Source organism: Castanea sativa, chromosome 7 (genome assembly GCF_040712315.1).
Source record: "Castanea sativa cultivar Marrone di Chiusa Pesio chromosome 7, ASM4071231v1".
NCBI lineage: Eukaryota > Viridiplantae > Streptophyta > Magnoliopsida > Fagales > Fagaceae > Castanea > Castanea sativa.
In genome coordinates, this window is record NC_134019.1 from 36,139,350 (window position 1) to 36,205,028 (window position 65,679).

A 65,679-nucleotide genomic window follows, 5' to 3' on the forward strand; every position below is an offset into this window, starting at 1 on the left:
CTAGCAGCAAATAAACATTAGCATAGATCTCTATTAGCTCCCTGGCTCTCCTCTTACATGTCTTCAAAAGGGGTTGATGGTAAAGTTTCCCGTTAGCTCCCTACCTCTTCCTTCAAAATTCTTCTCAACCTTTCACCATTAGGACCATAAACCCCACCAAACACCCGCTTAAAACCATCTACAATGTTACACCATTGATACTTGAAAGTACTTCAACCTTTTCCACCACCATTTTATCCCAAAAAATAAGAATCCCTCCTTCTGTATTAACAGCATCTAAACTCTAAAGCTACCCAATCAACCAAAGGGCTTGCCCAAATACTTCTTACATTACTCCCATTAGTCTCATCTATTTTAGTTTCCAGCAAAGACACTACATCACACCTCCACCAGGTTCTTCACCACCATAGTTTATTGGGGTTGTTTAAATCCCTCAAATTCCAAGACAATGAGTGGAGCATCATTGGGAATATCTTTCCCCATGGTCAAAGTGTTATTTGTCAATCTCCATTTTCATTAGTGAAACTGGCAAAAGGGTGGAGGGCAAGGTAAGTTACTAGCCCCCAACCCTGTGTTACTTTTGCCCTTTGGCTACTATCAGGTCTTCAAGCATCATAATTGATGGATGAGTTCAGATTCCTCAATTCCCTCGTTCCTTTTGTACATGTGTTACCCAGTAGCCACTCCTCTCACGCCTTTCTCAGCTTGGGATTTTTAAAAATTTTCCTCAGTCTCAAACAAAGCCAAGGTTGCTCTTCAAAACCCACAATGGAGAAGCCTACATATTTACTATAACCCTTTATTCACCTTAACACCCATTCAGAGAGTTTTTGTCCCAAAATTTCATCTAAAGTTTTGCGTTGATGATCTTTGAGTCTTGCTTGAGTTGATTGACGTTTTGAATGTATCATAGCAACACCCCCTCATGATTTAGCATTAAAAAGTCACAAATGTCATTTTGAAAATTTTCTTTAATTTTTTTTTATTTACATGGTTAGGTTTTGCACTTTTTCCCCCTTGGAACTTTAAATTAGAATTTGGTCCCATACTTCAGAAGTTTCTAAAATCTCATTCTATCTCCAAAGTAGTCAAAGACTCAAAGCATAAACCAAAATCAATCATTGATTCTACTCTTTCTTGTAAATCCAAGAGATCCCAACAAATTTGACTACAGCCCAATGTTCTGGAGACAAAAATCAAAAGCCTTGGGTAAATAAGAGCAGGAGAATAACTTAAAAACAACAATTTTAATGGCTTGGAATCTTCAATTATTGAGCTAACCTTAAATTGTCATTTTGGAGGTCTTTATATTAGTGGTATCACACTCTTAGATGTAGCAATATGCATTTGACTGTAGATTCCAAATAGTTTCTTTTCAAGTGTAAACTCTTTACTCATTGTAATTCCTTCTTTTTCGGTAGAAGTTATTATTATTATATATATAGAGAACCGGAGAAAAAGGTTGTGTTCCAATTGTGATTTTTGAACACAATGCAATGCCTTGAATCTGCTGTGTAATAGTAACAAACCAGTTGATGTAAATTTCTTTTAGGATGATTTTCATGGAATGGCCACAAAATTAGTCATATATGTTTGATAAAGAGAGATTTGATGTTGATTTGTCGTACTTATTTAATTTTGCTAAATATTAGTTTCCCTATAATGTGTGCTATTTGTACTGATCACGTTCATCTTTGACAGGCAGATTTTGATCTATGTACTGATTGCTTTAATAATAGAAAATTTGGTACTGGCATGTCCTCATCGGATTTTATTCTCATGGAGCCTGCTGAAGTTCCAGGGGTAAGTGGTGGGAAATGGACTGATCAAGAAACCCTCCTTCTCCTAGAAGCACTAGAACTTTATAAAGAGAACTGGAATGAGATTGCAGAGCATGTTGCCACAAAGACAAAAGCTCAATGTATATTGCATTTTCTTCAAATGCCAATTGAGGATACATTTCTTGATTGTGATGATGATATTGATGCCAGTTCCAAAGAAAACGTAGACCCAGCTTCCACCAATAATGATTCATCTATCTCTAAAGATGCCCCTGAAACAAAGGAAAGTAAGACTGATGCTAGTGAGGGTCAGCCCCTAACTTCCCCAATGGAAACTTCAAATACAGAAGATAAAAGTGAAGTGAAGGTTGGTGAGGAAACTTCAAGACCAGAAGATGCAAGTGAAGTAAAAGTTGGTCAGGAAACTTCAAAACCAGAAGATGCCAGTGATGTGAAAGTTGATCAGGATGATGGTGAAAAGTGGGCACTGAAGGCTCTTAAGGAAGCATTTGAAGCTGTTGGTTATCCTCAAGCACCTGATAACCCACTTTCGTTTGCTGAAGTGGGAAATCCTGCCATGGCATTGGTAAGTTGAATGGTTATCATATCTGCAGAAAATTAAGGTCATCTCTTAGGGTGCCTTTGGAGGGAATTTCAATGATATGCTAGTAATCTTTCTGGTCCATAACCCATGTATACTGCCTCATTGTACTTATCAAAAAAAAAAAAATGTATAATGCCTCATTGTACTACAAATATTTCAATATTAACACTTCAAGTACATTTTAGATAAATGAATTAATTTGAATATGATGTCCAAAACCATACATAGATGCATATTTATGGATTAGATATGTGATTTTGTATATCCTCGATACCTTGCTTTGTGAATCGCATTGTAAGATGTAAAACATACCAGTCACAATTTTGCCTTCCATTACTCTTGTTGTATTACACTTCTTAGAGGTTGCTATCTTTTACAGGCAGTGTTCCTGTCACGGATTGTAGGACCTGATGTTGCGATTGCTTCGGCCCACAGTTCATTAAAATCCATATCTGGAAGTTCTCCTGGCATTCAGCTGGCTGCTAGGCACTGTTTTCTTTTGGAAGATCCACCCGATGACAAGAAAGAACCAGTTGGTTCTGGGAGGTGTGTTACTTTATCTGGAGCTTATTTCCTTTGGAAGTTTATGAGTAACTTATGATTTCATTGAGATTTTTGCTATCATGCTGAAATTGTTGACAGGGATTCTCAGGAAGATGGAAACCTGGAAGGCAGAAATGAGAAAGAGGATAAGTCTTCCTCAGTGTTGGATGATAGCGTTTTATCTAATAACCAAAATGATAAGAAAATTGAAGATTCTATACCAGACGAAACTCTGAATAGTGAATCCACAGGAAAAGTGGTTGCTGCAAAGAAACAAGATACTATAGCTTCTTGTGAGGATGCTGGACAACATAGTTTGGATGAAACAAGCAATTCAGACGTGCAAAAGGACCACCAACAAAGTACTATGAAAGATTCAGGTGATTTAACATCCAAGGTGGATCTTCCACCGAGTTCTGTGAAGGAATCAGAAGTGACAGTGGAAGAGACTCCTCAACCTGCAGAGGCTGCAAAAGATGTACATTTGATTACTGATTCTCAGCCAGCAGAAAAGAAAGAACTTCAGCAATCAGTTTCATCAGATTCAGTGAGAGAGGCACCACAACCTACGGAGGCACCAAAAGATGTAGATATGTCTGATTCTCTGCCCTCAGAAAAGCACAAGCCCGAGCAACCAGTTGGAACCAATTCAGTCGAAAAGCCTCCCCAACCTACTGAGGCTTCAACAGATGTAGACATGGCATCTGATTCTCTGGTCCCTGAAAAGGATGAGCCTCAGCAACCAGTTACAACAGATTCAGTTGAAGAGCCCTCTCAACCTAAAGAGGCACCAAATGATGTACTTATGGCGTCTGATTCTTTGCCCTCAGAAAAGAATGAACCTTCACTACCAGTAACATCAAATCCAGTGGTCGACAATGGAGCAAGTAAATTTCTGTGTGTGTGTGTGTGTGATAGCATACATAAAAGGGTAGACTTATTGGCAATATTAATCGAGATCTTGACAATATGGACTAGAAAAGAACACTCACTAATTTGAAGTAGAATGAAAAGGTAGGGGAGAATATGTATTCAACACTATGGTAATGGGCAGATCAAGATTCTTGAAGCCTATCAAAAAATTATAAGAATTTACAATTATATCCAAATATCTGCTACTAAGTTTGGATAAGATCCTATTAAATTAGTAGATGAAAAGCATGCTTTAGTAAACATTGAAGAATTTTATCACCCTGGCAAGCCTTGGCCGCAGAAAGATGAACAAGTATCCTTGGCAGTTTGTATTGTATTTGTGATTATATTTCCTAATTTGTTATCTATTTACAGGTGAGGAACAGATTGAAGATGGTAAAAAAGTCCAACTTGAGACTACAGAGACAAAAAAAGACGATAACAAATTTGATAGAGTAAAGCGTGCTGCAGTTACAGCAATCTCTGCAGCGGCAGTAAAGGCAAAACTTCTGGCAAACCAGGAAGAAGACCAAATCCGACAACTTGCTGCATTTTTGATAGAAAAGCAGGTAAATCTTATAACCAAACAGGCTCTCATTTTGCTGTTAATTGTGGATTTTGGGAGTTTTGACTTTATGTTTTGTGGTTTCCATTTGTTGCAGTTGCATAAGTTGGAAACCAAGTTAGGTTTCTTTAATGAGATGGAAAATGTGGTACTGAGGGTGAAGGAGCAGTTGGACAGGTCAAGGCAGAGGCTTTACCATGAGCGGGCACAGATAATTGCAGCCCGACTTGGTTTACCAGCTTCCTCATCTAGAGGTGCAATGCCTCCATCATTACCTACCAATAGAATTGCTACAAACTTTGCAAATGCAGTTGCAAGGCCCCCAATGAGCATGACTGCCCAAAGGCCGCCAATGTCAAGACCCGTGGGGACAGTGGCTCCTACCCCTCCAAATCCATTTACATCCAATTCAATGGCTGGAAGTTCAATACGGCCGTCCAGCTAGGATAAGATTTCTTCAGTTGGGACAAAGTAAAATGCATGTGATAGTGTTTCATCCATTCTGGTTCCCTGATAAACTACTACAACTTTTACAAGTGAGTATCCATTTTTGTTGTTATTATTATTTTTTAATTATTGTTAAATGTGGTCAGCTAAATACAACTTAAATCCAACTTGCAAACAGTAATTGGTTTGCAAGAGTTGAGAACTTGGATTCGGAGAGTTCAATGAGCTGATTTGCTCTGTTGATGATATATATATATATATATATAGAGAGAGAGAGAGAGAGAGAGAGAGAGAGAGAGAGGGCCATAAGCACTGGGACAATTCTAGGTGCAAACATAGTAACTCAGGATATGACCTGACCTCAAAAACAATTCAATTTAAGATCATGTCCTTTTGATTTCCTTTGACCTTGGAGCTGATTTTTCAGCGACTGGAACCCCGTAGATGCTAGTTTCTAGACCTCTAGCATGAGCACCATGCAAATTTCGAAAAGTTTAATTAGAACTAAATATCCTATTAATATCATATTTTCACCTGTCCATACAATTGATAAGATACTTTGAAGGTAATGGCGGGATTGGATGAACAGAGTGTGCAGAGTTTTATTTGGGTCCATTTTAGTTCCTTTGATAGTGAAGTGCATCCTATTATATTTTTTACTTATTTCATTGAAGCTAACATCATTTTATTAAAATTTTTGAAGCAACATCATATGGATTTGTGCATAGTCATTAGTGTATGGTGTCTAGAAAAAATTTTCAAATGCTTTATTTAGATTGATAGAGAGCAAGTTAAGATGGTAGTTTCTATTTCAAAACTTAACATGTCAACAAATATTACGAAGATTTTTGGTTTTTTTTTTTTTTTTTTTTTTGAAAGAAGATTTTTGGTATTCATTCCAATGTTTTTGTCATCAAGTGCACTAGTGTACATATTTATCTAATGACTGATTTATTCATTTATTAAAGAAGGCTCTGGCTAATATATTGTACAATACACTCATGTCTAAGCCGGTCATTTTTGTTGCCAGTTGGCAATAGTTTACTGATTTCCCATCTCATTATGTTTTGTACTATTAAGTTGCTAGTATTACAGAAAGTTTGATTCTGAAACTGAAAGTTTGAATGCTACCATGCTTTGTTGTAGGTGTACCCAAGGTTTTACGGATTAGCATAACTCCAACAATATGAGTGATACACCTGCTTGTTTGACGAGCATCAATTTGTCTTGCAAAATCAGCAGATGCCTTGTCCTTTACAATAGTAAGGAAGATTTGTCCATTAGCAATTTAGCATCTTCCTTTGCTAAGCCGTATTCCAGCTTATCTTGTTTTTTAAGTAAACATTTTTTTCAGAAGGTTAAAACTTCAGTAACTAACAGCTAGGATTTTGGAATTTTGGCTGATGTTAGTTATTAGTAAGGCTAGGTCTTTTTCAGTAGTATTTAAGAAATTCAACTTGTATAGTTAAATGATTGTTCCGTGCCAAATAGATTACTCTCATACTTTTTTAATTTATATATACTGGTGTTAATCCTGTTTGAAGAAAGTTCAATTTTCTGCTGTGTATTTTTTTCCCCGCTCAATTTGGTATCATTGCTGACCTGAATATCGATCAGAATTGCACCTATTTGGTAGTGTCGTCCCTAAAATTTGGGATTAGTTTTTGCCTTTATATATATATATATATAAAAGATTTGACCCAAACGGTGAAATTAAAATTGCAGCATCAACTGTTAAATGAGCAAACCAGCCTGAATTTCATACCAGTTATTGTTAAGAAAACTTTTTCATAAAATTAGTAACTAGCATTGTAAAAATTCGTGTAACTAGCAAACGTTGTGACCCAAATTTGAGGCTTTGGCATGATCATATCGCTAAACACTGGCCACCTAGCTGGTACACTAGGAGCTCGCTCTGCGATTATTAATGTGGAACTAGCCTACCACGCCAGTGGAACTGGAAATGCAACATTACCTGGACGCATCAGCAGTCGGTCCAAGTCACCATTCCACTGGAAAGTATCCGCGGGGAAGGATCACAAATTTATAATATTAAGTGGAAATGTAGCTGGGTGCCCTGACGATCTCACATAGAGATACCTGGTCAGGCAACAATAGGAGCCTTCATTTATATGCTCAATGGCAACGGGCTAAATTTCCCACAAAGTACAATTCAGCTGCCATATTTCTGACCCACAATCTTTCACAACACTTCTCATCGGAGCCCCATGGAAAAAAGAAGAGCACATTTTGATAATTTCCATTTTCAGGTGTAATGCACACTCCGTTACACCATTACAATGTTTGAACATATTGTTACAAGAATTCAATATCTTTAATAGTTGAATGGAATAGCCATGGAATCATCTTTAGAACTTTGACCGTCAACAATAACCTTCATAAATAATGTAACTTGATCATTCAAGCAGTACTTACACAGGTAACAAACCACCAAATCCAACCACAACAAATGGACCAATTTGTTTCACACACTAATATACAGTGCAGCATACTTAACAATAAAATGGTTTAATGGGATCGAATTGTTTCTAGAGGACTTCTAAAGATAAATTTATTTTACTGAGAAAAAATCCAGGCAATATATTTAGCACTCACAACCAGTTGACCGCTGCTGACTGCTGCTTGCAACATCAATGGTGTCTGGCAAGTATCTTCATAATGCATAAAATCCCAACCAGAAGAGCAAAGACAAAATAAAGAATTAGTATTTTGATAAGTCGCATATATACGAAGTTGTAACTTGTGTAATAGGTATATGTAACATCATTTTTGTATATGGAGTCCACGAGTGGGTTCCACAGACATGTGAAAAGTATTGCATTGAACTGTTACATAACATAAGATACTTCTTGCACATCCTACAGGCCTTAAACCCAAAGAGGTGTCATTTTAAGTTTGAGATCATTGGTGGAAAGAAATATTATACTTTGTCATAATTCTGGAACAAATGCAGTTAACATGTTCAACTTTGTGAATCACGTAATCCTAGGAATAAGTACAGTCTGCAAAAGATCTCTGTTCTGACTGAAAGAAATCATATGAGACAGTGAAATCTAATGGCTGAGTAATTAATATGGTAGTTGAAATGAAAATAAGAGCATCATGCAGAACCAATTTTCACTGTAACCAATTTATGTTAAGAGTAAAATACTAAAACTAGAGTAGCAAAAAGAAGGATGGATCTACAAATGCCCACAGCTATCATAATAACTAGGCATGACAAAGATGATGTAAATATCATGGAAACAGTTGACTGCTGAAAGGGATTCTTTCAGCAGTCCACATAATCAACATGCAGCTAATATCTAACGCCCACAAAATACATAGCTAATAGATGTTTAGACTAATCTTGTAAACTAATTGTGAGCATTTCATGTATTATTACTTATTACAAATAGATGTTTTGGTTTCCTGTATTGTTTTCTTTATTCAATGAAGTTATATTACTTATTAAAAAAACACAAATAGCCCAGCAATATGATAAATGTAAATTCCTAAACAGTATGAAGAACAAAAGGCAGACCATCTGCATGCCTGTGCACTCATACGCATGCAACGTACATGTGAAAATTGAAAATTCATTTTTTTCAACTTACATTTCTTCTTCTTCACCACTCTTCAGGGCATTCTTAGCTATGCACTGAAAGGCTTCTTCCACATTAATACCTTCCTTGGCAGAGGTCTCAAAGTATGGAATGTTTCCCTTCGATGCACACCAAGCTCGAGCTTTTTTCTCTGAAACCTGGAAAACCAACAGAAAGCTACATGTTGAATTTGACCACAAATGGTATCTAAGTCACATGAGAGAGGTGGAGAGGGAAATAATTTCAAAGAAAGACATACCACTCTACTATTTCCACCATCTACATCGATCTTGTTCCCTAGAACAACAAATGGAAAATTTTCTGGATCTGAGGGACTTGCCTGCAGAAGGTTTCTCATATCATCACCACAATTGCAATTTTTTTTCCTTTCATTTAAGGAGCCACAGGGGGATTTGTAAATGAAGTAACTTGCTGAAAAGTTTAGAAATACAAATGGCAAACCTGAATAAGGAATTCTTCTCTCCAGTTGTTAAGGTTGTCAAATGACTTCATTGAATTAACATCATATACAAGAACACAGCAATCAGCACCACGGTAGAAGGCAACACCAAGGCTTTGGAATCTTTCCTGGCCAGCTGTATCCCAGATCTGATAAAACAAAAGAAAGACTTAATTAATCTTCATTAAAGAAGCACAAAAAGATTACCATCAGAATATCTAATGGTACAAGTGGAAAACCAAGGCACAGACATAACTTGCACTCCATATGAAGTATAATTATAGAACATAATAAGCGCGTGAATTTTTTTTTTACATCAAATGAAAATCCGAGCAGCAATTATGTAGTGACCAATTGTCCTGTAAATGAATGAAAGAGGAACCCAAACATAACAGTCATGACTGGGATTTTTTTTTGATAAATAATGAAATATCATTAATCAAAAAGACCCAAGTACACCGGGAGTGTACGTGGATAGGAGTGCATCAAGATCGTAAATTACACAGTCATGACTGGGAATTAATAGCCAATCCATCACATTCTCAATTTATTGGAAATTTCTAGTTCTTTACACTCTACAATTTAATATAACGAACATGTTTAAAAAGTGAGAGTAGAATTTCTTCATGAAAATGTTTACACAACAATCTACAATGGTGCATACGTTGTAGACAAAATTGAAATAACATCTTTCATTCTCAGTGATGAATTATGCAATCTTCATAGTTAAGCTGTTTCTAATAGAAAAGTTGAAGACAGTCAAGATCTTAATGCTCCTCATAGTAAATTATGTTTCCCACCCTCAATCAGCAAGACTTTGATAACATAGGTTTATTTTTTATTATCTAGCATATAATATAACGAGAAAGTGTCATTATATATTTTTTATATAGCCTTATTACGTTTTAGAAAACTAGTAAAACTAGAAGTCATAATATTACTAACACAAGAAAGAGTCATTCCATATTTTTGTGCTCAATGTACTCAGAGAGTAGATGAATTTGATTAATAAAAATATTGAGTGTTTTGAGCGTTGAGGGATGTTGGCCTTTGTGTGCTCTTTTCTCCATCTCTTTCATCTCTCTTTTCTTCTTCACTTTCTTGTGGTATTGTCCACGGGTACAGTTCATACAACCCTTGAACACCATAAGTTACCTCTTTTCCTTCTCCCACACAACTCTAAATCAAGAGCTTTCAACAAACTTTCTTCCACCAAATAGTCAATCAAATAACCCATCAAACTACAATTTAATTCCCAACACAACCCAATAATTCTAATTCTTTCTTCAACAATTCTAAGCTTTAGATTCCCAAATTCTCCTAACCCTAAGGCCTAAACCCACTAATTTATCGAACAAATAGCAAAGAATGACAATGCAAACATAATCAATAGATGTCATAGCAAAGATCTTCAGCTTACAATCACAAAATTCCTCCAAAAATTAAGACATGCACGCTTAAAAGGCACACTCAAAATCAATACTTATGTCCGCATGCGTGCAAGCGACAACAAACAAACGCATCTGCATATGAAAATTAAAACTTGCATTGTTCAATTAAGAACATAAATAATCAGCATCAGCTAAGTGTCAACCTGTAAGGTGAAGAGCCTATCTTCAAACTGCACTTCCTTCGTCAAAAAATCAGCTCCAATTGTCGCCTTGTATTGATTGCTAAACTTCCTATTTACATATCTATTAGAAAATATGTCAAGGCAAAACCATCAAATGTATATTGCTCTTCATTTTTAACAAATAAACAAAATTTTGAATAGCAGAAGTAATAAAAATAATCAAGAGCACAAGGATACTGGTTCATCAACGAGGTCTTTCCAACCCTGTAAAACACACGCAATTAGATCAAACTAAGCAGAATAATAATTGTAGTTAAAAAAAAAAATCTCTAATCAGATCAGAACCAAACCAATAAGCAAGAGTTAGATATGAATCTGTGTGAAAATCAGTAAGATCTCAAAGATCCGTCAAAATCTCTCTCAAAAACTAAAACCCTAGAATTCCAAAATCAAAGCTCACACCCACAGAGACACAAAAACATATATAAGGAGAGAGAGAATCAGAGAGAGAGAGAGAGAGAGAGAGAGAGACCCGCTATCGCCAAGGATGATGACCTTCAAGAGGGTTCTTCTACGGGAAGGCATGGTACGGATATGGAATTCGAGAGAGAGAGAGAGATTTGGGGGGGCCTGTTTGGTCTTTTTGTAGTTTTTCCGACTATGGCTCCGTATGTGTGAGAGAGAGAGAGAGAGAGTGAGAATCAAATGGGAATAATTCTCTCTAGAGAAAATCGGAGCTTCGTAGTCTGGGAACCAAAAAGCTGGACTGACCTGTAACTTTTTTGTAAGCTTTGCGTTTCCTTTAAATTAAATATTTTTATTTTTATTTTTTATCCAGGAAATGTTATAGTCATGTGGTGGAATGCAACAACCGAGAGAATCCAATTTGTGCCAACTAAAAGTACTATTTCTTTTGTAATTGGAATAATTATTTTATTAGGAATAAGTACCATTTTTTTTTTCTTTTTTGGGTAGATACTATCAACTTAGCTTGATGTTAATCTAACTTACTTTTTAAACACTGCTAGATTTGTTCATCATGGTATCACATAGTTTGACTAAATTACCTGTTAATTATCCCTTAGCCTGGTCTGCCTTCGACAAGCTTTTATCTCTCACTCTCTTCCTTACTCCCTCCTAATTTTCCAATGATTTTTCTTTTTCTCTTACGTTCCTCCTTCCCTCTCTCTATTTTTTCCAACCCCCACAACCATTGCTTAGACCTCATTTTAAAGCCCTCTATGAGTGGAGTGGCCATCATTTTTATTCCCACTCCCTCACATATTCCCATATCTCCTAGAATCCTAAGGGATCCTCATGAATTCAGAGGATTTCCTTAGAACTTGTTCCAGACGTCGGATGGTGCTCAGGAGTGAATTCCTTTTAAAACCGCTAACTCTCGGTTACCAACCTTTTAGGGATTGCATACAGACCTCCTTTGTGGTTGGTTTAGACCCCTTCCTTCTAAAGGATCCCTCGGGGAGGGTCACACCAATTCCCGGTACCCGGCTAGTGATCGGGCCTAATGTGATGAAGCCCGAGGGGTACCTCTCCATTGTGTATTGGGGCCACACTACCCAATGGGCATTGGGCTTTGTATTGGGCTTTGCCTCGGCGGTCGGTTCGATTCATCAGGCCCAGTTCACCCGCAATATGTTAATAGCCAAAGTTTAAAGAAAATCAAATTAGAATCTAAATTGAATTACAATTAGAGTTTAATTGTGAGCTATGTATCTTGTTTAATTTTTAAATTTTGTGCCAAGTGAATTATTGAGTTTAAAAATCAAAAAGTTCAAATCCAATTGAATTTCAATTAGAGTTTAGTTGTGAGCTGTGTCGTATTTAATTTTTAATTTTTGTACCAAGCAAATTATTAAGTACAAGAATAAAAAATTCCAAATCCAATTAGATTCAAAATTAGATTTAAATTGGAGTCCACTTTTGCACCACGTGTCCATATTTTTTTGTGGCAAGTGAATTATTGGTTGCAATAACCGAAGAGTCTAAATCCAATTAAATTATAAATCATATATATATATATATAATATTAGAAACCATTATATATTATAAAAATCTATGGTTTAAAAAATGTGTAAGGTAATACCATGTATAATTTAAACATTTTCTAAAAATATATATAATTTAAACCGTATAATTGCAATTGTTTTTGTTAGGTTCTAAATATTTATGATTAACAATTTATGTTCAAATTTCATGTATGTTGGCAAACCAAGTACAAAAACATGTTTAGTATAAGATATTTTTGTCTTAGAATAGTTTCAGAAATTGCTCAAGTTGACTCAAGTTAAGATTCAAGAACAGTCAAGCATGTGTGAAATAAACACCCACTCCCTCCTCCATTCCCTGTGCCTTCTATCTATATTATCTCTGTTGAGGTCTAAAATATCACAATATTATATCAAAGTCCAAAACAATACAAAATTGAAATTTAAGAACCATTTGGGCAAGGATAAGGCTCAAACTTGCCAATTAAGGACTACTTAAAATAAGTAGGAAAAGGCCCAAATCCATGAATGGGTAAACTTTGAGCCTTATGAAACAAAGAAAAAGGAAGCTCAGTCTAGCCCTTATAAGAGAAAATTGTTGGGGAACTCAGAAAGAAAGCTGAACTAGGATACTTGGGGATTCCTAGAAATTTGGGATCCTTGGAATATGCAGCAGGAGACCAGCTGGGATTGAGACAGCTCAAGAGAGCATGCCCATGAACACAAATAACGAGGGTGGATATGTCCCATCAGCCGCCCCATGATGCAAAAAAAGGCAGATGACTTAGGAATCAACGCTTCATGAAAAAAAAGTCTAGTACCTCAAGGAACGCAGGGAGATGGACCATGAAGGAAGGTGGCTGGAGATCTTTCAGCCTGACAGAGAGGAATTTGCCTATTTAGAGAAAATAACAAAAGGTAAAGTAGCCAAAAAGTGGATTTGAAAAGTAGCATCTAGAAGTTTTGGAAAAAGAGAATTAAAAGCCAGCCTTTAAGACCTCCCAAAAGAGAAAGGTCAACCAGGGACTTTTGGGGGGGAGAGGGGGACCTTAAAAGGGGAAAATAATGTGAAAATAAGGAAGGGACCAGCCACTAATGTTGCTGACACAACATTGGTTTTGCTTCCTAGGACAGCAAATGGAGGGAATCAGTGGTACATCAAAAACTCTAGGAGAGCACTATAAAAGGAAAAGGAGCCAACAGTAAAAATCATATAGTAATAGTGAATCAAAGAGAAAAGATCCTTTAAAAAAACTCCTTTAGAATTCAAAATGGGAGAAAAGAGGGAAAACTCCGTGAGGGATCCTGAGACAAACACTAGAGAATACACTCGGATTTAAAGGAATTCAAATCCCACAAGTCTTAGAAGCTCAAAAGGGCTATCTAAGTTTGTGACTTTTGAACTTATTTGTGTCACTAGTGGAGAAATGATCTAATGTACTAAAAACAAAACAAGAGATAATGAAATAGTATTCATCATTCTGAGGATCCCAGACGTTTTATTCACCTTCCCTGTTATTTATATTGTTCTTTGCCGTCCCTTGCTATGCATTGCATATATGTTTTGTATGTATTGTAGGATTCATGCTTTATGTGCAAATTGGTTCGTAATCAGCCCAAAATTACTGCGGTGAACCAAACTCAATCCACCAAATAGCAAGTGTTAGGCCTAGGGTCTTTGCTCCTATTTGGGCCTGAGTACTGTCAAAAAAAAAAAAAGAACCCACATTCTCAACAAAAAAAAAAAAAAAAAAATGTACACATGCACAATTTTGCATTGAACAATTCCAAGTGACTTATTAAAGTCAAAATTTCCAAACTTGGAAACTGTATTCAGAGCAAATCGTATGTGTGTACTTTGTGAGCAATACTGTGTGTGCACTACTAATTATCTTTTTCGATTACTAGAATTGCAAATTGTGCTTTTTAAATCATTTTGATTTTGTCCTTTAAATCTGCATTTTGAACTGTGACCTTATGTAACAATTTAATTTGATCTTCTTTGCTGAGTGACCATTAAATACTAACTCGACTTAAATATAACATTTTAATCGTTTTGAGAGCATTAAAAAATAAAATAAAAGTTAATTTTTCCCTTCTTAGTCCTTTTTTTTTTATTTTAAAATCACTACCATCTGCTTATCCAAACCCAACCTCCATCCACACCGCCAATCAAGCCTTGGATAAAATCATCTCAGCAACCCCAAACTCTATCAAAATACCGACATACATATAACCAATTTTCAAGACTCAATAACAAAAAGTCATTTTTGATTTTTCAAGCCTTCTTAATAGAACGAGCATCACACCATCACTGGTGCAACCATATTTGGCTTTCGAGTCTCAATGACGAAAAATCATTTAAAAACAGAACAAAACAAAATTCATAGTACCTAACTTCTTCAATACAAAATCTATGAACGTTCATCACAAAAACAAAATTCATAGATATCATAACTGTGGGGGGCAAAAAGATCCTGATGGGAACGTGGGCCTTTTGGGCCGTGTTAAGGAAGGCCGACCTGATCCTGGGTTTAGAATTTGTTAGTACTATGGGTCGGCCCATACGCCGAGGATCCGAGGATCCAGCCGAGGGTGACCTTACCCTCGGATGAACACCGAAGAACTCGGGACTTCATAGTAAGGATTAGGGGATGACACGGTTAAGGCCAATGGTTAAAAGGGGGGGAACCCTAGAACGCCCCAGAAGCACCGGTGTTGAAGAAATGTCAAAGATAAAGGCTGCTACCTCCACATTAAAAACCCTGCACCTACCACCCTGGCCGCATTAATGGGGAAGTGACACCTGAACAGTGGAAGAGAAACTTCTGGTTACTATTCAAAGGCACTGAGAAAAGAAATATCTAGGCTAAGGGGGAGGTGAGGCAACACGTGTACAAAGTATTCAAAAGAGTAGTATTTAAAGAGCAATCAATGACAGAAAAAGGGGACGGACTTTTTGTAACCTAAAAAAAGAAAAAAGACAAGGAGAAAGATATAATATAAGAACAGTTCTTGGCTTACGTCCGAGAAGGCCGATTTACAATATCCCTTGTTGTTTCCAAGTATTTGCAACCTCTAGTTTGTCATTTAATCCCCACACACTTCTAACCTGGGTTTCAAGCCCACACTCTACAAATTCATATTGTTTAAGGCTCATTGGGCCTGAGCCCATAACTATTCTTGGGGCCAGGTGCACTTGTGCACTTACAATAACTATAAGCTTTTTTTTTTGTTTTTTTTTGTTGAGAATATCATAACTATAAGCTTAGTTTGCACTTAATAACTCATTAATAAATATAGATGAAATAACGAGTTTTAACACACTACCAAAATTTTGAACTAAAAGTTACAATTTGAAATTTTAGAAGAAAAATCAAGTTTACACATTTTGTGAGGTTGTCAAAACTCAAAATTTTCCAATTCTTAGTCAGTTTGCCTCTTTTATACAATTTTGATTCTCATGATCAATTAATATAAGATTTAGATGTTGTCCTCTAACCTTAGGTATGAATGACAAAAAAATTATAGTACTATGCATTTGGATTTGAGGTTTTTTTTTTTTTAATTCGATATTTACCATGGAAGTGGGTGAATTTGAACCTCATGGACACACTGCAAGGTTCTGGCTTTGAGAATTTGAGGGCCTATTTGGTAAGGGTATTTAAATATAATTTTTTGTTTTACAATTTATAAAATGGTGGGTCCCACACTTGAATTTATTATTTGGCTAATATTTTCTAAATATAGTTTTAAAAAAATTGTATCTTATTTTCCTGGTTTAGAGTAGGATTTTGAAAATGGTTGAGGAGGTACTTTCAAGATACATAAAATGGACCCTACATCTTTGTCCAAAGTTTTTTATTTCTTAAATTAAGGAGCTTATCTTTATTACAAAAAAATTCGCATCCTTCAAATTTGAAACTTATCATTATAAAAAAAAATGATGAGCTTTATTCTCTTATCACTATCCACACCAAAAAAAGACGAAGTAATATACAGATTCTACACATTATTGTTTGTGAATATCTTTTATGAAAAAAATCTCAAAAATAGAAATGGTCTTGCAAAAAATTATTTTTTATTTTTAGTATTTTGAAAATTTTCTTAAAAATAGAAGCCAAACACGTAAAATATAAAAATTGTTATTTGAAAACTAGTTTCAAGTTCAATTTTTTGAAAATTGTTATTATATTGTTTTAAAAACAAAAGCAAAAATCTTCCTACCAATCAGACCCTACAATAAATAGAATTGAAAAACAATTGCTAATATAAATTATTTGATATAAATTTAACAAAACATGATAATTTGACTAGATTTTGCTCAAATAAAAACTGTTGTGATATTATGGATTAAAAATAACTTCTCACACATAATCTTTTTCAAATCCATATATTAGTAAATCTTAAATCTCTATCCATAAATTTTATAAATAGAAAAAAAAAAACCTTGTTCTTACATATCTTATTCAAGTCATTTAAAATAAATTTTAAATCCAAATATTTCTCTGTAAATTAATTCAATGGAATAATCGGTTTTATCGTTCAATCACGCAAATTATTAAAGTAATTCAAGCAGATTAGGAGGTGTTAGGGAGAGTAATTTAAGTTCTATTGTTTAGGCATTTTTGATATACGTGTGGGTGAAAAAGTGTGTGAAAAAGTGTGTAATGTTGTTTAAAATGTGTGAAAATGTGTTTAAACATACTTGCCAAACACCACCTAAATAATTGAGCCACAGTTTTTAAGTACCAAATCACTATTTAATCACTTTCCCTTTGGTAAGAATTGACCACATTCCCTTAATTTTTGTTCGTCACTATTGTGCATTTGTGCTTAGAAGCATCGAGTTAGGTGGTGACTGGTGAGTCATGACCGGGGAGGACTGGAGGAGCCTTTACGACTACGAGTCTATAGCATCTGTTGAATTGAGGAGGGGCCTCTATGGCTTTTGTTATATTGGGTGCCCAATATTATACCACTCTTTGTTATCAATTTTTTCCTTCAATTGGCTTATCATTTCTCATTTAGCCTTTATAGCAAAGATTTTTTCCTTCATTTTGGAGGATTACTGTTTGAAGAGATTAAGAATGCAACTGTAAGAAGATTTTGAAAGGTGTACCTAGCTATATGTTGTCTTTGACGTGGTGGATGGAAGAGAGGCTTAGATTAAAGAACTTAAAATATATATATATATATATATATATATATATATATATATATATATATATATATATATTAAAAAGAATTTTTTTTTCTAATTTACTGTTTACTTTAGATTCTTGATTAAACAAAACATTGGTAGGTTTTAAAGTTTAGTTGGCATTTCAGATAGAAATTGACAAGGTGTAATTTGTATATATAGTAATATTGCTTAACCGAAAAATAAAATGGTTAAATTTATTGCACACAAACAGTTTTACATACTCTTGTAAAACTAAAAGCATCATGTTACCATACTTTACTGTCTGAGAATACCTAAAAAGTATTCTGAAATATGTAAAACATTTTTATGTGTATGAAATTGCATAAATATGTGTAAAATTGTATGTGTAATAAACATGGCTCAAAATATCATCGTATTTCACACCTGTAAAAAACCCTACGCTAACCCAAAATTCCCCCTCCCCTGCCCCTGCCCCCGAGCCTTTCTCTTAGGGCTGTTCATGGGTCGGGTTGGCTCAAATTTGGACCTAATCCGCACTCGGTCCGATTGGCTCAGGCTGCTGAAAAATTGACTCGTACTCGACCGAACATATGAGTCGGATCCGTCGATTTGGGTCATCTGTTGGACAGGTCGGATTCAACGGTTTGGTGGGTTTAGACCATGAACTGGGCCAAATTTTTAGATTTTCATGGATTTTATTTTTTTTGGGCCTTTTTGGCCAAAATTAATGGGCTTTCTAAATTACAAGGATTTAAAAGTTTTTGAATCTTGTCATATTAAATTGGGCCTCTTTTTTACTTCATTTAATTTAAAATGGGCCTTTAAGCTCTACTTGAAGCAATATCAGTCCAAATTAATATTTCCCTATACCTTTTAAATTGGGCCTTCAAACTCTGCTTGAAGCAATATCGGTCCAAATTAATACTTCCTGGCCCCCACATGTTAGGAACAAAAAATACCCAAAATATTGACAATTGGGAACTAAAATTACATAGAATAGTAGTAAAACCTAGGCACAATAGCAGACAAATAAAAACACACAAAATACCATTATTTACCACCTGCTAAGCATCAATAGCATGTAAACCCTAGGCAAAATATCAAACAAATTAAAACGCACAAAATACCATTTTTTATCACCTATTAAACATCTACACAATACAAGTAACAAATATTTTCAAAATTGTCTAAGCTTAAGAGCTTGGGCATTGGGTAGTACCTCAAAATTTCCTCAAGAAAACTCAGACATATAAAAGTCAATCTAAACACACATTAAACTTGCCAACCATTTCACACATCAAGTAAATTTCCAGAACCACACAAAAAGCATTGCTATAGATACTAGAACATCTTCATATTCTATATATATATATATATATATATATATATATATATATATATATATATAGTAAGCTATAGAGGCAAAGAAGACAATTACTATAAGTCTGTAAGACAGTAAATCACCAAGGTAGTAGGCAAGTTACAATATTCCCAACAGTATATATAATTAGTTACAATTATAAAATACTATACGTATTTCCAAAAAATAGCTTTCCTAAAGCAGTAAAGAACTACTCTATCATCTATAGTTAACAAGTCCATAACTTATAGAAAGGAAAACCTACATAGATTCTAAGTGTGTGTGTAGTTAGAAAAGCTATATGTGTGTGTGTCCAAAAAAGCCTCCATCACATATCCAAAATACTGCTTCTTATACAAAATGTGACATTTCTTCCTCCTAAAATACAAGGGGCAAAAATATTTATAAATAGTATATAAAGACAAAGAAAAAAAGCTATAGAATGACTGAATGGGAAGTAGCCAATATCAACAAAAATTATAAGTAAGAGTAGAAACATACCTGGTCAATGATCATTCATCAATACTAACTGTGGTACGGGTACCTTTGCTTAAGTAGGAACTAGAAATAGCTTCTATTGTTGCTTGATTCAAAACTAGAAAAGAAAAAAAAATGAAGGAAATAGATTAAATTTTGCTCAAGTATATGATACATTTAATAACATTTTATAGAAAATTAATTTGGAAATTAAACATATTACCTAAGTCATGAAATTCATCCTCCAATGCCTCCATCTCGTCCTTTGATTTGCGAAAAGAAATTGGGATAAGGGCTTGCAGCCAATTTTGAGCACAAACAAGATTTTGAACTATGAGAGGAGAGAGTAAACTTCAAAATAGATCAAGTATGTGCCCTCCAGTACTAAATATTGAATCAGAAGCAACCGTAGAAATAGGTACAGCCAACACATTTCTGGCCATTTTGGACAGCACTTGGTACTTATCTAAATTGGCCTTTCACCACCCCAAAATCTCAAATTTTACATCCCTTCTACTCTCACAATTTTTAGCCAAATATTTTTCAATTTCATTGCTACACCTATACACTTCTCAACCTCCAAGAAATGCTCATATCAAGAATTAACCATTGCATATGGATCGGTCAAACCAATTGTATCACATTTTCTGTGTGTCCTCTCACTCCCACTTGGGACTACCACATTTGGTGAATCAACACAAGAGTAAGATTCATACAACCTATCCAAGGTCTTCCTCACCAAATCAATCATCTCATCATCCACTTCATTCCCATAAATTTTAGAAAAAGAAAATTTCAAACCTCATTTCTTTCTTGGATCAAGAACCACAACCACACATAAAAGATGATTAATTTTATCCTCTTTCCCCCAATACTTTTCAAATTTAGCTTCCATTTTAGTTGCCATGTTTTTCAAGAGATGATTTTGAGATTTAATTAAATGAACAATATTCTCTTGAATCACAAACATTTCATCAAAGAAAGTATTTGAACTAACATACAAAGAATTGGAGAACTTATTTATTGCATTGTAAAAAAGTTTCAAGAAACCTACAAATGTCTGACAATTTTGAAAATCAACCCTACTAGGAGATCCCAATCCACCACTATTTTCCTTGTTCATAAAGTATGAAGAATAACTATCATCCTTAAAATCCGTTGATAAGAACACTTTCTCAAAATTTTTAGCAGTATCTAACATGAGGTAGGTAGAGTTCCACCTAGTATATACATCTAAACAAAGTAAACACTTGGATACAATATATAATCTCCCCATAAAACTTCTAAAAGTTTGATTTCCATTTGGTGAGGACATCACATACCTCACCGCGTTACGCATCTTAGCAATGGATGCATCAATTTCTTTCAAACTATCCCCCACAATCAAATTTAGGATATGTGTACAACACTTCACGTGCAAGAACTCATGTTCTAAAATAGTCCCCTTCCAATTTTTAGTTACTATTTATAAAAATTTAATAGTAGAACCATTTGAGGAATTATAATCCATTGTCAAGGTGAATATACTGTGAGAGACCGCGCCCTCGGCTCGTTTTTATGGAGTGTTGGGCCAAACCCACGTGAATGGGTGGAGTCGTGTTATTGCATCTCAAAATGGAGGTTCGACTAATTATATTTTCCCCTTTACATTAAGGGTTTTACAATGGAGTCACCACTTATTTAATTTTTGAAATAAATAAGAAAACCATAATTGAAAATTTTCTCATTTTATTAATTTGAAATTGAATTTACATTAATAATAGGAAATTACATGATTTTGGTCCTAGATACAATCTAAGATAAAGTACATGGTTTTGTTTCCTAGTTACAATCTAAAAATTGAAAATTACAAAGATAAACATTGGTCTATCAACCCTTGATCTAAGTTCGGAGGCTATGTTACAAGGTGAGAAGGTGTTAGGCACCCACCTTGCCTGGTGAAACCGGTCTTCTAGACTATGGTGGCCAACATTCATATCACATCATCCAATATGTTATCAATCAATTTGCATGTTGAATTTAAAGTGTGTGCATGTGATAAACCCTAATTCAATTTATTAAGTATTTCATTTGGATTGAAAAATAAATTCTAGTGAATGTGTGTGAATGGGGATATCCTAGATTCAAGAATTTAAAAGAATTATTAAATAAACATATTTTTCATATTTTCGATGTGGATGTAAGATCGAAACTAATGTTATGTATGAACATGTGATGAACAACCAAGAACATGTGAAGAACATATAAGAACAATTAAGAACATTCAAACATATTCAAGGGAATTTAAATAATTACTATCATGCTTTAATCTTAAACCCTCATCATGACAACATAAAAAACAATTAGGGAAATGGATTATAGCTTTATGCAAGATCCATATGGTGGAGGAGGAGACTCTTGAGGGAGATCCTAAGGGTGGAGGAAAAGAAGAGTTAGGAGAAGAAGAGTGAGTCTCACTTAATACCTTGAGTCTTAAGAAGACCAAGATATGACAAGACTACTCAACTTCCTAAAACTCAAGAGAGGGGGTTTTTGTGTCTTGGAATGAAGGAGAGGGGGGGGGTTTATATAGTAGTGGTGGAGGAAATATGAATGGAAGACCATTAATGAGGGTTGACAAAGAATCATGAACCTAGACCTTATTTTAGCCTTGGGAGAAATCTAGAGCATTGAATGTAGAGATTGATGGGAATGAGGAGCAAGCCTAAATTCGGTTTTTCCGTAACTGCAGTAATAGCCTGTAGAGCCAATTTCGAAAAATCATATCTGACTCAATTCTGATCGGAATTGTCTCCTTCTTGTGCTCAAATTGAAGCCCTCGGATGTCTAGTTTTTGAGAAAATTAACCTCATTCACAGATTCAAAATATTTTGAGAGACAATGATGAAATGGTGAGCAGAGGTCATTTGTTAAAAAATGGTTTCAGCACAATTAACATTAATAGGTCCCAAATTAGCTCCCAATTAACATTAAATGGCTCCAATCACTCTCATCTCAGACTTAATTGATTCCAAATTTACTCTAATTAAAAGATAATTGCACAAATTATTCATTGAATAATTAATGTTTAATTATCTAGTTAATTGGGTATATGCAACCTTACCAAAAAATATAGCCCTAACCAATCAAATTATGACACATCATTAATCTCAAATTGATTATAATTATAACCAATTAGAATCAATTGTTCATAATTACCTATAATCGGACTCAATTTGTGATAGTGCATCTCGACCATTAAAACTTGATTTGATGATAACTTTTAATTTGATGGTCTGATTAGAGCTTATGACCAGTCGATTTGATCATTACAAAATCAAGATCATTTTAGTGAAATGAGATTAAGGATCTAATGACCAGAAAAAAGACGCATATTTCCAAGGAAAAATTACTCTTTTACCCTCCAGGTGAGGTTAAATGCGGGTTGCAAAATGAGGTGTCAACATATACCATCAACAGTAAAGACTGTTAGCACAAGCTGAAACCCTTCATCGTCATCCATTTTGGCTTCAAACGCTAAGATTTTTTGCTCTTTAAGTGCTTCTTTATTAGGGTTCCTAGGACAATGTGACATATGATGTAATAAATTAGTAGTTTTGTGCCCTTTATTAACAGCAAGATAGGTTTTCTAACAATAATTGCAAACAATCTTAAAATGACTCTCCCTGATATCTATTTTTTCAAAATGATCCCAAGTAGTAGACTTTCTCCTATTATTACTAGGAGCAGCAGCTTTATTACTCACCTCACCTTTATCTTTATGTGGAAGTGAGGGAACTTCACCAGTAGTTGGATTGACAGTAGGTTTAGCTTGGGCAACAAGTCCAGTGTGGGCAGCAAGTTCTGCTGCTTGGGAAAGGGGTGCATCACTCGTGGGTTCCATAACCTAACAACATCAAATTTAAGCTAAGCATTTGCAAACCACAAAAACAATGATACTAGTATCATTTTACTACCCTAACATACACACAAGTGAAACAACAACAACTAGAAGTCAAAGCAACAACAAAAGCAATGACAAAAATAATAAACAAACAACAACAAGAAATTAAAAGAGAAACAACAGAAGAGAGACCATACCTTAGAGAACCCTTAGCTGTTAAGGATTTGAGCTTGAAGAGGAAACAATACAAGTAGCCTACTTGAACAACTTTCAAGTCTTGTATAAAATTAGGGTTTCAATTTTTTTAAGTTAGGAAAACAAAATGAATCAAACAAATGTACAATAAAATACAATCAAATAAACAAAACAATAATATGTTAGGATTTCATGTTTTTAAATTAGGATTTCATCTTTAAAAAGTGATAACTCAAATATATGACCTAAAAATTCAAATTAGACCAATAAATATAAGGAGTAAGAGGACTATCAATTATAATGGCCTTAGGACCTTTGACAACAGCCTGATTTTTTTTTCTTTTAATCTCTATCCCCTCTAGTAGGATGAATGAACAATTTATTTCTCAAGTCAGTACATCCAATAGCACACTCAGTTTTCAAAACTCCATTCTAGGACTCTACAATTTACGACACATATTAGCTTAAAGCTTTAGATAACATGTACAATTTTAACATTAGCAAAGCCATATAGAGGCTCACTTCTCAAGTACATGCAACTCTGTGGCTCAGCAATTTCTTACAAGTCGCAACTATAATCTTAGAGTTTTACATGATTTGAACAAAATGATAAACCCATATCTCAAAATAGAAACAGAGAGATGAAAATAGAGAAAAAGAGATGGAAAATGAAGAAATAATATCTAATACTGAGAAGCTGAGACTCAACCCATGGTGGAAAGAAAGTGAGGCGAGGAAGCATCGGATTGGTGATGAGGCGGCTGCAATAGTGAGGGTTTGGAGAGGAAGAGGAGTGGCGGCAACAACTAGGGAATGAAGAGAAAAGGCATAGAGAGAACAAAGAGACTGAAAAATTTGAAGAGCGTAAAGAGAACAGAGAGGCAACTAGGGTTTATGTGGAAGTCTGAAGAGTTTAAAACTCTTATTTGGATGATATTGAGCAGTGGAGTGTTGAGAGTTGAGACTCTGAAGAGTCTTGAGACTTGAAACTCTAAGAGTCGAGTGGAGGAAGACTAAAAAGTTTGAAACTCTATTTGATTTGATATTAAGCCATTTGATTTGATTTTGGCTTTGCATATACTCTTTAGTTAGCATGTAAGTTTAAATTATTCAAAACTCAGAGCATAGAGGAGAGGGCAGAGGCTACACATAGGTTATCTTATCACTTCATAGACCTAAAAAAATTAATATTTTTTTTAAAAATCTGAAACTATTGGTCGGGTCGAGTAATAGGTTTTTAATTCCTTAACCCACCGACTAATCAATTTTTGTTAGAGAAAGACCCGAATCCGACTGAGCATGGGTTTCAAGTCCACCCACTAGGCTTTAGGTCAGTCGAACCCGGTCGGTTTGGGCTGGTCATTGAACCGCTGGATAGTCTCTCTCTCTCTCAAATAAGCAGAGAAGAGAAGATAAAAGAAGAGTGAAGCTTCTAGGTAAGGCTTGAGCTCTACATCAGCTACCAAATCTGTTGGTGCCAAAGGTTCCGTGATTGGACTGCCAACGACCGTTGCTGAGTGGTGTTTTTGGTGACCAAACCAACAACACTTGTGGGTGAAACAACGACTTCAATTATCAGACATCTAGCTCCAACCTTCAGACATGGCATAGGTCACCAGAGCGACAACTCTAGTCATTGAACTTTCGACACCTATCGATGAAACGGTGGCTCCAACCACAAAACTGCTGACACCAAATGCCAGAGCAGTAGCTTCTACCATCACTAGTTGCCTAACCCTTCAGACCGGTGACCTAGCCACCAAATGGGGTGAAGGAAGCCACTGTGTATTTTTGTAAAATATTTTACCAAAATTTTAAATGTAAAACGTTTCCAACTTTTTATAAAATTTTTTACGGTTAACAGAAAATATTTTATAAGTTTGAATACATTTCACTTGCAAACAAACACATGAAAAATGGGAAAACATTTTACTTAAAAAAAAAAATATTAAGGGTATATTTGTTTGGAGGGATTTTAGGTAGATTTAAAAATTTAGGAGAGAAAAGTGGAGAGATAGCATTTTAAGTGGTTGTTTGGTTGGGTGGGTTACAAGTTTTTTCTCTCCGCGCCCATTAAAATATTCTCCCCAAAATAAGGAGAAAACAGGGGGTGGGGGGAGGGGGGAGAGAGAAAAGCTCAATTTGAGCTAATCAAAATGCCCATGTGCACAGCGCACATGGGTGCTGATCTTGCCGATTGTGTTTTTTTTTTTTGGGTGTTCTTGACAATTTTTTTTTTCTTCTTCTTATTCTGGGCGTCGTTCTTTCCATTTTTTTTTTCTTCTTTTCCTTTATTCTTTTTTTTTCTACTTTGTTTTTTTGTGGCTTTTCTGGTACTTCTCAGTAGTGTTTTTTTTTTTTTTTTGTTGTGGTGCTCATCTTCTTCTAGTGTCCATACATCAGTTTTTTTAAAAATAAAAATGTGTTACTTTTTTATTTTATTTAATGAGGACATAATTGTAAATTTATACCAACTTCATTTTTCATCCTCTCATTTTTTTTCTCAACTAAACAATTAAGTTTACCATCTCTCCACCTTTCCATCCTCTTAACCAACACAAATGGGAGAAAACTAAATCCCTTCTATCCTTCCACTTTTCTATCATCTCCTTATTTTTTATCCTCCCACTTTTTTACTTCTCTAACCAAACAGACCCTAAAAAAGTTAAAAAAAAAAATGCATTAATTCCCTTATGAAAAAGACCATATTCTTGAGAAATTTCATTATAGGAAAAGCATTCATCCACAAACTTTTTGTATGTATGAATGATAATTTCTAACACTCCTAGGGAACCTACCTTGAAATTTTGCTGCGGTGAACTCGTTGAAAGGATTTTTTTGTAGTTTCACATATTGTGTTAGTTAAAGAGAAAACCTTGTTCTTAACAGAAAAATCATGCAGAAACAGGTTTATATAAGTGCACAAATAAGATTCTTAGAAACATCAGAAAACTAAATCAAACATCCAAAAGAAAAACAAATGTTGATTATCTTGCTTCAACAAGCCTCAAGCAAGGGACATTAGACGTCTTAGGTTGAATTATTGTTTTGCTCAAGTGAACCTTGATTACACTTGAGCATGACTTTACTTCGCTTAGGCAAAATAATGCAATCTTTAATCCTTTGAAGGTCTTTAAGGCAGTGCTCCAAACATCCATGATATTTGATTACAAACAAACATCATAGAATTGGCTAACACTAAATTTTTAACAAAGGCTTCCAACTATTTAACCACTTGCCCCTCTGTAAGAATTTAACCACATTTCCTTAATTAATTTTTGTCCTTATGTTACCGTTTGTTGCTGAGCATCTAGTTAGGTGGTGAGTGATGACACATTAACGTACTAGGTCGATCATTACATGTAATGACCTGGATAATCGATAATCGATCTGGAAATTCACAGCACAGGCCATGTATGGGTACAAAAAATTGTAATAAGTAACTAACCCTGAACCAGAAAGTCCAAATCCGGATGAATATTCAAGAAGTGGAAGTTAGCTTTGTTAACGATATATGGTCCCTTTATAATTCCACACAAAATTAATTTGCAACATACCAATCATAGCCATCCAAAATAATGGTATATATTGTAATTGTAGGTGTAAAACAGAACGTGTATATATATATATATATATATTTATGTAATGCAAGTTGTGTTAACAGAAAGTTCAAACACAAAAATAGCAAAATTATTCCAGAATATATCCTCTAGGTTAAAAATAGAAATTCATACATAAGATGCCCTAGTTTGTAGGAGGTGATGTGGGGAAGGAGACACGGTTTCTTCGTTTCTTTCATTGGTACTATTAGCAAGCACCATCGTTTTTGTCTCATCCCTTTGAGAGTCTTCCTGCCCTTCTCCAAAATCTGAACAGGTACACCCTAATTCTTCTTCTTTCTCTGAAAAAAGAAAGAAAAAGAAAAAAAAAAACCAAGTTGATGCAAATAAATAATGATGAGAATTGAGAAATGACTTCGATTAGATTGTATGTGGTTGTTTTCCTCACGGCTAAGATGGTGCTATTTTGTGTTGTGGATGGTATTTTATATTCTATAAACTAAACGTGTTTAACATTCATTAATTCTCTCTTAGATAGGTTTATTATTAATTTCTTGGTATATAAATTGTTAATGTCATTTGTTTACCTTTGATTTTGTTCTCTTTGTTGCATGAATGTATGATTTAGAGGTTACTCGTTATTTGGAGGAACGGTGGGGTTTGTCCGGCACCTTTTGATGATAAACTTGGTCGGAAACTCCACCAATGTCTTCTGAATCACCTTCTCCAACAGGTTCTCCGCCTTCCCCACCATCGAATTCTCCACCTCCACCAGCACCAGCACCACCACCAGCAACACCCCCACCACCAGCAACACCCCCACCATCAACATCACCCCCACCAAAATCATCTCCGCCACCATCTTCACCACCGCCTCCACCGCCCACCACTTCTCCACCACCAAAAGAATCTCCCCCACCATCACCATCACCATCACCGCCACCGCCATCGCCAACCGCCCCTCCGCCTGATAACACGCCTTCTGCACCACCCCCACAAAATTCAAACACTAGTCCTCCTCCCCCACCTTCAAATAACAATGGTAGTAACAATGGTTCATCAACACCACCTTCATCTCCGCCTCCTCCGCCACCACCACCACCTCCTTCACAGGGGAATTCTTCTCCGTCACCTCCTCCTCCGCCACCACATCTCTCACCACCAAACAAGTCGCCACCGCCGCCTAAAAGCTCTTCAACTTCTTCTGATACAGTGGGGTCCAAGGATTCTTCTTCGTCCAAGCTGCCTATCATAATTGGAGTTGCGGTCGGGGCAGGGTTGTTGCTTTTAGTAATGCTTCTGCTCTTCTTGGTATGCAGAAGAAGGAAGAAGAAGAAGGAGGAGGATCAGATTCAGTACTACCCTTCTCAACCATCCAAAGGTATTTAATTCTCAAGCTCTTATTCTCATGAAAGTTTTACTGCATGGGACTCAATTCTTAGAGAACAAAATTCTCATGACATGAAAGAAATTTATCTCTTATATATACATTTCAAATAAAATTTGAACTGCTGCTCAAAAAAAAAAAAAAATTGAACTTTCACCTCAATTATACGGCGGGGGTACGTACACTTTTCTTTTTTCTTTTTTTACTTATGTAATTTTAATCATTCATCTATTATTATAATAATATATATTTATGGTTTAAATTAGATGAGTATGATACATAAAATAGAGTATTTTGTAGGATTGATCTCTCATATACGTTCAAAACTAGTTGATTATTTTTTTCCTTCAATAAGTATTGCCTCAAGAGGAGGGGAGAGGGGATGAGAGATCAAGAAACTATTGATATAATTATATCCTTTTTATCATAAAATAAATAAATAAAACATTAATGTTATACATATTTTATCTTTCAAGGGTTTGGGGAAGTAAGAGTTTTTTTTTTTATATTTATTTATTTATTTTTTTAAGATGTATTAAAGTTTGAATTGGTGTTTGCTCTATTAGATTCAAAAAGGTTTGAATGGTTGGAAAAGACAAACATATAAATATACTAATATATTTTAAAGCATTAACATCCAGTCATCCAACCGCACATTCAACCATGTTAAAACGATAGTAATAACAGGGATGCAAAATTTTTCATTACATTTTTGTACAACTTATTAAGGTGATAGTTGTGATTGAAATATCATTTTCACATATATCTACCAATAATATTTTGTTATGCACTAATCATGTCAGCAATTATTCAACAACAAAAAAAAAAGTTCTAAACAGTTGAAAAAGTATCCTCTCCATTGTAGAATGATTTGAAGCTTAGATTCAAGAGGTTTGAATGGTTGAAAAAGACAAGCATATAAATATACTAATTTAGTTTAAAGCATTAACATACCGTCATCCAACCGTACATTCAACCATGTTAAAACAATAGTAATAACAGGGACACAAAATTTTTCATTACCTTTTTGTACAACTTATTAAGATGATAGTTGTGATTGAAATATTATTATCACATGTATCTACCAAAAATATTTTGTTATGCACTAATCATGTCAGCAATTATTCAACAACAAAAAAAAGTTTTGAAAAGTTGAAAAAGTATCCTCTCCATTGTAGAAAGATTTGAAGTTTTGAGAAATTTGTCTCAAAGCCAAATCCTCAAGCATACAACTTTTGTTATGTGCAGGTCATGAATATTACAACGGTCCACCTTCACCATGGACCAACGGATCCAAACCTAGCGACCACGTTGTTAACATAACTCCGCCTCCGGCGAGCCATGGAAATTGGCCAGCGCCACCTCCCCCACCACCCCCGGCATTCAATAATAGTAGTGAAATGAGTTCTTCCAACTTCTCTGGTCCCCAACGTCCAGCATTGCCACCCCCACACCCTTCTGTGGCTCTTGGATTCAGCCAGAGCAACTTCTCATATGATGAGCTAGCAGTTGCAACCGGGGGCTTCACTGCGGCTAACCTATTAGGTCAAGGAGGATTTGGTTACGTGCATAAAGGGGTATTACCAAATGGGAAAGAGATCGCGGTCAAGAGTCTCAAATCGGGTAGCGGACAAGGAGAGCGAGAGTTTCAAGCCGAGGTTGAGATTATTAGCCGTGTCCATCATCGCCACCTTGTGTCACTTGTTGGGTATTGCATTTCTGGAGGAAGAAAGATGTTGGTTTATGAATTTGTTCCCAATGGCAACCTTGATCAGCACCTTCATGGTATGCTTTATAGTACTGATCGTCCCATTAATGTTAGTTTATTTTGGTTAATGTTATATCATATTTTTAGTCATTATAAATACATTTGAAAGGTACAACTAGTTTAACGATTTTTCTTTTGAAATCATGTGCAGGGAAAGGTGTCCCAACCATGGACTGGGCTACCAGAATTAAAATTGCATTAGGAGCAGCCAAAGGGCTTGCTTACCTGCATGAAGATTGTAAGTGACTTTTACATTAGCTTCTTACTCTTAAAATTATCTGACTGCATTTCGTACTCACATAAAAATGAACCCCCGTATGATTTATCCTAAGAAACCCCTCATATGGGGCAATTTTATAGTTGAGATTAAATATTATGAATCTAAAAGTGAATTTAATGTCATATATTTGAGAATACTTTTCCACTTAATCTCTCATATTAATCGGCTTGATACATGTAGGTCACCCTCGCATTATCCACCGGGACATTAAAGCTTCCAATATTCTACTTGACCATAATTTTGAAGCCAAGGTATGTGCAATATTGCTAAATTTATTGCCTTAATTTATATAAAAATATTATGCAAAGAAAAGAGAAGATTCTACTCGTGTATAATATTAATAATGCTTGTATCTGTGAATTAAGCAAAGCTATGTGCAATAATGTTAAATTTAACGCTGTATTAATGTTTGTATATGTTAATTGTTATCAACTGATTGATGTAAGTTGATTAATGACTTAATCAGGTGGCGGATTTCGGATTGGCAAAGCTAACTCAAGACAACTACACTCATGTGTCTACTCGCGTCATGGGAACATTTGGGTAAGTTCTTAATAAAGATAAATTTCATTTTTGGAACCACCACTTTCCTTTACAATTTACGTTCATTTTTAAAACATTTAAGGGATAAAATTTTCACCAACACCAAATACAACCTCAGTATAGAGTATAGAATGAAAATTGATTGTAATTTGTTGACTTGGGATTATCATTTTATCTACAAATACAGGTATTTGGCTCCTGAGTATGCATCAAGTGGCAAGCTAACTGAGAAATCTGATGTTTTCTCGTTTGGGGTTATGCTGTTGGAACTGATAACTGGAAAGCGTCCTGTGGATCCCTCGGGCGACATGGAGGACAGCTTAGTAGACTGGGTTTGAACACTCCCCTTTACAGAAAATCATTTAGCTATTTTTCTTTTGCGTGCTTTTATATGGACACTAGAAATTAATTTTATTACCTAAGTCTTACAAACTGTTGGATCATCCAATTAAAAAAAGTAATTAATTCCGATGTTTTCATATTGTTTGGTTTATGTATCAACAGGCCAGACCAATTTGTGCCCGAGCAATGCAGGACGGGAACTATGACGAGCTGGCAGACCGTCTTATGGAGAACAATTATGTTCCCCAGGAAATGGCACGCATGGTGGCATGTGCTGCTGCAAGCATAAGGCATTCTTCAAGAAGGCGACCCAAAATGAGCCAGGTATGTGTGCGCGTGTGCGTGTTTGTGTATATATATGAATGTGTACTTGTAAACAAGTTCAAGAAACAATAATTAGGTTCAATCAAATTATCACTTTGACTTTTAATGGGACCTTCTAGGCCTTGCTCTATCCTAATAGCAACCTGAATTCAATTGCACTTAGATTTACTTTTTCTTATATGTTCAATTCAAGATTCTGACATGGTTCTTTCTTATCTGTCCCAATTGTTATCTGTCAGTTTACACTTGTCTAAATAACTTCTATTGGTTTCTTTTGCTCATATCCTTCACATTGTACAAATTTTTTTCTTTTTCAGTTTCTGTATTAGGCTTATTCAACATTTGTAACCACAGTCTAGCAATATTTTGACTACTTACATTAATGTTACATCAATTTGAGTTAACTGACATGGAAAGGATTGGTATTGACGAAATATTTATGGAACAGATTGTACGTACCTTGGAAGGCGATGCCTCACATGAAGACTTGACCGATGGAATGAGACCCAGCAGCAGTGGATTCTTTGGCTCTAGTAGCTCTGAATATGATGCTGGCTCATACAGCGCAGACATGAAGAAGATTAAGAAGGTGGCACCGAACACTAACAGCCAGGAATATGCGAGCAGTGAATATGGTGCAACAAGCGAGTATGGGCTCAATCCTTCCTCCTCAAGCAGCAGTGGTCGCTCGAGCAAGGCACAGTCACAGATTAAACTCTAACTTTCAAAATAATAGACGATAAAGTGTGATCCTTTTGGAGTTCAGACTCTCCAAAATTGGGGTTACCAGTAACATACTATTCTTTGTCAAAATGATGGTAAAATGCCAGATACATCGAAGGCTCTAACCAATGTTCAAGACATAACATTCAGCATTGCATCATGAGTTGTGCGGGTTTCGAAACTTCAGCTGTTTATTAGTGAACTTGTTAGTAAATACTGTTTACTTTACATTGTCATGTTTTATTGCCATGATCATTAATGGAATTGTTTGTTTGTACCAACTACGTACTGATACTGAACCTTATGTAAAACAATGTATTTGGAGGTAGCTTATTTATGTACTAAGATATATAAGATGATTGATATAAATGTGGTTTGGAATTGGTGAGCAATTTTGAGACAGATGGGGCTTGTCCGGTTTGGCTTTTGGAAGGATTGAAAAGTACTTGTACTCCTTAAAAAGCTTTAAGGAGGTCCTTACTGAAAATAGCTGTTGTACGTTTTTAGATCCCTTAAACACAAGTTGTTTAACATAGTTATTTAACTAAGTGATTATTTAGATAAATTATTCAGTTTTAAGTTAAAACATTTATATCATATCATGTAAATAATGCAGAAATATAAAAAATACAATAATATGATAATCCAGGAAAACCTAACTGGTAAAAAACCTGGGGATGATTTAACCTAGCTATCCTCAAGGTAAAAACAGATCCATTATAAAAGAATTGAAGTTTGTACAATAAGACTTAGACCACTAACATCCTATTGCTACCTCGAGTATAAAACTTACTACCACGACCACGTGACAACTCTGAGTCCACGGACTACTTCTTTCCTTAATCTGCAACAACCACTAGTTCTCCTACTTATGACTTTGAGATTCTACTCAAAGGTTTCAGATCTTCTTAAAAGTTCTTTAAACAGCAACTGAAGAGATCATCAAGTTCTTAACATGAATCTTGATCTTAATAACCCTAAATGTGTGTGTGTGTGAAGGTAAACACCTCTAAATCTTAGCAAAGATTCAACACACAATCATCAAAAGACTTCTAAAACGTAATTAGGGTTTTTCCTTTTATACTAGAAGTAAAATACTTAACCCTACACGTCAAACGGGCTTAGGTTGAATTGAAAATTCTGTAGAAAAATAAATCTACACGTGGTTCGATCAATCGAGCCTAATTTTCTATCAATCGAACCTTGCAAATTTAGTCCAACAATTTCTGAATTACTTGATTCCAATTTTACAAATAAACACACTTTGAGCAAGCCTAAACCTAGACTCTATATTTTGATCATGGTTTGCCAACACATTACAAATTGAAATTCTAATATATTACTTTCTAAAGTCTTAGAATCTAACAAACTCCCTCTTTGTCAATCCATAACAAAACACATCACAAAAAAGAAATGCTCAAAGTTACAGCTCATTCAAATTAATATACCCTAAACATAGTTCAACCCAGCTACTATCTATCAGTTGCTAATGTAGATAGCAACCACAACTGAATTAACCTGTAAATTCCTAGAACACTTAACAAACACATAAACACATGTGTGGAAAATACAAGTAAACCACAATTAAACTTATTGATTTCACAAAACATAAAAAAAAAAAAAAAGATATACATCATGAATAACCTCATAATATAAATCAATAACCAATGTACAGCATGTGAAACAAGAAACAATTAAAAAAAAAAACACAAATAATAATGTCTCCCCCTAACATATACAACCCATAAAAGATAAATACATCAAAACGAAAATGAATACATCATAAAGCCAAAACCAAAAATACATCATCAAGCTCCTAGATACAATCTATAAACTCCAAATCTCCCCCTATCTCCATACGTATGTTACTCCCCCTTTTTATGACGAATTTTCAAAGGACAATCAAGACTCATCATCAAAAAGTGGAGGCTGTGACTCAGCATCCGCCAAATCTGCTCTCAAAGCATGAAGCTCGTTGAGCACATCTAACAGAAGCTGTCCATGTGCCGCTTGAACGGTCGTGACTGTATCCAACATACTTTGTAACGAAGAATTGCTCAATGAAGAAGGTGGAGGATCCACAGTAGTAGTAGGGTCAACATAAGTCTCAGTAGAAGGATCACTAAATGGAGGCCTAGATGCAGCACCTGTAGAAGACTCGACTCTAGGGCGTTTAGAGCTAGCTTTCAACTAAGCCGCTCTTTGCCTAAGGAAGGTGGCACTTAACAAGAGCTATGATATGGATAGGCTCGAATGCGGGAAAATCCTTTAAACCTAAGTCTAAAAGAATCCTATGGATAAAAAACGGAAAGAAAAAACCATGAGATTTTGTACTACTCCTATAAACCTCAACAAATGATCTAATAAAGAGTAGGAAAACTCATAGGTGCATCGATGACAAGAGCGTACAAAAACGCTCATCTCTCAATGGGAATAGTATGTAGATGAGAGATAGGCCAAATGGAGTGACAAGAAATCTGGAAAAACAGATAATTGAGCTCAGTAAGCTCATGGGAAGTAATACAAGGATTAGTACCCCCATCTAATGGAAGTACCAATGATGAGTGACATGATGTCATCAAGGGGAGGAATCTCAGTGTAAGGGTACACTGGCTGCTGTACCAAAGGTACACCTAGAGCAGAGGCCATTACCTCAGGAGTAATGACATACTCTTCACCCCTTATCCAACTCTTCACATATTGAGTGTTAGAATCATTGGAGTGGACCGAGAGGTTCGAGTAGAACTCTCTAATCAAAGCAGCCGGAGGAGGATGCTCGACCTCTAAAAGCGGTAACCAACCCCTACGCTCAAAACTCCTACGTATCTCTGGATCTACCTCATCTAAAATCGCCTTACGCTCAGCCCAAACCGACCTAAAGATATTTAGCTTCTCATAGGTTTCTTGGTTTTTCGGGGTTCTAAACTTATCATTTTGAAACACAGGGGTAGAAGGGGTGGAGGTTCTCTTGTTGGCTCTAGTTTTCCTAACCATGATGCTAAGAGTTTAAAGGAAAGAACAAGAGAAAAAAAAAAAACCGAGCGCAAACTACATTAGAGAGGGTTAGAGTACAAAAATATCAAAAAATAACAATCTATATGATGCATGTGATGAATGCATTGAAATTTGTTCAAATTTACTTCATAAACCATCAATTGACTTGAACATAGAGTTCTAGTCCAAAGACACCAAATTTTGGAAAACCCAATTGTAAAAATTAAACCAAATTGATCAATTAATCATTACACTAGTTAGAAAACATCATATAATGACTTAATCAATCAATAACACAAGTCAATTTCACCAATTTAAGCCCAAGTGAACAAAATCCCCAATTTCACAAAGTTCCAAGCCCTAGAAATTTTAATTTTCCTCAAATCACAAAATTGATCAAATGAATGCATGAGGATCATGTTTATATCATCTAAGAACAAAAATCCATTGAACAAAATTGATTAAAAACAACTGAAATAATCAAAAATCCCAAAATCCCTATGTTCTAAATTTTCAATGAAAATGCATGAAACTAGTGATTTTATTGAAAAAGAAAGGGTAAAAAAGACTTACTAGTGCTTGAGGACAAAAACTTTGGAGAAATTTATGGAAGAAAATGACAAAAAATGCTTAGATTGGATCGGTCGAAGAGAGAAGTGAGAAATTTTTTTGAAAAGGTTTGAAAAGTATGAAGAACATGTGAGAAAGACCTTTTTAAAACACTCATTGTTCGAATTTCGATCGGACGAAATTGAGCTTCGATCGATCAAAAAACAGATTCGATCGATCAAGCATCAATTGAGCACCGATTGAGCCAAGCAGATTCAAACCTAAAATTTAAGCGCAATTTCGATCAGTCGAGCAACAGCTTTAACCGATCGAAAATCTGGAAAAATGAGATTTTTGAAAAACATAGCAAGTTTATGCAAAAACCAATCAAAACACAATATTTCATGAATGAAATGCATACGTATGAGTTTAAAAAAAATTTCAAAAACACTTGAATTCAACCCAAATCTTTCAAAAACAAGATTTTCAACCTTTTTGTCCCCAAAACTCAAACACTAAACATATTTTGCATCAAAATCGAGGAACATATAATCTTGGATGGCCAAAACAAATTCACACACAATATCATGTATTAAGTTTAGCAAAGAATAACTTGTGTAGTGTATGCAACTAACAATAGCATAAGATACATGTGAGGTAATATGTAGATAGTAATCAATCACAATTTTTACATTATTCATCATATAAATTTGAAAGAGACTATCACCTAAAGAGTTACATCATATAACTCTTACATCTCCTAGAAAACAAGCTTGCAATCATGTAATCTTTTTATGTTACCTCATAATGTACATACCAATTTCATTTTATTATGAATTATTAGTTTAGTCAGATAATGTACACACCAATTTTAGTATTAATTCAAGACTACACCTTATGTTCTTTTTGTGCATGTGCTACACTTTCTCGAACACAAAATCTTATGACATGTACTAAGGTGTTCATAATTGGCTAGTAAATAGTGGTGAGAAGGTTATTTATGCCTTTTTCATTAGGTTCTAGTCCAAACAATCAAAAGCATGTGACTTCAAAATCAAGATCATGTGATCAAAAACTATAAGCAACTTCCACACAACATACACTACATAGCTAAAACTAGCAAAGTGCAGTAAAAAATTAAGTTCATCCAAGTTAAACAAGGTACATAGGCATATTATGTAAAAATAATAGGTCAACCTTGATTACAAATCCAAGATATATGATACAAAACACATTTTTCCTTCTCTTTTCTTTATTTTTTTATTATTTTTTTAAAAAGAATAGCAAAAATAACCTATCATGAAATGCATGAATGTTATGCAATGTAAATCCTAAAAGCAAAAAGAAAACAGAAACAACAAAAGAAGAATGGTCACAAAGAGTATTGAGATGAAGCACAAAGACCATAAGAGCCAAGGATGACTAGGGACACAGAATCACACCAATCTCCTGGCGAAGTGTCTCAAACTTACTTCTATCAAGAGATTTGGTGAAGATGTTAGCATTCTGACGTTCAGTAGGGATATATTCTAGAGTTACAATCTTTCTTTCAACCAGATCCCTAATAAAGTGATATCTAATTTCTATGTGTTTAGTCTTAGAATGTTGAACATGATTCTTAGAGATATTCGTAGCACTAGAATTATCACAATAGACGACCGTGGTGTTTTATGATATCCTATAATCACCTAAAAGCTTTTTCATTCAAAGAAGCTGTGAACAACAACTTCCAGTAGCAATATATTCTGCTTCTGCAGTTGACAAAAAAACAGAATTTTGCTTTTTACTCATTCAAGCAACAAGATTAGCCCCTACATAAAAACATCCACCAATAATGCTTTTTCTATCATCAGCATTACTGGCCCAATCTGCATCTGAGAATCCAGCAAGAGACATATTTGACTCTTTGCTATAAAACAATCCATAATCACAAATTCCACTAACATATTTTATGATTCTTTTGATAGCATTCAAATGTGAAACCTTAGGATTAGATTGAAACCTAGAACATACACTAACATTGAAAGCAATATATGAACGACTAACAGTTAAATACAAAAGACAACCAATCATGCTTCTATATAATGTAACGTCAACAAACTCACCTGAAGAATCATTGGTTAGCTTTGCATTTGTAGCCATTGGTGTTCTAGCATGTGTAGCATTTTCAAGTCCAAATCTCTTGACAAGATTCCTAGCATACTTTGCTTGGTTGATGTAAATTCCAAAATCTGTTTACTTCACCTGTAATCCCAAAAAATAAGTTAGTTCACCAACCATACTCATTTCAAACATCTTCTTCATTTCATCTGCAAAAGATTTAGCAAGAGAATCATTAGTAGCATAAAAAAAAATATCAACATAAACTTGAGTTACTATAAAATAATTTTTATCCTTTCGTATGAAGAGAGTAGTATTTGCAAAACCCCTTTTGAATCCACGCTCAGTGAGATAGACAGTTAACCTATCATACCATGCCCTAGGAGCTTGTTTCAACCCATAAAGTGCTTTGCTCAACTTGTAGACATCATCCAGTTTGTGAGGATCAACAAAACCCTTTGGTTGTTCTTGGTTGTTCAACATACACCTCTTCTTGCAACATCCCATTCAAAAATGCACTCTTAACATCCATTTGATACAACTTGAAATTCAAATGACTTGCTATATCTTAGAGTATCCTGATGGATTTCAGTCTTGCTATCGGTGCAAAAGTTTCATCAAATCAATCCCTTCCACTTGTGTATATCCTTGAGCAACAAGTCTTGATTTATTTTTAATAATCGTACCATGTTCATCTAACTTGTTCTTGAAAATCCACTTAGTTCCTATCACATTCTCTCCCTTTGGTCTAGGAACTAACTCCCACACATTATTCCGAACAAATTGATGAAGTTCTTCACACATAGAATTTATCCAAACAGCATCTTGAAGTGCTTCATCTACTTTCTTCGGTTCGAATTGGGATAGATAGCATAAATGAATAATTACATTCAAGGCTTTAGACCTCAATCTCATGTTATCATTCAGGCTACCCAATATGTTTGTGACAGGATGATTTAACATTACTCTAGTAGATGGACCTTTGACCAGAGATGTGGAGGTACCTTTATGTTCAGATGAGGAACTAGACTCACTTTGTTCTTGTTGAGTTTCACGAACAAGAGTGGATGGTTCTGAAACAGCATCATTCAACAACTATAGTTCTTCATCACTATGCTTCTCATCATAATCTTCAGGAAGAGAATCATCAACCTCCATAGTCTTTTCTTGAACCAGAGGAGCGTCTTCTGAATGAGATTCTAAACATAATTCATCATTGATCACCACATTTGAAGACTCCATTACTGTTTTAGTTCTCAAATTGTACACTCTATATGCTATATTGGTGGAAGAATAGCCCAGAAAATATCCCTTGTTGCTCTTTGTATCAAACTTTTCTAGGTTCTCCCTATTAGAATGTAACAGTCACTACCAAATATCCTGAAGTATTTGACAATAGACTTCTTTCCTCTCTAGAGTTCATATGGTGTTTTCTTAGAATCAGGTCTGAAATACACTCGGTTGAGTGTATGGCAAGCAGTGTTAACCGCTTCTCCCTGGAAGGACTTGGGCATCTTCTTGTTATTTAGCATGACACGAGCCATTTCTTGAATAACCCTATTTTTTAGTTCCACTATTCCATTCTACTGTAGTGTCTTGAGTGAAGAGAACTCTTGATGTGTGCCTTGATCATTGCAAAAAGTAGTCAGTTTAGTGTTTTCAAATTCTTTCTCATGATCACTTCCAATTCTAGCTATCGCAGTACCTTTCTCAGCTTGCAATTCTTTACACAAATGTATCATCTTTACACAAATGTATCATCTTTTCAGGAGCCTCAGCCTTATCTCTCAAAAGCACAACCCAAGTATATCTAGTGAAATCATTCACAACAACTAAAATATACTTCTTTCCACCTAAACTTTGAACTCTGGCAGGACCCATGAGATCAATATGCAACAACTCTAGAGGTCTTGAGGTTTGTAGTTCTGTTACAGACGGATGCTTGGACTTCACTTGTTTACCCATCTGAGATGCTCCACATATGCACTTCTTTATCTTTTCAAACTTGGGCAAACCAATAACTATATCACACTTGGAGATCTTTTCTAATTGCTTATGACTTGCATGTCCCAACCGTTGATGCCATAAGTCTACTTGATTGATCTTCACACAAACACTTGTTGCTTATACTTGGTGTTATACCATGACAGTTATCAGTTGTCCTAATACCAATACACATGCAGTCACCTTCTCCATAAAGTATCTCACATTCATACTTGGTAAGGAGAACATTTAGTCCATTGTCACAAATCTGACTGATGCTTAGTAAGTTAGCATTCAGCCCATCAACATACCAAACATCTTCAAATACCAGTAACCTTGGAATGTCCACAATTCTAATGTCTCTGATCACAAATTTGCTTCCATCTCCAAACATGACTGTTCCAATCTTTCCTTCAAAAAGTGTCTTGAATAGAGCTTTAGTTCCTATCATATTCCTGGAACAACCACTATCCAAATACCAAAGACAAGAATCATGTGCCTTTAAGGCGGTTAAAGCTCTATAACACACATAATTGTCATCACATGTAATTATACCAAGATACTTAAGGAAAGACTTAACACATGCAACAAGTGATATAAACCAAAAGTAGACAAGTTGGAGTTTTAGCAAAAAGAATTTCAAAGAATCCATGACAACAGGAGTCAAAGATCAACTCTTAGATCAAAAGATCTAAAAACACACGAGCTAACCTGCTCTAATACCACTTGTATGTTTTTAAACCCCTTAAACACAAGTTGTTTAACCTAGTTATTTAGCCAAGTGATTACTTAGATAAATTATTCAGTTATAGGTTAATACATTTATATCATATCATGTAAATAATGTGAAAATATAAAAAACACAACGATATGATAACCCAGGAAAACCTAACCGGTAAAAAACGAGGGAGGATTTAACCTAACTATTCTTAAGGTAAAAAAAAATCTACTATGAAAGAATTGAAGTTTGTACAATAAGACTTAGACCACTAACATCTTATTTTTACCTTGAGTAGAAAACTTACTACCACGATCACATGATAGCTCTGAGTCCACGGACTACTTCTTTTCTTGATCTGCAGCAACTATAAGTTCTCCTACTTATGACTTTGAGACTTCACTCGAAGGTTTCAGATCTTCTTGAAAGTTCTTTAAGCAGCAACTGAAGAGATCATCAAGTTCTTAACATGAATATTGATCTTGATAACCCTAAGTGTGTGTATGAAGGTAAACACCTCTAGATCTCACAAAAGATTCAACACACAATCATCAAAAAACTTCTAAAATGTAGTTAGGGTTTTTCCCTTTATACTAAAAATAAAACACCTAACCCTACACGTCAAACGGGCTTGGGCTGAATTGAAAATTCTACAAAAAAATAAATTTGCACGTGGTTCGATCGATCAAGCCTAATTTTTGATCGATCAAGCCTTGCAAATTTAGTCCAACAATTTATGCAATCACTCGATTCCAATTTTACAAATAAACACACTTTGAGCAAGCCTAAACCTAAACTTTATGTTTTGATCATGGTTTGCCAACACATTACAAATTGAAGTTCTAATATATTAGTTCCTAAAGTCTTAGAGCCTAACGGCTGTAAGACTAGCTCTAGATTGAGTTCACTATTCATGAATTCAATATTCACTAGAATTTTGCCAAATACTTAAAACGCTAAAGAGCTTTCCAGTTAAACCACTATATTGCAAAAGCTGTACCAGTAACACTCTACAGTTAATGAGCAATACGCTTTCAAGTTTAACCATTTGAATATGGATTGTCACTAGTTAGACCCAAACAAATTTGGAAGCTGCTGCTGAAGAATTGCAAGATCATGAAGGGAGTATTTTCTTCTAGTTTATTGAGAAAAAATAAATGCCATCAAAATTTTGACGCATAGGTCTTCTGTTTTGCTAGCTGAAGGGTACAATACCCTGAAAATTATTAAAGGCTGGCTTTTCTATACGTTAGTTGTTAAACAATTTGGATTTAATCTGGCTCAAACCAAAACTAAAGAAGGATAAAGAAGCAGATGTTGTTGTGCATTTCGTCAACAAGGATGAAGAGGCTTCTATTCGTCTTATTGGAGCATTTTTTTTAGAGTGGAAATTTTTTCCCATGGTGGAAGACAAGCCCTATGATCAACATCTATTATTTTGCTTATCCTATACTAGCCGTTGGACTACAATCAGCTAAGACAAAAAGCCTGTTTGGCATCAGTTTCAGCTTTTAGCTTTTAGTTTTTTTGTACAACTTTTTAAAATTTTACATTTTTCTGCTTTTTCTCATCTTTTAAAATTTTTTCAAGATACAAGTATACTTTAACACACTTTCAGCCAAAATATATCAGTAAAAAGCTGAATAAGCTGTCCCCAGATGGGCACTATGTCTCGTGAAGGAGATGCCACTAGTTTATCTCCCTTTCTCCTCTCCTTGGAACCAAACTATTTTATTTTTAAAAGGCCATCCTTAAAATATGTGCTTATTGTACTGAATCCAATCCCCCCCTCCCCATCCCTACCCCAAGATCCAGGTTGAACCTTTTGCAGTTTGGTGCATTTCCTGGCTCTTCAAGACAACATTTGCACACAATCCATATGCGGGCAAAGATTGGGTCCAATACTCCATTATAGTAAATCTAAGCCAAGTCCTTCATCTACTAACCATATAAAAAGAGGCAATACGCTTATCTACAATAATTTTGGTTTGTTCAAGTGTTGTGCCAAAACGGTGCATCCGGGTGAGAAAAAGGCAAAACTTTAAATGGCGCGTTTTATTGAGAATTTTTTTTTCAACACAAAGGCGGTGAGGGAGAGAGATAGGAGCAGAGGAGTTGGTGAGAGAGACTATGGAAATCACTAGGCCTCTCTCCCTCACATTGGGTTACAGACTTTCTCTGTTAGGAGAAAATAGATTTATTTCTCACATTCTTTCCTTATTTGATTGAATTTTTATGAGTTTTTCCTTGTCGGTTGCTTTACTTGTAGTGTTGGATCATGAAGATTTTCAGTTTGGGAACACAAATGGAGGAAGAGAAGGACGCTTTTTTGGGGCTTATAATTGGCATATATAAGAGTCTGTCTGAGTGATTTCCAAGCTCAAGCCAAGTCTTCTATAATCTTTTTCATTCTTATAATTTTAATATCTGACTTTATGTGTTTGAAATAGCTATGTATAAGTAAATTTCTTTTTGGGTTTGTCTAATATTTTACATACCCAGTTGGGTTTGGCCTTTTGTGTCTTCTTTATTTGGATTAATTTCCTGTTTGTTGATATGAATTCCCCAAATTTTGTTAGGATGGCTCTTACCAATCAGATTCGGCTTCTACATGACTTGTGCTGTCAAATTGAGAGATGAGGGGAAGGAAACAGATCAAAATTTATGTTCACCCATCAAAGGAGAGAGGGATTAAGAAAAAAAAATTTTAAAGTTAGAGCAACTACAATGTAACTTTATTCAGGTTCTATCTCTCACAATCTTGATTTGAGTTTCTAGATTACAGGTGCAACAAATTCAAGCACACACAGAAGGAGCAAATGATTTTGTGAGTATATAATAACTTCATTTGGCATGAATAACAATAAAAGTGAATAACTTCATTTCAATAGATTCATTGCTATATTGTAGGACTGGGAAGCAAAAGGGAATTTAACTTATGTTCATTTAGGAATTTTGGTGATGCAGAGCACATATTGATAAGGGGCATTATTGAAAACTGAGGGTCCAGTGATATACAAATAATTTGCATTTTATATTTTCATCTATCTCTGCGATGATATATTGCTTTGTCATGTAGTTTTATTTGTTTCATATAGCCTCTCATCATCAAAAGGTTGGGTTGTCTTAACATGCTTAGCTCTTATGTTTTAGCGTAAAGCAAAGTTAGGAGCATTCAAGTTCTGTTTTGATTTAGATAACTACACTTTTGCTCAAACTGGTTAGAAGTGTGCTTAGACTATCCATTTTATCTTCTATATGTTTCTAAAGGTAAGGAATCCATCTTTTTTTAATGTAGCACTCACCATTTGTTATTTCTCATAGCCTCGCTAGGATGCTTGATAATTAATTACCTGATAAAAAGTCCATTTGCTAACATATAGTGGATTCAATAGTTGTTTCATTAATAGGTGAAGTAGAATGCAATATTCCACTGTCATGTAAAGGACCAACATCAAAACACACCCATTTCTTTAAAGATAAAGCACTATTGAAATATAATCTTACAAAGAATGTGAAGTAAAAATGCACACATAAAGAAAGATGATCAGGTGACTTTAGTAAGGGACAAGTGAAATAACACTAAACAAATGAAAAGTTCTGAAATGAACCCTCAGTTCCTAGAAAGTTCTGAAATGAACATAATTCTACAACTTTTTGTCCTACTTTTTTTCTTGGCCTTGGAACGTGATACAACATAAAGGGAAAGAAGCCAGTACTTCATTCTTAACTCAAGCATAAATGGAAAAAAAATAAAAAGTTACAAAGCAAGGAGAGAACATGGAAGATTAAATGTTGTATATGTGACAATAGTTCTACTTTAATTATTGACTAAACAAATCATTTAAAAAAAATACTTTACATCTAATCTAAGTTGCTTGGATAATTGAATCGCATTCATATTTAGATTGCAATAATAAAGGAGACAACTATCTTAATTGATAGCCTAGGTAGTCAACAATTGAAAAAGATTACTGGCTTTAGTGAAACCTTGGACAACAAAGAAAATAGATTAAGACTTATTTTTTAGGATTTTGAAAAAGAAAATAGGAAGTTCTACATCTTTCTTCAACATGATCTCCAAACCTTGGCGGTGTGTCTTGCTGATGCAAATATGTACAACTTCACACTTTTTCCAGGGTACGGATTTTAATTCTTTTGCTTGATGGATTTAATTTTATAGGTTTGTTCAATTTAAGTTTATCTGATTTTTGCACATGTTATTTCAGTTTCATTATGTGATTGTGTAAGTTGGTTTGGTTTTATTGTGTTATTTCATATCCAAACTGTGTGTGTTTGCTTTTTCTGTTTCAATTTCTACTTATTTTTTCTTTTAAGTTTTATGTTGTAGTCATGGTTAGAAAGTTAGAATGGTTATATAAGGTGTTCTACTTGTTACCTAGAAAACAATGATTTACTAGGTTTTAATCTTCTACACCTATAATCTTATTAATGGAAACTTCGAAGACACATATATGCCTTTTATTATCTTGTTCTTTTTTATTCCTTTTCTCATGCATAAGGGGGTTCATTAAGAACTAAGTAAGCTAAACATCATAGCTTAATAAGATAACGAAGGAAGCACAAATAACAAAATCTTCATTGTGAATGGTTGCAAGTGTTTGATGAAAAGCTTCAATAGCAGCATATGACATCTCACATTCCAAAAATTTAACTATCATGACAATGTCATAGCAAAACTTAGTTGCTTATTGTTGGAAGTTGATGATATTCGTTTTCATTCTTAAAAATTGTTGGTCAATAGATATTGCTTTTAACAAAGGGGTTCTAAGAGACTATCATGGTAAAATAAATATTCATTTGTTGATTTGCTACTCTTTAAGTATTTATGTAATCAATATTCTTATAAAGGAGATTAGTATTGTATGACATACTTTTTTTAGTACATGATTTTCATACTTTTTCAAATAGAAGCTCTATCTTAATTTTTTCACTCAATGGGTATCACGTGCCACCCTAACTAGTAATTACAAGGACACGTATGGTATGGTCCTTTGGGAGTATAAATTTGTAAGTATGCATCTCTCTATAGTTATAAAAGGAGTTGCCATTCGTTGTGGTAACCTGGAAGGCAATGAAAAAGAATATGGAACTCCTTTTGCATCTCTTTTCTTTTATAAAAGCCAAAAGAGATGTCATTCTTTGTAGTAATGCAACGAAAAAGAATATAGGTTGTCACTTCAGTACTAATCTCTTTATTTTAATAATAAAAAAAAAAAAAATCAAAACAATTGTCGTTGTTGTTATATAAATACTTGTATATGTGTTGCAGCTTTTGCAGGTTGCAACATGGAGGAGTGCTTGAAGATTGGACCGTGGGGAGGTAAAGGTGGAAACCAATGGAGCTTCAAGGCCGATAAGGGTGGGATCACTGAGATAGTAATTTTTCATGGAGTTGCCATCGATTCAATTTCATTGAAATGTTGTGATCAAGATGGTGTACTCCAAAATTCTAACAAGATTGGTGGTTCTGGCGGCGATCGAAATGACAAGGTACATATTGCTACTGCCCTCATAAAATTAACTCAGTTACAATCATGCATTTTTTTTAAGCTGATTTTTTATTTAACTGCATAATATTATATGTGTAGATTTTGCTCGACTGGCCTAAAGAGTACTTGACATCCATGAGTGGTACATTTGCGGTTTACTCGAACTATACTGTAATCCATTCCCTACGTTTTTATACAAATAAGACCGAGTATGGACCCTATGGACTTGAGAAAGGTACACCATTCTCCTTACCTATGGAGGGTGGCATAATTGTTGGATTCCATGGTCGTGCTGATCTTTATGTTGATGCCATTGGTGTCCACGTAAAAACAATGCAGCAAGAGGTTTGGTTTCCCAAAGTTGTTGTTTTATTATTAAGTAATTTAATGAAGCTAGGAAGGACTAAACGATGTTATATATTGATGATCAAATTGTTTAAATTTTATAATATATAGTTGGAGAATAATATGAAAGCGGTTGTACCTCGAGGACCTGGGCCGTAGGGTGGGCATGGTGGGAAGGAATGGGATGATGGAGTTTTTTCTGGAATCCGGGAATTGCATTTGCACGTTGGAGATTCAATGATTCATGCCATTCGTGTGTTGTATGAAAGCAGAGACCGGAGGCCTGTTTGGTCACAGAAGCATGGCGGAGCAGGCGGTGATATAATTAATACGGTAATTTATTAATTATTATTATTATTAGAATAATATGCAATTTTCACCTTCTAAGTTTTACTGAAATTTATTTCAGTTTTTTTTTTTTTTTAATACAAGATAGAATTTCTACTTTAGTTTAACTAGCCGTGAACATACGCGTTACACATGATAATTATTTTTAAGGTGGTTTTATTAATTTTTTTTTTACAATTTAAACTAATTTAATAAAGAGTAATGTATTTTGTAATTATATTTTTATTTATGATAAGAACAATCATAAATGTAATATAGGAATAATCATAAATCATAAATTTAATAATTGTTGTCGTACTAAAATGAAAAAAATACAATTTTTCTCAGAAATTCAAAAGGCAAGTTAAAGAAAATGTTTATTTTTTAATAAAAGTTACTTATAACATTTTGTGAATCATTAAAAAGAATATAAAATTTGAAAATTATTCTTTTAGTTTTAAACAAACTTTCTCATACTTCTTTTTTTAGCCTACAATCCAAAACATTGAAAAAAGTAACCAAAAAAATTAATAAAACTTAACTATGATTAATTAATTGGACCAATTAGGAAAACAATTTGTTGTTTATAATCTACTAAGGTTATTTTCTTTGCAGAAATTGTAATTTTGTCCACCCAAACATATAATCAAATAAACAATTATTAGCAAAATCTAAGAATTAAATTTCTATATATGCATTGTTATAAAATAATAATAATAATTAAAGTAAAATTGTGAAAGATGAAATTTGTCTCTCATCCTATAATTTTTGTTTAGCCAACCCTTGCTTTTCTCTAAATAAATAGCATTATAGAGTACTTCTAATACAATTATTAAGAGTACTTTGTCCACCACAAAGGATTAAAAAGTAAACAAAAATGATTAAAGTCTCATAGTTTAACATCTAAATTGAGCGCTATAAAAATCATGCTAGCTACCAAATTACAAAAACTACCAAATTAAATTATCCAAATCGTGCTATGTATTATAATAATATTATATTTTTATATTTAATCTTTATAACGCAATATAGGATAACCTTTAACAATCAAATAGAGAGAAAAAAAAAAAACACAACAATTAAAAAAAGCAAAACTGAATCGCATTAACTTAAAGTAGATTAAAGAATATAAAAAATTATCAATCTAAAGCAAAGATGCAAGAAAGATAAAAAATAAAAATCCACCCAAAAATTGTGTGTGAGAGAGAGAGAGAGAGAGAGAGAGAGAGAGAATCTTTTTTTTTTTTGTAAGGGAAAACTATGCATAGAATGAAAGAGATAGTGACAAATTTATAGTAAGAGGGTGTGAATGAGAAGAGACAAAAATAGAGAAAGATGAAGGTAAAGATGAAGAATGATATTAATGTAGAGAGTAGTGGGGAGATGAGAAGGTGAGGGAAGGAGAAAGGTTAGAGAAGTAGTGGGAAAATGAAATGGTAAGGGAGAGAGAAAGGTTGGAGAAGTGTAAATATAAAATATAAAAAATATATAAAAAATAACTATAAGAAAATGAAAAGAAAATAGATAATGACGTGGACGCTGATATGGCTCAACATGAGCGTAGCAGAATTAAACGCTACGCTTCAGCTTTTAGTAATATATAAATTTTAGTGTATATGTATGTGAAACTTCCTCCTGGAGACTTGAACTCTGACCCTTGCTCCCCACACCCCACAAACACTTATATTTGTAAAGTGACCATCGTACCAAGGGTGTGCGGTAGTTATTTCAGTCTTTTAACTTTACTTTTGTTCAATTGAGTCATAAAGTTTCAAATTTGTTCCTCTAAAAAAATTTTAAATTTATTTAATTCATGTGTTTTTTCCAATTCCATTAAAAAGTTGTCATTAAGGTTGCGTTTGGGATAACTTATATTGGATAGCCTCTTTGACTATTTATTTTTTTTTACTATTTACCTTTTTTCTACTATTCTTGGGTCTTATTGCACTTTTTGATACTATTCATAGAGTCCACTGTATTACTTCAGTTAACTTTTAACTCTATCTATAGTAATTTCAGCAAAAAAATTTCAATTTTAACTAAATAAGCTGTTTTCAAACAGAACTCAAGTATACAATTAACTAAAGAAAAAATGTTGAAAAAAAATTTCTTAAAAAAAGTTATAAAATATTTTTATTAATTTTATAGATTTTTTTTATGTGAAAATAATTCCTTTTAATAACAATTAAAAAAAATTGGACAGAATGCCTAAATAGAATAATTTTAAAACTTAGATGACTTAATTGAACGAAAATAAAGTTAAAGGATTAAAATGAATTTATACCAAACTTCAGAGGTGCAATTTGCACTTTAGCCTTATTATTATTATTATTAGAGTATTTATTAATTTACATTATACTATCAATTATATATATATATATATATATTGTACTATAAATGTAAATTTTACATTATATTATTATAGACTAAACAAATGTATACAATATTGTACACATTTGTTTAATCGACAATGTCAATCTTACATTGCTAATATAATGGAAAGAATTTCTTTATTATTATTCAATTCATAAAAAAATTGCAGTTATAATTCTAAAATATTATACAAAGATGTTAAATACCATGTTACTTTGATTTGTAGTTGGGGTGTAGAACATACAATAAACTTTACAAGCTTACATAATTTTTATTTTTATTTATCCAAAAAGTGTTTTCTTCTTTCTTCTTGATAAAAATAGAGCAAAGCTAAATTGTATGCTTTGTCCCTAAGAGTTTGGTTTTAAGTTCGGTTTTGGTCTTTAAATTTAAAAAAATTTGAATTTTGGCCTTTTCCAATTTTATATTTGGAATAATCTTGGCCTTCCAAAGTTCCATCCATGAGTTGATTCTTTTTGATTTCTTAAAAATATGAGATGGGTTTGAGTGGTCCCTTAATAATTATATGTTAGCTTTAAATGGAGAGATCATATTATTACCTTCTAAAAAATTTCAAAAACCAAATCCAAACTCTTAAAAAATTAATTGATGGACCAAAATTAAACATATACTACTACATCATAGGGACCAAAAGTTTATTTTACCCAAAATCTATATTTTGGTTTGGCAGATAAAGTTTGATATATCGACGGAATTCTTGGTTGGCCTTGTGGGATTTTCTGGACCTGTAAAAGGGACTGATAACTTCGAAGCCTTGCGGTCCATTACATTCTACACAAACAATGGCAGTTATGGGCCCTATGGTGATGAGATTGGTCATGCTTTCACATCAAATGTTGCTGCAGGAAAGGTTGTTGGTTTCCATGGAAGAAGTGGTGTCTATTTAGACGCGATAGGAGTGCATATGGAATACTTTTGAACATGTTGCTTGGGAATGAGCTTTCATAAATAATTTATTGGTAGTAGAATGTGTTTCTTTTTTAATTGGGTTTGAAGTGATGAATCGGAATAAAATATGAACTTAAAGAAAGTGAGAGACACTTTTCCTCTTCTTCTTTAAACTGGAGGATAATAGAGCATGATTCTATGGGTGATTTGAAATTTGTTGTGGTGGTGTTGTTGTTCTGTTTAGTTGTGTCGAGTTTCTTATCTATTTGTACATTTCTTTTGAAATAAAATTGCTCATCCAATTGTATAATTAATTTATCGTTTCTTTTTCCTCTTAGGATAAAGTTGATTTTTGGGTCAATGTTGATAATATCGTGTAACAAGGAGAGCCATAATTTACTATATATAGTAAGGAATTTTTATTTAAAAATAAAGTTTAGTTATAAAATTAATTGTAACCTAAGCCTACAATGAAAATTGTGTTCACTACAACAAAATGTATTTTTAGTGACGAAAAAATTCGTCACTAAAATTCCAGTATTTTGTCACTAAGAACCTTTAGTGACAAAATTGGACTTTTAGTGACGAAATTCATTTCGTCGCTGAAACCCCGTCACTAAAAGTCTTGGTGACAAAAAATTTCGTCACTAAAAGTCCGATTTGATTTTTTTTTTTTAAACTTTTAGAGACGAAAATATTTCGTCACTAAATGTTTTCCTCACTAAAAACACCATTCAGTGACGAAAATATTTCGTCACTAAAAACACTTTAGATTATTAAATCATATTTAGTGACGAATAATTTTGTCACTAAAACTATTTATTGGGTACATATAGTGACGAAAAAGTTCGTCACTAAAACTATTTTTAAGAAAATCCATGCATATATAGTGATGAAAATTTTCGTCACCAAAACTATTTCTTACAAAATTTTGTTACATTTAGTAACAAAATATTTCGTCACTAAAACTTATTTTCTATTTTTATTTTTTTCATGGTTTTGATATTAACCTGTAACCTGTTATTACATTACTAAAACCTCACATTTGAATAAGACATTTATTTCAACAACACATTTATAAAAAAAGATCCATACATTCCACAAGTAAAAAATAAAACAAATATCTAATTCAAACTCCTTCCATACAATAATTGTTTTCAGCATATAAAATAACTCAAGATGTTTTATAACAATATAAAAAGTGTAGCATAATATAATTAGAACAAACGGAAGATGTCCTCATATGTCTTCAAGTAATGCCAAAAGTAAATCTCCTTAAAACCACCAATAAGAAATCTGCACAAATATAAAACCAATACTACATTAAAATCATAAAGTAAAAACATTAATTATGTTAGGAGAAACATTTCTAATAATACATTAAGAGTAGTCACACCATGTAATGTGGGTCAATTGCTAGAAGAAAGTACTAACCAAAACATGTTTTAACTTGAAGTTGAATCACCCCCATAGGTAAGAGCGTCATCATAACCATTTCTCCTTAAAAAGTTAAGAATATTCTTTTGGACCTCTTCTTGCTTAGCTCGTGCCTCTTGGTCCCTAGCTCGCTCCTCTTGGTCCCTAGCTCTTGCCTCTTTGAGCTCAATAATCTCATTTTCTAACCGTTGAATATACTCCACCGAGGAATTAGATGAGGCGGTGGTTACTAGAGAAGAGGAAGATCTCATGCCAAGTCCTTTTATAATACCGGACTTCTTCTTAAAAACCAAGTTTGAGATCTCCTCTTGTGTAAGGGGAATTGCATTAGGATCTTGACAATGATCCTCTTGCACTTTGAGAATATTTTCCTATCATTTGAAAAAGAGAAACAAACAAACAATCACAACATTAATAATACATATGTTATAGTTTTACAATCATGATAGAGATGGAATGATAAGGATGGAATGATATACATACATATGTCACTTCATCCTCATGGTGTATCCACATATTAGTATTTGGATTGAAATGAACATCTTTGAAGATTTTTGCCAATTCAGGAACTTGGCCATCATTACTATTTGTCTGATTAATTAACATTCAAGTGTTAAATAGTTATACTTAATTAATCACAACATGTAATATACTAAAGTTTAAGAAAAATGAAAAAATACGCACCTCCTCATCAACCCTAACAGCAAGTGCCTTTGTCCCGCATCTATGTTTGCCTGAAGTTTTCTTCCTATTTTCAGAGTTCTTTATTGATTTTTCCTAATAAACAACATTCAAGATATCTATTAGATCATGAATAAAACAGTATATATTTACTTTATCTAAGTATTAATCTAATTAGTTTACAACATAATATAGTAAACATTGGATAATAATAATATATGCATAAATAATTTACCAGCCAATCCTTATTGGTCCATCTTTTATCAATTAGTTCAGTCCACAACTCAAGTTTGGCATTCTTTGGCGGGTGGCTTCTTGCATAGTCAGCACCATGAGATTGTACGAGCTTTTTATAAGCTTGATGCAACTTGTAGGAGCTAGAACTCAATAATCTTCCACATTTTGTATTTAATGTTTTCGTTACCAAGTTGGAATCCCCTAGTAGCTCAAACTGATCCTGTAAAATGAAGTGTATATGTATTATAAAAATACTATTATATGAATTTAATATGCTTAATGACAACAAAGACGAGTTAGACGTTATCAATGTAAATTTACCGCGATATTTTGAAGCACCACATCTCTAGTAGCAGCATCAACATTTTTCCAATTTTTCACGTTGTAACTAGACAAATTACTTCGCACTTGTAAACCAATTTGATTGACAAGCTTGCACGCATTCTTCCCAACAGGAGCATCATATTCTGCAGCTATACGTATTGGCAACTTACCATTTTTTTCAACAAGTGCCCGTACTGCTATACCACGTGTTGTTCCACGGGTATTTCTGCTAGCAGATCCTATTTAAACATTATTAATGTTAAGAAATTATGCATTCCATGTATATTATAACTAAATTAAGTGAAGTATAATCTCAATAGTAAAAACAGGGTGCAGTTGTAATTAAGTATGTTCTATGTAATTACCAGTTGTGCTAGTTAATGCGCCAGTAGTCTGCACCTCCGCACTAGAAGAACTTTGGATGGGAGGATCTGCTTCAGGAGGTGTTTCCGTAGATTGGACCGTAGATTGAACCACAGGGATAGATGCCTCACCTCGTGAGCATGTAAGTCGTCCTGGTGCCATCTGTAACTAACAAACATACATATAATGGAACAACAAAGTTATTACAAGTAATGGAACAATAAAATTATTATCATCTATTGTATCCTATGGAACATCTATTGTACCTTATGGATTACAGAATTAGATGACTCATCATCATTGTCATCGTCACCAATAGGTGGTACACAATTATCATCTACCACAACACTAGCTCTACTTCTTTTCTCTTTTGCACAATTGGATTGAGCAGTATCCTTTAGAGAAGTTGAGATATGCTTCAATCCCAAAGCATCAATTCTCTCTTGGTTTTGCCTCATTTTATCCAATCTTGCCATCTCATACCTCGGTATGTTATGAGTGTATTTGGCCTTTTTGGGCATTTTTTGAAACTATGCATTTTTCAAAATAAGTACAAAACATCTCAATAACAATTACTACTAACTTTATATATCATAGTCTACGCCATTATCCATATCAAGCAATTCACAAGTGTAAAATTTGAACACAATTACTACTAACTCAACACAACAAATGGTCACATCAATATCCATATCAAGTTCAAGATAAGTACAAAACAATTGCTACTTAGACAAGCATAAAACTTTAAGATAAGCACACAACATTTGAGACAATTGTTATGAACTCTACATATCATAATCCATATCAAGATCAACATCAGGTATGTCATGCTCTTCATTTTGATTAGCATCTCTTGAAGTTCCACCTTCAAGAACAACCTCAGTTTCAACATCACCCATATAATAGTCAATAATATTGTCCTCAACATTGATAGAGACAACATCAACAATCGCTTCTTGTTGAAATGCGTCACTATCTTCTGTATTATCATTGGATTCTCCACCCCCGACTTCCGGGACATCAAACACTCCCCTATGTTGGATGGATTGCACAATTTTCCAAAGTTCACCCAATTTGGTATCTTGAAGGTAAAAAACTTGTCTCGCTTGACTAGGAAGTATAAAAGGGTCATTTTCATACCACCGACTTGTAACATCAATGCTTGTGCAGTGTGCATCGGTTCTTATCGTTCTCCTTCGACCATTGGTACCAGTATTGTACCATTCACACTGGAACAAAACAACTTTATGGCGAACCACATACTCCAATTCCCAAATTTTGCACACATGACCATAGAAGTCGTGCATTTCTCCCTCATGGTCCCCTTCGGTACATACACCACTATTTTGGGTTACACGACGATTGTCTAGGTCCCTTGTATGGAATTTTACACCATTGACCATACAAACTGTGTACTCCTTCACATGCGGCTTAGGACCATTTGCTAATGACCATAACTCTTTAGTAGCTTCTGGTGACTCGTTAACCTTCAATCTATTCATCTATAATGACATACAACAAGTGATATTAATTAGTAATAAGTAATGACGAAACTATTTAAATGTTTAATTTTTATTAGTGTGTAATTAAATTTCAAATGTCTTGCACGTTCTCTAAACCACTTGGGAAACTCTTGTCGTTGGATTTGAGTTATGGCTTCTCCAGTAGGATTATGCAATGTACTTTTGTGTTCACTGTTAAAAATAAGGTGATTTATTTTTAGCTAAGCATTGCAGATAATATTCAAAACTTAATCAAACAATACATACATATGAAATCACATACTTTAAATAAGGCTCTAGCTCAGGACTATTGTACAATAAGTACCAATGAGCAGTATCAAGCAATGCACGAGACAAGTTGACATCATTCCGCCTACCACCTGTAGGTCGGGCACTCTGTGAAAAAACTATCAATCCTTCACTAAATTCACCAAAATCTTCATTTCTTTCTCTTCGATTATGCACAGTTTCGATCCCATCAATATACAAAGACCAGTTGTTAATACATTCTTTGAGAATGTAAGCCTCTGCAATCAAACCTTCTGGTCGAGCTTGATTCGAAACGTATCTTTTCAATTTTCCAAGGTACCTACGAGGAAAAAATACACACATTATGTGATTTTATACCACGTGGAAAAGATACAATTGATGGATGCATTAAAGGGTCTAATTACCTTTCAATTTGGTACATCCACCGATATTGTACCGGGCCTCCTAGAATTGCTTCTCGAGGCAAGTGAACAGCAAGGTGGACCATAACATCAAAGAATGCTGGAGGAAAGAACCTCTCAAACTTGCATAGTATAAGAACTATACGTTCTTCTAGTTTCTCCAATTCACTCCTCTTTAGGGTCCTTGAGCATAAGTCTTGAAAGAAGCTGCCCAACTCAAACAATACAATACTAATATCTTTATGTGCAAACCCTCGCAACCCAATTGGAAGAATTCGTTGTAGTAGCACATGACAGTCGTGGCTTTTCAAACCAGATAATCTACCATTTTTTGCATTCATTGACCTTGATATGTTGGCTGCATAGCCATCTGGATACTTGACTGATTTCAAAAAGTCATAGAAACCATCCCTTTCATTTGGGCTTAATGAAAAAAAAGCTCGAGGCTTGTCATATGATCCATCAGGACGTTGTTTCAAATGCAACGTGTGCCTAAAGTTCATATTTTGCAAGTCTATCCGTGCCTTGTCAGTATCCTTGTTTCTCCCCTCAATGCCTAACAAAGTTCCGTAAATACTCTCACTAATGTTCTTCTCCACATGCATGACATCAATGTTGTTCTTCTCCTAAGCTTATACAAAATACTTACCTTTGACCAATTTGGCTCCCCAATGAGTTGTCTCTTCTTAGTACTTGGATGCTTTCCTAAAATTATATTTGGCATTCTATCTAATTGCTCTTGTATCTTTCCCACTTGTAACTCTAAAGATCTCTTCCGTTTCTCCGATAAATCATTATGCAACCGACTATGTCTCCAACGATGTTCCATAGGCAAATAAGCTCGATGGTTAATGAATCCAATTTTACTTTCCAAAGCTTCTGAATATGGTTCATCGTTGCAAGCGTAACAAGAATGATAACCCTTTGTCCTCCACCCAGACACGTTACCAAATCCAGGATAATCATGTATTGTCCACAACAACGTTGCACGCATTTGAAAATGCTCTTTACTATAAGCATCATAAATTTCTACACCTTCTTCCCACAACTCCTTCAACTCGTCAACCAATGGTTTCAAGTAAGTATCAATCTCATTTCCTGGTTGATAGGGACTAGGAATAAGCAAGGACAACATAAAATATGGCTCCTTCATAACCAGCCAAGGAGGTAGATTATAGGGGATAAGTATGACAGGCCACATACTATAGTTGTTGTTCATATTCCCAAAAGGGTTAAATCCATCTGTAGCCAACCCCAACCTTACATTGCGAGGTTCGAGGGCAAAATCAGGATGTTGCAAATCAAACTCCTTCCACTCCTCACTATCAGCCGGATGCCTCATTATCCCATCATCCACTCATTTCTTTATATACCATCTCATGTCCTTAGCTCTTTGGTCTGACATGTACAATCTCCTCAATCTCGGTGTCAACGGGAAGTAACGCAATACCTTATGAGGAATCTTTTTACCTCGGGCACGTGTATCCTTGTACCTAGGCGTCTCACACACCGGACATTTATCAAGGTTTTCATTTTCCTTCCAAAATAGTGCACAATCATTTTTGCATGCATCTATATGCTCATATGACATGCCCAAATCACGTAATATCTTATTTGCTTCATAAGTTGACCTTGGAACCAAGTTATCTTTTGGTAAAACCTTTGTCAGCAATTCTAGCATCATATCAAGTCCCTTATTACTCAAGTTGGTCATTACCTTCACATTCAACATCTCAATAACAAACTTCAAGATACTATAATCAGTGCAACCCGGATACAACTCACGCTTTGCATCTTTCTCAAGTTTGTCAAAATGACGCACCTCCTCATCTTCGGTTGCATTTCTTGGTTCCCCTCTAATTCGATCACCTACTAAGGCATTGATACCACCCATATGATCACCATCCGACATTTCATTATCATGAATGTTCTCGTTCAATACACGAGGTTCTCCATGATTATACCAATTAACGTAGGATTGCATAATCCCACGATGAAGCAAATGGATACGCACAATTTGAAGAGATTGTCGATAGCAATTCACGCAGTGAATACACGGACACGGAATATTACCACTCAAGTCCACAACCGATCTTGCAAAATTAATAAATGTATTGACTCCTTCAATATATGGACGACTTAATCTGCCATCAGGTGTCTTAGCCATTGGCATCCAACTTTTATCCATGTTTGACTAGAATAAGGTAAATGCTACTTTAGTAAAATAAGAATAACTCATGCATAATGTATTCTAACATCTAAGACTATAAGCTACTTAGATAAAGTTTTATCTTATTCATGAATGCACAAGTATTGAAATCAAATAAAATACTATTCATCTAAGTCTAATCAACAATACTCATTAACATTTGCAAGAAATGAAAAACACTCCCAATATTAGTTTAACCCACCTTATAATACCATGCAAGCCACCCGCTTGCTCCAACACAACATACCACCACAAAACCAATCACAAACATCACAAGTATAGAGTTTTACAAATATTGAAATCAAATAAAATACTATTCATCACATCTAATCAACAATACTCACTAACATTTGCAAGAAATGAAAAACACTCCCAATATTAGTTTAACCCACCTTATAACATCATGCAAGTCACCCGTTTGCTCCAACACAACATACCACCACAAAACCAATCACAAACATCACAAGTATAGAGTTTTACAAATATTGAAATTAAATAAAATACTATTCATCACATCTAATCAACAATACTCATTAACATTTGCAAGAAATGAAAAACACTCCCAATATTAGTTTAACCCACCTTATAACACCATGCAAGCCACCCGCTTGCTCCAACACAACATACCACCACAAAACCAATCACAAACATCACAAGTATAGAGTTTTACAAGTATTTAAATCAAATAAAATACTATTCATCACATCTAATCAACAATACTCATTAACATTTGCAAGAAATGAAAAACACTCTCAATATTAGTTTAACCCACCTTATAACACCATGCAAGCCACCCGCTTGCTCCAACACAACATACCACCACAAATCCAATTTCCAACATCACACGTATAAAGTTTTATAAGGTTTTCTACTAAAATTTACTTACTTTGCTCAAGCTAAGCTTACAACTTTTAGAAAAAATCCAAAGTTATTGCAAACAATGTGTATTTAACCTGCAAAAGAAAAGTTAAATTTATAAGTACTTCAATCTTGAAAATGATCCTCTCATAATAAAAAGAAGTAAAGGCACTAGGCCATGAGTGATCAATCACTAGTTTTTGCCAAAGGGACACTTACTGTTGAAATGCTTTCCTGCAGAAAGAGAAACAAAATTGAAAATTGAGGAACACAAACAATAATGTAAAATAACTAACTAAACCATAAAACAATAATCTGCCTTTATCAAAGTGAAGACCCAAAACTGAGACCCAAAAACATTTCACAACAATTTCAGCTAACCCAAAAAGGGTACCATCAAAGTCACCAAAATGCTAAAACAATCACCATTCCACAACCACAACCACCATTCCAGTTCACAAACAACAACAGCACAGCCCTCATCCAAAACAATCTATACAAAATGAGAACGGTCTCTATTCAAACTTAGACAAACCGTCCCACCACAAAGAACAAATCTCAAACAGAAAATATTGACTAAATTTATTCAGTGTTTCAGCCATCAAACAGAATCATCCACTCTCCTAAGTCTAATTCTTTCAATTTATCAGCTTAGTTAACACAGCTCCACCTTTTTGAAAATAGAATTGCTTACCCAAACAAAAAGACAAAGGAGAGTCCTTTAACTATCTAATTAACAATCTAACATCATAGTCATACATCTAAATTTTCCATGTTCACTCAAGAACCAAAGAGAGATTGGATTAAAAGTGATCCTAATTCCATAAGAATTTTTCCCACATAGTGATTCTCTAATCATATAACAATCATGTAATCATTGAAAAGAATAAGATAATTAACTGAGATCATACGAATAATCATCAACCATCGCAGAAAACAACCACAGTACAGGTAATTGATGGGCTTTTCACCCCTGAAGGCAGAGTTTGGTTCCATTCCACTCATGAAGTTCAAAAACAACCACAGAACTAAACAATCGGTAAATAACTCAAAAAAAAAAAACACACAAATGGAAATAAGAACACACAACTTGAAATTTAAAATTCACACCCATATCTAATCTCACAACCTGTAAGTAAAAAAAGCTAATCAAAGGAAATTACTTTTAGTTTAATAATTACTAATCTTTGTTCAGCAAAAAGAGTAACTCACATTCTTATCAATATCAAAACGAAAACAAAAATGCAAATATACCTAAAACAAAGCATTGGCTATAACTCTGTGAGCTACAAAAACTGAACTATAGAAGTAAACAAATTATTATTATTATTATTTCTAAAACTTGAAAAAAAAAAAAAGGAAAAAGAAAACATCAAGCAGAAAAATTAACATCAAGCATTTAGAAACAAAAATTAACAAAAAAAATTAACTCAAAAAGGAAAAAAAGAAAAAGAAAAATACCTGGAAGCGTCGTGACTGAAGCGTCGCCGGAAGCGTCGCCGGATGGTGCGAACTGAAGCGTCGCCGGCGTCTGAATCGTCGCGATGGGCACCAAATCGGCGACGAATGGGAACCGTCGCCGGTAGAACTGAAGCGTCGCCGATCCGAGATAACTGAAGCGTCACCAATCTGAAAGAACTGAGCGTCACCGATCTGAAAAAACTGAAGCGTCGCCGATCCGTTAGAACTGAAGCGTCGCCGATCCAACTGAAGCGTCGCCGATCCTTCAGTCGCTGATCCGATAGAACTGAAGCGTCGCCGATAGAACTGAAGCATCGCCGTCGCCGATAGAACCGTCGCCGTTGCCTATAGGAACCTTCGCCGTCGCCGATAGGAACCGTCACCGTCGCCGTCGCTGATTGTGTGTTGATCTGATGGTTCAGTGTTTTTGGTCTGAAGGTTCTTTGGTGTGGGAGGCTTTTGGGAGCTAAAATAAAAGAGAGAAATGACAAAATAAGAGGCTTAAGTGATCTAATATCCTTAGGTCTTTAGCGACGAACCTTTTCTGTCGCTAATGCCTACTTCGTCGTCGCTAAAGGTATCAAGTTTTTATGCTTTGTTAAGGTTTTTAGTGACGAAATTCATATTTCGTCACTAAAGCATACTTTTAGTGACGAATTGTGATTTCGTCACTAAAAATATGTAAGTGCAAAACCTACAGTGACGAAATATTTCGTCACTAAAAATTTCAACTTTTAGTGACGAAATATTTCGTCACTATAGATTAATTAAACTCGCGCCAAAGTTTCCCTCCCCTGGCGCCCATTTTTCAGATCACAATAGTGACGAAATTTATTTTTCGTCACTAAATGTTATAATTTTTTTCAGCTTTAGTGACGAAATGCATATTTCGTCACTAAAGCTGTATTTTTAGCGACGAAAAATATTTCCTCACTAATTTTCATCACTAAAAATACATTTTGTTATAGTGGTTTGACCTTGTAAATATACAAGAAAACTTTTTTTTTTTTTCATAATGAAAACGGATCATGTTTAGAATGAAACAACTTTTTTTAACCAAGCCCAATAATTCTCCAAAAAAAAAAAAGATCCTCTAACTATAACCTTATCAAATTTTAGGAATTTTATAAAAACACATCCTATTTATATTCAAAAAACCAAATTTTCTTATCATGAGTTTAAACAAATGGATCAAATCAAGTCGACTTAATCACACTTACCATTTTCTCAAAGTAAAAAAAATAAAAATAAAAAGTCAACTTAAACAAAAATTGAACATCTAAAATACTATTTAATCAATTTTATGCATTATTAATAATTTTTTATACAAAATAAAATAACGTTTGAAGAGAGAAAAAAAAAAAGAGGCATACTACTTTGTTAATAGATACTTTACCTTTTTGTGCAACAAAAATTAAAAGGTAGAAATATTTTAATAATTTGATTGAGTTTGAGTTGATGTAAAAACTGAAACATTCCCATGGCCAATTTAAAAATGTGAACCCTATCACACCTCAACCACCATAGCTGCATTTTTTTAGGCCACATTTACAACCGTGGCCTAAAACCCATGACTATAGGCTTGAGGGGTCTATGGCCGCATTTTTGTAAATGCGGCTATAGGCCAAGACCAATGGCTACATTTTTATAAATGTGGCTATAGGACATACTATAGCCGCATTTTTCAAAAGCAGCTATAGGTGCAAGCTATAGCTGCGTTTTTTAAATGTGGCTATAGGGGACATCTATAGCCGTGTTTAAAAATGTGGCTATAAGTCACTTGTTTCCACTTCGAAGACATATTTTAGCCGTGTTCTATAGGTGACAACTATAGCTGCGTTTTTTAAATGTGGTTATATCTATCACGTATAGCTGTGTTTTAAAAACACAGCTATAACCTTTTTTTTCTAGGTCATATGGCAAATGCATTTACAAATGCTGCTATAAGTTTTACAAACACTACTATAGAAAACCTATCACACACTAAATTTCCAGCTTGTTATTCTTGCAAAATTTCAGCTTGTTATTTGTTGCATGTAACAAAATAACAAGCTAGAATTTTGCAGGAATATCAAGCTAAAATTTTCTCAAACCTGTCACAATTTCAATCAATCTTTGAGGAATACGGGAAATTATCAAACTTTTAGGAATATGAAGTTCAATGCAGCAACAAAATGGAGGAAAGTTTAGGGTCCATTTGACAAAAAAAAAGATGCAGCAAGCATCAACACATGATTTTGAGATACCTCAACTGCAAATATTATGCACATGACTGTCTCTATCTCGGATGCTTCTAGGGGTGCCTTCCCATCTCCAAGCTCTTGTCTGCAAGTAGGGCATCGATTTTGTACCCTTGTTTTACAGGTAGAACACAGTGTACGTCCATAATGGCACTGCAAAAATATAAAGGCAGCAATCAGCTGTTTCGAACCAAGTAGAGAACTAAGAAGAACATAAATTACTTCATATAAAGAAAACCTTGACTTCCAAATTTGAATGCTATGATCAGAATATACAGCAGCTATAGACACTCTTAAAAACAAGATTAGTGAAGTTTGACAACTTTTCAGCACTACCAGATGCGATCTTATATAGCTTCTATACTTTCAATTGTAACCAACTTAGCAAACTATTTTCTTTTCTCTTTTATCATTCTAATCACCTAAGAACACTCGAACTTCGCTAGGAAACAAACTCATCAAAAGCACCACATACTCAAAAGCAATGCAAATTCCATAGAATTCCCAATTCATGTTTCTTCCTAAACAACTAAGCATACTCGTCTTTTCTTTTTTTATAATTCTAACCAACTAGGAAGAGTCTATAACTTCACTCAGAAACAAACTCATCAAAAGCAATACAAAATTCCATAGAATATCCAATTCATGTATCTCCCTAAACAATTTAGCAAGCATATACTTCACTCTTCACTCAGAAACAAACCCATGAAAAACATCATACACTCAAAAGCAATATAAATTTCATATCATTCCCAATGCATGTCTCTTCCTAGATAACTTAGCAAGTATAAACTTCGCTCACACTCTTAAACAAGCCCACTCGAAAGCAATACAAATTCCATTGAATATCCATTTCATGTTTTTCCTAAACAACAACAAAAATAAATCTTTTAAAAGTGCTGATATACCTGCAACTTGTCAAGGTACTGAGATTGACCATGTCCTCTCTTAATAGTCCCAGTGCACTCCAAAAGCCTGTCAGCAAGCATAGACTTGCCATGATCAACATAAATGATAATGGAAAAATTCCTATCCAACAAAATTACACAAATGGAACTAGCAAAAAGTACTAAAATAACAATACAGAGAAAACCAAAAATTACGAAACAGTATTTATATTTTTCAAACTTACAGTGAGAACAATGCATGGCTTCACTATTCAATCCTCTTGGTTGTTCTTCTATGCTGTTAAAGTATCAATGTAGTTGTCTACATATACAAGAGATTCAACTAAAAAGTTTTTTGTTCACAAAAAATATTGTCAATCTTTGAATGGCATGATTGACCAGTCTACATATCAACTTGTCTATAATATCAAAATAATATTCATGTCTACAATATTCCTTCATGAATAGCCAAAAAGTAATACAAAATAATGCCACAAAATATCCACAAAGAGTCCATATTTAGATGTAGCGCTATCCTTAAACACATCATATTAGTAGCACATAATAATGCATTGCTTAAACTCGCAATTTTCGTTAAATTACATGCAACATTTTTAGTACCTAAGAAGGCAGTGAAGAATGCATAAGTGGGCTAAATTGGGCGAACATTTCTTTCATGTGCAACATCATTTCTATCATTTGCACTTTATGCTTTGCATCTGATTGGGCTAGTGCTTCGGCGAGTTGCGTCTTATGCTACGCATCTAATTCAGCAAGTTGCTCCTGATGCCTCTCCTCTGACTAGGAAAGTTGGTCCCCCACAGATGCAAGCAAAGTTTCCAATTTAGTCATCTGATGGGTTGTTTCGCTTGACAGCGATGAAGTCAATGTATAGCATGAAAGGTTGGACCCACTTCTTCTTGATGGGGTTGGTCCAAACCCACCCCACGTACATGTCCACAGCGTTCTGCACCATCACTTGAGCAAACACATCATCTTTTGACCATAGAATTCCTTCGCCACGCTCTCCTTGTAGTAAGCCCCCTTGAGTTAAAATTTGATTCATTTTAGCCTGTTTTCACACAAGAACCAAATAACATATTACTTGCTATAAACAATTCACGCACAAAATACAAAAGAAATAGGTTACGATATAGGGCTGGCGATCTTCTCCCCAACGTCAGGAGTAATAGGACGCCCATCTTTGGTGCAGTATACTTTCGCAAAAACAACTGCACGCTCCACTGCTACCCCACTTTCTTTTGCTTACATCATATTCAACAATCTCATTACAATAGTGAAAATTTATGTTAGTGATATGCAGTGGCAATCGACAACCAAACATAGCAAATGAAATTTGGGACATAACATGCAATATAATGTAAAATAAAATAAAAATTGTAGATTATTACGTACAAAAAGACAATTTTTGTTGTTTTCTTTGTGCAAATACTTAGTATCAAGCGGTTTTTGGTCCCAACACTCTTAAAATCCATTACAGTTAGTTGTGACAGTGGCTAAAATAGTCCCTAGCTAGCCCCATCCCAAAGTTCTATTTATTGGCTACTACTCTAACCCAATTTCCTTCACTCAACTTCCTCACATTCCCTCTCTCTCACTTGTCTTTGCTGTCAAAGCTTCAATTTTTATTGCAATCATCTTGTCTCTCCTAACTCTTTACTCCCTTTCATTTCTAACTAAAAGGCTTACTTCTGCTAAAACAACAAGCAATGTTACAATTTTACAATTTTCTTTTAATATGTTGTTACAAAGAAAGTCAGCACTTAATGGTTCGCTTATTCTTAATTTGTTTGTAGGAAAATGGTTCACAAATAGATTTTGAAAAAAGTAAGTTGTATCCTTGTGTCAATACTCCTATCTTTTGAACATCCTAAAAGTCTGTGTAATTCAGTATTACATTCATGCATTTTTTTTTTTTTTTTACCATGCACAAGTTAAATGAGCTTAAGTTTAGATGCAAGTATGAGTTTTGTATTCAGTCAGGTGATAGGTATGTCTATGAGTCAAAACCATAAACTAGACATCCTAAAAAGTAACCTTAAACATAGTCACACAATATCACTCTGCATTAATCACTCCTAGGGGTCTTTGTACATTATTGCATATTTTCATGCATTTATTTTGCATTTTTTTTTTTTCATTTTGCATAATGTGTTCTTTTTTTTTTGGGGGTCAAAACTATGAACAAAAAAAAATGAAGAAACATGAAAATCCAATAACATCACATTTACCATAATGTGTTCTTTTTTTTTACCCTTGGTTTTAGTTGCCATTTGGTCATAATTTTTTTTTTCTCATTTGCACTTAGCTAGGCATCCTTTGAGGTCATTATTATCGCTAACTTGACATTGAAATATTTTCCCCATTAATTCTACAACATACAATCAATTGGGCCTATGGGCTATGCATAGAGTGATAGGCACTCACATTTTTTAAATTTTAAAAAGTGAAGGCAAGATAAGGTATGTGTTT

At 34.4% G+C, this 65,679-nt stretch overlaps 5 protein-coding genes and 1 pseudogene across 5 annotated transcripts in view; 3 read left to right on the forward strand and 3 right to left on the reverse strand.

Annotated features, from left to right (window-relative positions):
• The window catches only part of LOC142643652 (SWI/SNF complex subunit SWI3D), a 13,296-nt gene extending 6,897 nt beyond the window's left edge, over positions 1–6,399 (forward strand). The window contains exons 3-8 of the mRNA XM_075818350.1: positions 1,702–2,367; positions 2,765–2,931; positions 3,028–3,815; positions 4,216–4,409; positions 4,503–4,941; positions 5,999–6,399. Of these exons, the coding sequence (XP_075674465.1) occupies positions 1,702–2,367; positions 2,765–2,931; positions 3,028–3,815; positions 4,216–4,409; positions 4,503–4,850 (2,163 nt within the window). The 3' untranslated portion in view covers positions 4,851–4,941; positions 5,999–6,399. The remainder of the gene's footprint in view (positions 1–1,701; positions 2,368–2,764; positions 2,932–3,027; positions 3,816–4,215; positions 4,410–4,502; positions 4,942–5,998) is intronic.
• An 821-nt stretch (positions 6,400–7,220) lies between these two features.
• On the reverse strand, positions 7,221–11,305 carry LOC142643653 (ras-related protein Rab7). Its single transcript, XM_075818351.1, has 7 exons — positions 11,023–11,305; positions 10,728–10,754; positions 10,512–10,611; positions 8,920–9,066; positions 8,717–8,797; positions 8,470–8,615; positions 7,221–7,524 (listed from the first exon to the last, which is right to left on the reverse strand). Exons 1-7 carry the CDS (start codon positions 11,073–11,075, stop codon positions 7,458–7,460), a joined length of 621 nt encoding a protein of 206 aa, XP_075674466.1. The 5' UTR covers positions 11,076–11,305; the 3' UTR covers positions 7,221–7,457.
• Positions 11,306–27,843: 16,538 nt separating this feature from the next.
• Positions 27,844–32,503, forward strand: LOC142644394 (proline-rich receptor-like protein kinase PERK15). The gene is made up of 8 exons (XM_075819019.1): positions 27,844–28,519; positions 29,774–30,310; positions 30,445–30,531; positions 30,754–30,824; positions 31,040–31,116; positions 31,304–31,448; positions 31,621–31,782; positions 32,231–32,503. The coding sequence occupies exons 1-8, from the start codon at positions 27,844–27,846 to the stop codon at positions 32,501–32,503; spliced, it is 2,028 nt and encodes a 675-aa protein (XP_075675134.1).
• A 13,441-nt stretch (positions 32,504–45,944) lies between these two features.
• On the forward strand, positions 45,945–50,347 carry LOC142642545 (agglutinin-like; annotated as a pseudogene).
• A 2,630-nt stretch (positions 50,348–52,977) lies between these two features.
• On the reverse strand, positions 52,978–60,165 carry LOC142644395 (uncharacterized). Its single transcript, XM_075819020.1, has 3 exons — positions 60,060–60,165; positions 53,361–53,520; positions 52,978–53,234 (listed from the first exon to the last, which is right to left on the reverse strand). Exons 2-3 carry the CDS (start codon positions 53,518–53,520, stop codon positions 52,978–52,980), a joined length of 417 nt encoding a protein of 138 aa, XP_075675135.1. The 5' UTR covers positions 60,060–60,165.
• On the reverse strand, positions 54,144–56,873 carry LOC142644396 (uncharacterized). Its single transcript, XM_075819021.1, has 4 exons — positions 56,181–56,873; positions 55,535–56,121; positions 55,128–55,449; positions 54,144–54,860 (listed from the first exon to the last, which is right to left on the reverse strand). Exons 1-4 carry the CDS (start codon positions 56,871–56,873, stop codon positions 54,144–54,146), a joined length of 2,319 nt encoding a protein of 772 aa, XP_075675136.1.
• Positions 60,166–65,679: the final 5,514 nt, after the last annotated feature.

Coding starts and splice junctions, on each gene's coding strand:
- LOC142643653 (XM_075818351.1), bottom strand. CDS start 11,075: ATGCCTTCCCGTAGAAGAACCCTCTTGAAGGTCATCATCCTTGGCGAT. Junction 10,755..11,022: donor ATCATCCTTGGCGATAGCGG/GTCTCTCTCTCT, acceptor TGTGTTTTACAG/GGTTGGAAAGACCTCGTTGA. Junction 9,067..10,511: donor ATAGGCTCTTCACCTTACAG/GTTGACACTTAG, acceptor TTGTTTTATCAG/ATCTGGGATACAGCTGGCCA.
- LOC142644394 (XM_075819019.1), top strand. CDS start 27,844: ATGTCTTCTGAATCACCTTCTCCAACAGGTTCTCCGCCTTCCCCACCA. Junction 28,520..29,773: donor CCCTTCTCAACCATCCAAAG/GTATTTAATTCT, acceptor TGTTATGTGCAG/GTCATGAATATTACAACGGT. Junction 31,783..32,230: donor GGCGACCCAAAATGAGCCAG/GTATGTGTGCGC, acceptor TTTATGGAACAG/ATTGTACGTACCTTGGAAGG.
- LOC142644395 (XM_075819020.1), bottom strand. CDS start 53,520: ATGGCACCAGGACGACTTACATGCTCACGAGGTGAGGCATCTATCCCT. Junction 53,235..53,360: donor CGCATTAACTAGCACAACTG/GTAATTACATAG, acceptor ATGTTTAAATAG/GATCTGCTAGCAGAAATACC.
- LOC142644396 (XM_075819021.1), bottom strand. CDS start 56,873: ATGAGGCATCCGGCTGATAGTGAGGAGTGGAAGGAGTTTGATTTGCAA. Junction 56,122..56,180: donor GGGAGCCAAATTGGTCAAAG/GTAAGTATTTTG, acceptor CATGTGGAGAAG/AACATTAGTGAGAGTATTTA. Junction 54,861..55,127: donor TAAAGTATGTGATTTCATAT/GTATGTATTGTT, acceptor ATGTCATTATAG/ATGAATAGATTGAAGGTTAA.